General features: G+C 48.0%; 2 protein-coding genes across 2 annotated transcripts in view; one reads left to right on the top strand and one right to left on the bottom strand.

Moving 5' to 3' along the window:
* Positions 1–33,120: 33,120 nt before the first annotated feature.
* LOC125760315 (uncharacterized) lies at positions 33,121–63,709 on the bottom strand. Its single transcript, XM_049420201.1, has 4 exons — positions 63,692–63,709; positions 46,977–47,465; positions 46,212–46,526; positions 33,121–33,204 (listed from the first exon to the last, which is right to left on the bottom strand). The coding sequence occupies exons 1-4, from the start codon at positions 63,707–63,709 to the stop codon at positions 33,121–33,123; spliced, it is 906 nt and encodes a 301-aa protein (XP_049276158.1).
* Positions 63,710–68,917: 5,208 nt separating this feature from the next.
* Positions 68,918–72,089, top strand: part of LOC119372487 (glucose dehydrogenase [FAD, quinone]) — a 551,903-nt gene continuing 548,731 nt past the window's right edge. The window contains exon 1 of the mRNA XM_037642957.2: positions 68,918–69,158. Coding sequence (XP_037498885.1) covers positions 69,032–69,158 — 127 coding nt within the window. The 5' untranslated portion in view covers positions 68,918–69,031. The remainder of the gene's footprint in view (positions 69,159–72,089) is intronic.

Here is a 72,089-nt window from a genome sequence, read left to right as displayed (position 1 = left end):
AAGACATGGCTAAGCCGAAGGGACAAGTGGCTGAGCAGTGACATTCAGAATGAAATCATCAAGATCATGGCTCACACACTACAGCGCGAAATCTTCGAAGACATTAAAGTGACTCCATTTTTTGGAATAATCGCTGATGGGACCACGGACGTGGCGGGGGACGAACAGTTTACACTTTGCTTGCGTTGGGTGGAAGATGCCTCACTGGAAGTTCATGAAGAGTTTATCGGAGTTTACAGCCCCCCCAGACTCTAAGGCCAACACGCTGTTCTTAGCTGTAAAGGACATGCTTGTGCGTCTAGGGCTCGATTTGAGTCGTTTGCGTGGTCACTGCTTCGACGGTGCAGCCAACATGTCTGGGCGCTTCTATGGAGTTCAAAAGAGGATCGTCGACGTTCAGCCGAAATCAATTTACGTGCACTGCGCCAGTCATTCGTTAGATTTGGCTCTCCAGGAAGTCGGCCGTAGCAGCGTAATAGTTGCAGATGCGCTATGCGCCGTGAAAGACGTTTACAACGCAATCCTTACTTCTGCGAAACGGAAGGACACGTGCAGTGGCATCGTTCTTCCTCCATGCGTCGATGATGCACGCGCAATACCTGCAAAGGCAAGCAGTCTTCTACCACTGTGTCCAACGAGGTGGGCAGTGAGAGTGAATTCAGTTAAACGATTCACCGAGAACTATGAAAGGGTTCAGGCTACGATGCAGGAGCTGTTACAAACTCCAGGATCACTTAGAGATGATCGGAGAGGGATTATGAGAGGGTACGAAAAGCAGCTGCAGAAGTTTCATACTCTATTCGGATTAAACATGCCCAAAGAACTGTTTGGCCCATGCGAGCAACTTGCCAGGGCTCTTCAGAGTCCCAAATACAGTGCGACCGGAACCAAACAGGCAGCTAAAGCACTGTGTCAGACCATGGCGAACCTGAGAACAGAGGACGTCTTTGATCGAGTTTTTGAAGAAACACAAAATGCCGCCATGAGGTTGGGCCTTGATCAGAGTGAAACCGCGGTCGCCAGACGTGTAAAACCGCCCACGCGATTTGAGCATTCAATTAAGCCTGCTCCTCCAGTGGTATTGGATGCAAAGACAAAGCTCCGAAAAGAGTTCTTTGCGGCAGTTGACTGCGTGACATCCGAAATAAAAAATCGGTTTGACCAACCAGGCATGGACTATCTAGCAAATCTTGAATGCGCGATCGTCAACAGTACACGTGGACAGCGATTAACCGAGGAGGCACTGAAAGAAGCTCTCGGAGTCCACAGCACAGATTTTGATCTAGACAGGCTTGCGGCACAGCTTTTACTCCTTCCAACAGTTATTTCTGGGGCAGGTGTGAACACTGTTGAAGATGTGGCTGAACAACTGAGGTCCGAGTCTCACACAGTTCGGAATCTTTTGGACCAGGTTGTGAAACTTGTGCAGCTTTTGTTGACTGTACCCGCATCAGCGGCATCAGGAGAGCGCTCTTTTAGTGCGCTCCGGCGAGTGAAGACATATCTTCGCAGTCGCATGACGCAGGCCCGTCTCACTCATCTTCTCCTCCTGCACACCCACCGGGAAAGAACAGGAAAGTTATCTCTGGATAAAGTCATGAACGAATTTATAACGAAAACGGCCGAAAGCTCAGCAACGTTTGGTTCATGCTAGCTGTGTTTTTTTTTCGCAACCCAGTTATATGGTCGAGTACTGAGTGTCCTGTGTTTGTAATCGACGCACCGGCGCATTTGATTATCAGTCCAATATAGACGTATTTTTGGTTCCTTCCTTATTCCGCATATTTCTAGCTGTTGCCATTTCCATAATGTACTATGTCATCGTACAGAATAATGTGTAACACCTATTTGTGAGTCCATGATACATTACCTTTTGTTCGAACTTATACCATTTGTCCTTATCTGCATCATTAAATCTGCATTCGTCTACATTGTATAACTTCAGTTGACATACTATCGGCAATTTTTTCTTGCGGGCGGAAGTGCTGAGCTAAATGCATGAAGGGGGACGCTTGCCTTATGGAAATTTTTTAATGAAGTGCATCTTTCCGTTGTTCATATAATGTGTGTCACATGATTAAACAGATCATGTTTCTTATTGTGACGGCTCACTTTAGTAAATAAACATTGTTAGTGTAAATCGTTCTAATTTATGTGTGACCGTTTTTGTTTGAAGACGGGAAATGACGTCTTTATTGATGTGACGCTAGAAATACACTAAAAAAACAAGCCTCTTGCTCATTTAAGGTAATATTTAAAAAATCAGTCATAAGCAACGGTAGAGGAAACAGCCATTTCAAAGCAGCTAAGTAGCAAGTATGCATATATTTTATTGTGCGGCCTTAGTGAAATTATAGAGACAACCTTTGACATCGTGACCTAAACCGTATACACAACCAACAGGATTGTTTGGAGTTACGTTATTGCTATGGATATGCATAAACTATAGCGAAAGATATCTTACTTATTCAGAAAATGCAAATTACTACGAGAAATTTGCTCCGAATTTAATAGAAAAAAAACCCGCATTTCCCCGAAGGGGAGTATGAGGAAGTGCGAAGCACGGGGTGATGCTATGAGGGGGCGCGCGCGACTAAACTGCAGAGCCGAGCGAAGGAGACGGCAGCGAGAGAGCATGCGCCAGCCGACCCACGGAGGTCTGGCTGTTTTTAAGTGCAAAGCACTTTTACTGATGATGATGATCTGTCTTCCGAACTCGTTCCAAAGAACCCGCAACGCGTTCAACTTGTTGGCGGCGTTGCGCACGCCCGAGATGGGGCTCAGGTTGTTGTCGAACCACAGTCGATCGCACACCGCGCAGCTATATCCGAAGCTGCGGTCCAGGAAGTCTCGCTTGAAGCGCGCGTCCGGCCGATCGAATTCGAGGGCCCGCGCTCGCTCACGCATCGCGCCAGATCGGCTTCGGGGTGCTCGGCTCGCTTCGCACGCTTTCGTTCGGCGTCTCGCCGCCGGCCTTCATCACCACAGGCAATGCGCGGGGCGCGCGCAGCCACGGAGCGGAGGGCGGAGCGCGCGCAGTTACGTGGGGCGTGACGTCGCTGCGCCGTTGCTACAGACGCTCCTCGCCGCTCCTCGCGCCGTTGCTATGGGACGGCGGATTCAGGGTCGCTTATAAAGTGCATTCGCACTTAAAAGTTAGCAGAGTAAAAAGCAAGGATACTAATGGTAATGGTTGAGATGCCCATCCTAAAGCTGACCAATCTTCTCTGTAAAGTCACACGTACGCTAAACAAACCAGAAACGTGCGTGCACGTGTGTATTTTTCGCGCGTGCGCACTTGTTTGTGTGCGTGCACATTAGAATATGGCTCTAAACGTTATCCTGTGACCAGCCGGAAATCGTGGCTTAGCGGTTATCTCGAGCCCCCCTGCCGCGAAAGACTTCCGGAGCCTCTGCTTACACTCCACCTGAGTTCTTGGAAGACTTGAACATGTTTTTGTGTTCCAATGTAAATGAAAATACAAGGCTAATAATGGCTGGCGACTTCAGCTTGCCTCACATTAATTGGGAAAAACTTTTTACGGGGCCTGTAGAGACTGCTAGTGCTGACATGTTACTTGAAGTCATGCTTTCTCATAACCTGAGCCAAGTAGTAAAAGATTATACGAGAGTTACCCTTACGTCACAGTCATTGTTGGACTTGGTTTTCATCTCTGGTAAAGTGTGTGATTATGATATAACAGTCGAAGATGGCATATCTGATCACAGATTGATTTCTGTGAATGTGATGTGTGGCCCCAGCTCGAACAAGACCCTATGTGTATGTTTATGTTAAAGATTATTGCCACGCAGATGATACGTCTATACTTGATTATCTGGAGCTATCACTTGATGATTTTCAAACCGCATCAGAGAGGGAATCAATCGAAAATTTGTGGAGACGTTTTAAAGAAATAGTACAGCACTGCATAGACAACTTTATACGTACGCGGAGAAAAAGAACAAAACAACGCAATCCATGGATAAATAGAAGCATCATTCACATGAAACGCAAGATAAAAAGACTGCGCAAAGGAAAGGCGGCGGCAGCTGAAATTTCGATGAATAAAAAGAACTTAAAAACGGAACTCAGACAAGCTAAGGAAACATTTTTTTTATAAAACGGTCGCTAGGTTTCTGCGGGATTCTCCACGAAAATTTTCGCTTTTCTTTCAGGAGAAGGGTGAGAGACTGGAGCAGATATTAGATGGAACGCAAATCGTACAGGAAGAGAGTGAAATTTCCGAGAGGTTCAATCGTTATTTCCAGTCAGTGTTCATTAAAAGCCAAGACGATGTCGAAGAGTATCAGTTACCTTCTCCATTGACATGCATAGCGGAAGAAATCTGCATAACTCATGGAGGAATATTTAACCAGTTACTGCTGTTAGACACGAAAAAATCTGCCGGACCTGACGGCATACCGACTGTTTATTTGCGACGATATGCGGAGTGGTTGTCTTACTTTACTGTTTAAAAAATCATTGAACTGTTGCGCGTTACCCCAAGACTGGCGCAGTGCGGTAGTCGTTCTAATATTTAAAAGTGGCAACCGATTGTTGGTAAACAACTATAGACCTGTATCTCTGACCTCCGTGTGCTGTAAAATGATTGAACACATTATAGCAAAACATATAAGAGTGTTTCTAGAAAAAAATAATATCTTATGTCCTTTTCAGCATGGCTTCAGATCCGGTCTTTCTACTGTTACACAGCTTATTGAAACAATTCATGACTTTTGTATTTCCTTGGATGCAAGTCAGCAAATGGATGTTATATGTATCAATTTCGCAAAGGCATTTGATAAAGTACCTCACCATAAACTTCTTTCTAAACTCCGGAATGTAGGAATCAGTACGCAGTTGCTTGATTGGATTGGTGCATACTTGTCACATCGTCAGCAAGTTGTTAAAGTTAAAAACTGTGTATCGAGAAATTTAGAGGTTTATTCAGGAGTACCACAGGGCTCTGTGCTAGGGTCCCTCTTGTTCCTGACATATATATAAATGACATTGCTTCAGTTGTCGAATCACCTGTTAAAATTAAACTTTTTGCAGACGACTGTCTAATTTATTGCCAAGTTGCATGCAGAAACGACCAGCTTAAAATCAGCCGCTGTCTTCAATCACTAAGTTCGTGGTGCAAGAAATGGGAGATCGAAATTAATTACAAAAAGTCCACTTACACTGACATAACGAAAAAGAAAGCTATGCTTTTGTTTGAATATATGATTGAGGACAGAACTCTGGATAATGTGACTAGCTTCAAGTACTTGGGTGTAACAATTACGGATAAATTAAATTGGACTCATCATGTAGAAAGCATAGGCTCGTCAGCATATCAAAATTTATGTTTTTTGAGGAAAAAAAATACCGAAAGCGACGAGAGGGGTGAAATTGTTGGCATATAAAGCTTATATACGTCCTATTCTAGAATATGCTAGCGCAGTTTGGAGTTCGCATCAAAAGGTTCTTAAGCAAAAATTGGAGCGTATTCAGAGAATCTCTGCACGTTTTATTTGCTCGAAATACAGGCGAACAGACTTGGTAACGGACATGCTAAAGGCTTGCGATTTGGAACTGTTACAAGTAAGAAGACAGAAGTGTCGATTGAAATTATTTTTTCAGATATCACACGAAAAGGTAAAAATAAATAAAGATACATATATAAAGCAGCAGCTTGAGAAGCGGCCTCTGCGAACAGCTCACTCCCTCATTGTGCAACCAATGCGAATGCGTACTGATTTGTGTCGTTTTTCTTTTTTTCCTGATGCTATAAACTTGTGGAACAGTTTACCAGAGGAAGCTGTACAAACAAATGATGTATCTGATTTCCAGGTATTATTAGATAGATATTTGTAATAACAATGATGTTTCTCGTTGTTTGGCCGTTGTTAAATGTATGTATGTGAAGCGTTTTCATTGTGCCCACCCTGTAACAACCCTCAACAGAGGGTTAACAGTATGACTAAATAAAAAAATCGGCAGATCCCACGTACCGTGGGAGTCGATGTAATGCGAAGCATGCGGTGGGATGGTGACTGTGGCGTAATATTTTACTGAGCGAAACGTTACAAGAGGACGCTAAAGATCTTTATAAATTTTATACGCACACATATATGTCGAAGCGCTGCATATGTGTTATATAAACAGTTTACAGTTGGGTAACGCTGCCAACGGCAACGTGGGTATTACAACACCAGAAGCGGTAAGCTAATACGTAGTGCTTATACTTGTCCCTTATGATGAAGAACGCACGCACGTTTCACGAAACCGTGTGCATGTGTGGAAGAGGTCCTTGACAGTTCCTGAACAAGGTAATCGTCACCGTGATCAGTGCGAAACAGCAGATGGTGATGATTTGATATCGGATCCAGTCGTGATCGCAGGGACGAGGGGTCCATGTGTAGTGAAGTATGAGGTATAGTACAGCTGTTGGAATTCGTGGATGCCTCGGTCATTTGGTCGACAAATTGCCTGTCGATAGAGCCGGCGACATGCCGGAACCTGAAAGCACCCTTCCCGTTGGTGAGGTATAGGCCGTCGAGGCTGGTAGGCCTGGATAGTGCTACGTAGACCAACATCAGTGGATGGTGCTTGTCGAATTCGTAGACTACCTGTGTGTATGTGGCCTATGTAGCCTAGTCTACAAAGCGGCTGTCAATCAATCTGACATCATCCTCGGTCAGCATTAGGCCATTGCCCAGCCTCGTAAGAAATGAAGAGGACACTGCGTCGTTCTGGCGGATTAGGTGCACTTTACGGTGCGGTGATATGAATATGATACGTACCTTTCGTTAATGTATCCCTCCGGCGTCGAGCAATGCTTCAATATAGCTTGCTGAATGATAGCAATACAAATGTATGTTTATTAGACTGCTATAAAAGCGGAGCCAACACTCGAACCACAGACGTTAACCTGATATGACGCCTGTATCGCAGGAGTACACATCGTAGGAATATGATGTAGTGTTTATTGCTTTCTTGTAAAATTAGATAGCAAGCACCACAACCACAATTGACATTGCACTGATTTACGCCTGCATAGGCTGCTTTTCCAAACAAGTTTTGAGACCTGGCGTGGCTCTGTGATAGAATACCTGTTTGCCACGCAGAATGCTTGGGTTCGATTCCCGCTGGGATCCTCATTTTCATTTTTTCCATTCGTCTGGTGAACGCTGCCGATGTCGGTTTTTCTTAACGCTCTCGCATTTAAGTTACCAATGTATGTTCTCGCCGGTCCTGGGTAGATATAAACTGTCAATCACCTGTGGCGCATACCCGTACGCCGCGGCCCTTGGCAAACGGGTACGTGCCACACGTGTCTGGAGGAAAGGGTTTGACGACGTACGCGACAGGATTTTCACGTTATTTATGTCATGACCCGACAGTCATATTCGTCAAATGCTCTTACCCTCCAATACCAATTTTGGTCTACACCAAGTCAAGGAGGCGATCATGAGAGCACCCAGATGTAGGCGGCTAGATAGATAGATAGATAGATAGATAGATAGATAGATAGATAGATAGATAGATAGATAGATAGAAACGCTCAAAGTGCCAAAGGTTCGCAAGGAAATGCTTCGCATTTAATAAACTGAGCCTAACCATCAACACTCCAGCATGTTTGTAAAGCTCCGTGTCCTGTTCATGGCAGGCAGGAGCTTGATTAAAGTATCATAGTGAAGTGTACTCTACCTTTACATTAGTGTGGGTATCAGTGTTTCTGCTACCTATTTTATTCTTGAACTTGACTTTAAGGGGAGATGCGGGTCGAAAACGCGATTTTTTTCAAAAATTATCGATTTTTGGTTTTCACCTGTTTTGTTAAGATTGGTATCTCTACTGTTCTGAAAATAAACACCAAAGTCGATACTCAACTGGAAATGCGTTAAATTGCGTCTAAAGAGCACAAGCTGGCTGTTATTCTTGACCGAAAGTGTGACGTCTCCTAGCGCCACGCAGCCGATAACGCGGGGCCGCTCGCCATGGGGCGTCGCATGAGGAGATTTTCAAATGACAACGGTTTCCCACGCTACAGAATCACAAGAAATAATAAAGAAAGCACGATTTTACCGCGCTTTTTGAGCGCTGCGACTGGCTTTTAAACCACGTGGTACGGATCGGGGACCGCCATTGGCCGCTGCACGCCTTGCGTGTTGTGAAGCCTCCTTGCAGGGTCCGTGTTTCATCGAGGTGCGCCGCTGAACGTTTCTCTCGCGTATTTATTTTCATCATGGACGAAGAGAACCGTAGTAAGCACAGTCACCGGCCAGTGAAGTATCGCTCGGTGAACAAATTTCGAGGACGCCGGCGCAAATCGAAGCCAAACACTCGCCGAACGGCAAGTGCGTCTGCTGCCGCGAGGCCTAGCGACGGCGACGGCGATGCTTCCGACGAGCTTGCCGCGGCGTTCGAGTATGTCAGTGCCTCTAAAAGCGAAGATCGGATTCTTCGACGACGAAGAAAGATCGTGGTAGAAAGAGTCTTTCTTGATCGCTGACATAATAGCATTGAACATCCTCGTGATACGTGCAGTGTGTCCAACGTGTCACTGTTCGGGAATACGCGTCCGGTAACCAGCTTACAAACGCAAAGGCCTCGTTTCTGGAACTACAATGCGAGACCAGCGAGTGCCCCGAAAGTATTCTTTCGATGAAGTATACGTTGCGGCGAGTTGCTTCGAGCGAGGAGGCCAGCATAGGGGCGGCGAGTGACGGACCGATGGCAAGCAGAACCTACGGCAGCGGGAGCTCGCGCAATAGCTACTCTGCTCGAAAGAGCTGTGAAGGAGAAACTTGTGGCGCTAGCTCATTTTAGTGGCAGTGGCTACTAGAAGAACAATTTACCTCTTTTGTGTGCAGTTTGATCGGATTTCGTTACTTCTTTCATAAATAAACATCTAATTTTATCTTTAAACATCGTTTGTCTGAAAACACACTTTTTGGCAACTTTTTTAACGTGCCCTTCTTGTTTTTGGTACTTCTGGTGCTCAGATCTGCATGAAATTTTGCCCAAATTCTTTCTAGTGTGTGAGGAGTGCAGGTATTTCCTCGAAATGTCAATAATATGTTATGTAAAATAGAAAATTTGCAAGTAAACATTTACTGGGGTCTGGGTAATATGGACTTCCCATATCTGAATTTTTCACGTCTAGTAAATATTTTATATGCACGTTCTGGATAGTTTTCGGCACTCTACGGTTCAATTTGAGCAATATGAGCCATCAGTTGTCAAAATATATAGAAGTTTAAGGATCGATATACGGGGGCTACAAGGCCTATGTTCTACACATTTGTCATGGCGCAGAACAAAAAGTATGCAACTTAAAAGAAAAACTAATTATATATTTGAAATCAGCATAAAAATCTCTACTACAAGTACCGCAAGTTTCATTGCTCTAGGACGAATATTTTAAAAAAACTGTCTTCGACCCGCATCTCCCCTTCAGCTTTGTCTCCCTGTAGGTAGACTTCAAAAGAGACTTTTGCAGCGTTAATGCTGTGCACCTTTGTTCTGTGTTGTGAAATTCATTTTGTTATCTTGAAGGTATGAAAGCCGGCTAGTTGTGATAAAATTGTAACTGGTTAACTTTAGCGCAATGAAAGTATTCAGAACACTTTGGAAACATCGTATTCATCTGGGATTCATTTGACAGGGCTTTGAAAGTCCTTGATTTTTAATTTTTCCAACTGGCACAAACCGTGGCACTCACGGGCTGTTGGCTGGAGCAGCACAGGAAAACACAGGAGCCTGCCATGTGTCATTTGCTGCGGCTCCGTACATTTTGATGCTTGCCAGAGCAGATAATTCAAAGCCGCAACAAAAGTGCTTGTTCCTTTTAGCAACAGGCTGAGCTATACGCCAGAGCATGCATCTCTCGTTTAAATTCTTGTAGATAAGATGCTTCAAACCTAAGGAGATTATGCAGAAGATTTTGGCAGGCAACTTGACGGCAAGTCTGCAGTGAAAGTAGAATTACATTGGAGCACCATATTTTATTACACATCCCAAGTCATCACCTTAACGAAAACCTCAGACAACAAAGCCAGGGGAAGTATAGGATACGTTATTTGTACTTTCTTAACTGTATTCTTGTAATTATGATATAAACATGGAGAAAATGAAGTGTACTTGCTGCTAGTAAGGACTGAACCTGCAACCTTTAGATAATGCGCCAGATCCTCTGCCAGTTGAGCTACGGCAGCGGTCATCCTCCCATCCACTTTATTGGGCATTTCTGTGCATGAAAACTTGCCCTTAAATTTCCTTCTTTTGTGCAGGCATGGCACACCCACCAGAGGTCCTTAATTGAAAAGGCCAAGCACCAGGCACGCTCACTAGCAGATGATGGCAGGTGTGACTCGCCGGGCCATTCAGCAGACTTCGGGACAAATACATTGCTCGATACTGACCTTAACAAAATCTTGCACATTCAGCTTGTCAAGGTATGTTGTGGTTTCTTATGTTTCATTGTGTTGCACGTCTATGAAATGCTGCTGGCCATGTTTGTGTTTTGGTGGCCACGTTGACTAAAATGCACTTCTCATCAAAATTTCCTGGCCCTTGTGGGATTTAGTTATGGCTATCCATCTGAGAGCCAGGCATAGCCACTATACCAAGCCAAGTAACTGAATATTACAAGCATTGTCTAAAGCTACATAACCAAGCAGAGAGATTAGTCATTTTTCAATACCTCGCAGAAGCGTGTTGAAAATGGTGTTGGATTTGGAAGCGTTCTAACGCTAAGCAATGTCCTACTACAGTAACACTCAGCTGGCGTGCCTGCCAGCAGGAATGTTAAAGGGGCCCTCCAACACTATTGAAGCCCCCATTTTTTACTCGCGGGTTGCGTAGACTGAATGATGGAAAGATTAATGCAGCAAGAGCGGCAGTGACAGCGGCACATAGTCTGAAGTTATTCAGCCTAGAAAATTCGGCATACAAGAAGAAAAATGCCCACCCTCAACTTGATTTTCGTGGGATCACATGACCTCATTTTACTCGCCACTGACGGTGGAAAGTGCCACCAATAGAATGAGCTGAAAGGTCCTACGTAGGGGAAGCTTACATGCCATTGTTGCCTTCTCTACCCAGCAGGGATATGACGCATTTACCTCAGTTACAGACAACATGGCGCCGCACACCCCCCTCCGTCCGAGAAAAAAGGTGAGACCAATAACAATGCATCGAGGTGAAAGATTTTCACCCTTTGAATGTTGTAACAATCACGAGGGCACAACAAGACGCTGCTCAGTAGAGTACACAGGCAAGAAGAAAAACTTTCCCGTGACGAAAAACCTCGTGACACACAAGGCAAGGGGAACTCGCTTGATGAGAAGCGGGGAGAATTTTCCCGTAAATCACTAAAACAATGCGGGTTTGTTGATGAACCAAAAGTCACGAGTTTGATCCCAGCCGCTCTGGTCGCATTTCAATAGCAGCGAATGCTAGAAGAGGCTCATGCATACTGTGCGATGTCAGAACTGTAGTCTAGAAGTACACGTTGGTGGGCTAGTCGGTTCATCTTTAAGTACAAGCCACAAAGTATGGCTGTTTCTTGCGCGAGGAAATAACGAGAGGGGACCCCTTCCCCTGGACCCCTTCCCTCGTCCAGGATCCCCTGGACCCCTTCCCTCGTTATTTCATCGCGCAAGAAACAGCCATACTTTGTGGCTTGTACTTAGATGTCAGAACACCAGATGGCAGTGGTGTAGCCAGAAGGTGGCACTCGGGGCATGGCCCTTCTCCGAAATTTCTTCCTGCTATTGGATACAGAGCACAAAATGGCACTCGACCACACTTTCCTTTCCAGTCCCATTTCTAATCAAGGATGTGCCTCCCTACATCCCTCCCCCCATAGAAAACAAAATTCTGCCTACGCTACTCCCAGATGGTCAAAATTTCCGGAGCCCTCCACAATGGCGTGCCTCATAATCATGTCGTGGTTTCAGCATGTGAAACTTCGAGCTCAGATATTATTATTAGGTTTCTCTATGGATACTTGAATAATTGGGGAACGAGACAATCAATAGGCGGACAGTGGCTTCATGCCCTAAGCAGATACCATTCATGAAAATGTCTGAACGCTCGATACAGAATTTATTAGTTTGGTACAAAATTCTCAGCTACCAGGATTGTGTCACTCAGAAGTGCCCTCAACTATAACCCCTCGGTCATTTTTGTTACATCCCTCTCACTACCATGTTAAAAGCTGCGTAATTTTTTCCTCGCTCTGTATCTATGTGGTGTCGTCATGGTCGGTCCTTTCCTAAAGCTCAGAAGTATGAATGTTGTATCACAGCAAGGTATTGTGACAAAAGGTACTGCCCTCTGTGTTGCTCGCACTGAAGCACTGACATTGTGAAATTATGTGCCACAAATGCTGCGTTAAATTAGCCAAAGGCGCGTATCTGTGTGTCATTACTGTTTGTAAACATCTACTGATTACATCATCATCAGCCTGTCTACGCCCACTGCAGGGCAAAGGCCTCTCCCATGTTCCGCCAATCAACCCGGTCCTGTGCTTTCTGCTGCCACGTTGTACCTGCAAACTTCTTATTCTCATCTACCCACCTAATTTTCTGTCTCCCCCTCACGCGTTTGCCATCTCTTGGAATCCAGTCAGTTACCCTTAATGACCACCGGTTATCCTGCCGACGTGCTACCTGCCCGGCCCATATCCATTTCTTCTCCTTGATTTCAACTAAGATGTCCTTAACCCTCGTTTGTTCCCTGACCCACTCTGCTCTCTTCCTGTCTCTTATGGTTACACCTATCATTTTCCTTTCCATCGCTCGCTGCGTCGTCCTCAATTTAAGTTGAACCCTCTTTGTAAGTATCCAGGTTTCTGCTCCATAGGTAAGTACCGGTACTGATTACCGTAAGGAATCAAATGTTTGGCAATCAAGTTATCGTTTTGAGATGCCAAGCTTCATGATGTGTACAAGGCAGGACTATATGATGTGGCTCATGTTCAGGTAATGCATTTTGAAACTTCTCTGCGACAGCTCAAATGGCTTCTGTATTATGTTGCAGTCAACAGAAGTTGCTTCCAGCAACCGAATGGAAAGAGAAGGACTGCAGAGAGCACTTCACGAGCTGACCCGTCTTGGCCTGCAGATTGAGTCTCTCGTTACTGATCGCCACTCCGAAATTAAAGCCTTCATGAAGCAGTACTATCCAGCAATATGCCACCTGTTTGACTTGTGGCACATTGGAAAAGGTAAACCCATTTGTGTTTTCAATGTGGCTCAAATGTGAATGTGAACACAGCTTTGTAATATATGCGTTATCATTGCAGTCTTTTTTGTTATAGAAATTTGGATTACTTGTTTCACATAGGCTTGAAGAAGAAGATTGTTGCCTTGAGGACAAGGCAGCACGAATCCGTGCTTGGGTGGCGAAAAACCATCATTCGCCATCTTCATTGGTGTGCTATGAACAGTTAGGGCAATGAGGCGTTGTTTTTGGCGTGGTGGCTGTTCATTCTCCGCCACATTGTCAACGTACATAGTCACCCTGACCCTCTGCACCCTTCTTGCTTTCACGGCGAGCTGCCAGAACATGACAGGTTGGTCGAAGGTAGGTGGTACAAGGAGACAGAAAAATTTGTGCACCAAATAAGTTGAAGTGTAACCTGCAGTGGTCAGACTTAGCAGAGTAAAAAAGTAAAGCACTCTCCTTGAGTGTTAACTTGACTGTCTGTGTACAACGGTTTGGTTTGAATCAGGTAAAAAAACTTTCACAAATTGTCATGCCTTTACAGAGGATTTGGCCTAATTGCATCAGGCTTTCAAAGCGTGGGGTTGTGTACTTAGTCGCATTATACATGACATTGTCGTTAACACATACAAACTTATTATGTTTAAATGGTTTTATTCACCGCACTATAAGTTATGTTAAGGTTCAATGACCATCATTAGCATGCAGATTTGTTTAAAATAAAAACAACCTCCGCCATGTTTACGATTCAAAGTATATCATGGATAATATTTGACTGGGTAGATAAAGATAATAAATGTGGGATTTATGTCTGTGAGCTGTTCTTTTTACAGAACCAAAGCATTTATCATTGCACTCTAGTTCATCATTGACAAAGAAGAGCGTCCAGTAATATTGATTTTGTAATGAAGCTAACTTCTCTTTCTTGTAGTCATTATAGTAGTAAATGATGAAAGGAGACATTGTAAGGCTTGTGCCTAGTGGTGTTCCTTCTCAGTGACTTGTCACTTGGACAATAAGGTTAGGGAATGGAGTCCCGCAAGACAGATTTTTAGGAATCTGTGAATATTCTAGTTTCGAATTCGAATCAAATAGTGCATAAATGATTTGATTCGACTTTTGATTAGCTAGTACTCGATGTTTCGAATACTTTGACAGGACGAATATCTAAAACGCGACAAAAACCAATTGTGCAACTTGGTTAGGTTCGGATGGCTAAAACTAACGCTAAAGTCGTTACAGTAGGCCTTTCATTAAAACTTTCCCCTATACCCTGGTTCAGAAGCGAGCGCATGTTTACCTTAAATGAGGCTGTCATCTCCGCACGTAAAAACATGCGTGAGAAAGCCGTCAGCCCTTCACACGTTCGCTTCCGAAACAAAGGTAGCTACTTCTGGCGTAGTTCGGTTGTGTATTCCACAAGTGCCGTAAGACCGTGTACTCACGTACTTTGTGTAGTCATGACTTTGGCTCGTGAAACCCTCGGTGATTGGCTTCACATGTGAAAATTTGTTCAGGCTGCACAGTTGCCAGTGCCGCACCGCATCACTCGTTCAGAAACACATCCTTCCGGCGCGCAGTTAAAACACTGCTGTGAACGGGTGCTCGAAAATTTTTTGGTCAAGATCACCCATGGAGATGATGAAGCACATTACTGTTATTAGATGAGCCGCCGTATTGTGCTACTCTGGAGGGGGGGGTTCTAGCTACCGTATCGCCCATCTCTTAGCCGTTACGAGGTTAGGAGTGGCGCTGCTGACTGGAATGTCGGGCTCTTCTATCAACATGCTTGCATGCCTATAAAAGCTGAAAAATAAAAGCCTCCCGAACAAGTGCGTAATGAAGCTGTCACCACATCGTAGCGTCCCCGCTTTTTCAATTGCCTTGCCGAAACCGGCAGTACACATTTCGTGTCAATACCTATTCGATATTCTTGGCCACTATTCGGCACTATTCGATTCGAGATCAAATTTCACTAGTCGCACACTCCTACACATTTTCAAATTAATGTAGGGTCACTAAAGAAGTCTTTCCAGAATAAAAAAGTCGCAGTTTCGCCGCAAGGGCGAAGCAATGAATGCGATAGCAAGAAACTAATGCTATATGAAGTGAGGCTCGCCAATGGATACTCTAAGTTTGAACAGCGCTCCTGTTGCAAAGGTGGCCGAAGCAGCGAAAGAAACTAGCGTGCTTCAAGTGTCGAGCTGTGACACATGATAGTTCGCGCTCATCTTCTGTTTGTTCGTTTAGCGGCGTCCCTTGAGCTCGAGTGGCTTTCGTACGCTGCGTAACATGAGCACGGACATCACGGTGAAAGCGTGAAACATCCCTCTTCCCCTCAGCACAAGAAAACCGCGCGAGCAGACAGCGGAAGGGCAAGGTTCTCCCTGCGCAAGTATAAGAAGCGAGCGCGCGAGCTGACGACTTTAAATGCGCCTGTCGTGCTCCTAACGCCATCTCGCTGGTAATGAAGAAACGCTTATAAGCGCAGCCGTCTTTGAGTCCGTCCAGCGGTAAAGGGTGTGTATATAACGCTCGCCGTTACCTACGTGGAGGATCTGCGTTTCGTGGCGTAGTGGCTAGCGCCACTCGCTGCGGAGGAAGAGGACCCTGGTTCGATTCCGCGCCTCGAAAGCATTTTTCTGAATTATTTTTCTTTGGGGCTTTTATATATGTATACATACTTATACATATACGGTGCATGACGGCGACGGCAAAATTCAGCCGAGACTGTCCATATAATTGCTATCGCAATAATATATGCACACTCTGCCCCATCAATATTGCTCACATTTTAAGCATGTATAGTACAGTTGGCTCTATTTCAAACTTTAAGGCTACATTTTACTTTTCAGACATAACACTGTGTGCACCATAACATTATTGTCATCATATCGTTCAAACTGATGTACATAATTAACGCTTACTGTCTTCTTAAGTGGTATTTTATATTGAGTCCCCTTTGCATACTACTGCTAACTTACAGTGCCGATCAGTTGCATTTTTTCTTACTGTCAGACAGATACATGGTTCCAGCTACTTTGTTTGCAAGCTCCATTGCAACTAGTCTACTTTATTTTCAAAGGGTCGGAGTCATTCCTGCGCCTGAGGGGCGCTTCTCAAGTGAATTGATTTTCATATGCATAACGTTAAGCGCAGTACTGAATTTACGAGGACGGGACAGGGAGTGACACACACACACAAGCGCTAACTTTCAACAATGATTTATTGTGAGCCGGATCACTGCATAAATACATGAAAATTGCGGACATCAGGCATGCGCAAATGTGAAGGATCTAGGAATGACAATTCTTTTCTGGACAATGGTAATGAAGGTGCGCTGACACAATCTTGGCCTAACTCGTGTATGGTGGCTGATTCAACTATCAACCGCATCTCATCTTTGTGCGTGCGTACGACAGAGCACTCATGAAAAGCAGGCGAACACCCACACGTGCTGGAATGCGCGGTTAACAAACCATCGCCACCCTTCTTTACATAGTTTTTGTGTTCTCTATGCCTGTCGTTAAGGCAGCGCCCCATTTAACGGCAACCAGCCTTGATTGCCAAAAGGCTTGCCTCGCACAAGCAGGATACCCTGACCACCTTCTGGTGTCAGTGGCAGAATCCCTGCTCAAAAAATTGGCCGCGTATCTGCGTGCTTCGCGGCAAATGTCGTATAAAGGCGATAGAAGAGGCGCTGCGTGAGATATGGACGCCATCTGGCAATACGTCGGGAAACATGAGCGCTGTGTTGAGGGCTGGTAGTCCCGGCGCAGCAGGCAGGCGAAGACCGGCGGTGACCACCGCGACCGGCGGGGACGCCAGCCAGCACGAACACGCGGTTTTGCGCGAAGCGCTGAAGCAGAAGAAACGTCTGCACTCAACGAGTACTCTCCACACACTCTTTTATTTACACGTCGCCTGGGTAAAACAGGAATGCCAGAGCGGCGCCCACAACCGGCAGCCTGAAGGCCGCCCACAACGCTGCTTTTTCATTTTTTTAAATATTCTTTTTTTACCTTTTTGGCCTTCTCAAAAATAAAGTTTTTCACCACCACCCCATGGCATTCGTACAGTGCAATGCAGAACCGAAACCGAATCACAACAATGAGCGCGTGCAGAGGGCACGGAGGAAGGCAAGTCTCAGCGCAGTCGCATTTTCAGCGCAGCTTAAGAAACTAGGGTCTTTAAAATTACGTATGTATGCATTTTCTATTAAAGGAACACACCGCCTAATACTTACCTAGTGATGTTGCGCTTCAGATATGCGTGATATTCACTTTTTGATCGACAACGTTCACAAGTATGAACAGCCTTGCCAGTTCAAGACGGCTGGCCCTTGGGCAAGTGGTTCAACTTTGGCCGTGTGGCTGAATCGAGGGACGTGCCGACAAACAGAAAGACAGACAGAAAGACAGAACAAAATTTCTCCGTTTAAGTATCCCAAGAAAGACTATCGTCTTTAAAAGCCTTCAGGTCGCCAACAGAACGCCGCTGCTGGTGAGATTTCCCGGAAGAGGTTCGCTGTCATGCCATACCTTCACAAGATTTCCCACAACTTAAAAAAAGTGGGCGCTCGAGTAAACATTGGCGTCGCTTTTACGGCTCCAAACAAGCTGGGAAAGTTGTACAGGCTCAGCAACCCAACTGCTCACAAAGCGCGTGGCTGCGTAAAAAAATCACAGAGTTCGCCACGTGGAATGCAAAGAAGGGGTCGTGTACAAGCTCCCCCTTTCGTGTGGGAAATTCTACGTGGGGCAGACGGGGCGCTGCCTTAACGACAGGCTTAGAGAACACAAAAACAATGTAAAGAAGGGTGGCGATGGTTTGTTAACACCGCGCATTGTAACAAACCGCGCATTGCAGCACGTGTGGGTATTCGCCTGCTTTTCATGAGTGCTCTGTCACAAAGATGAGACCACGCGGTTGATAATTGAATCAGCCACCATACACGAGTTAGGCCAAGATTGTGTCAGCGCACCTTCATTATCATTGTCCAGAAAAGAATTGTCATTCCTAGATCCTTCACATTTGCGCATGCCTGATGTCCGCAATTTTCATGTATTTATGTAGTGATCCGGCTCACAATAAATCATTGTTGAAAGTTAGCGCTTGTGTGTGTGTCACTCCCTGTCCCGTCCTCGTCAATGCAGTACTGCGCTTAACGTTATGCATATGTCGCACCAACAAGGCCAAAGATCCACCCTTGATTTTCACTTTTTGCCGAGCATTCCCGCATTATGGTGGTGCAAATAAATTCAACTTCAATTTCAACTAATTCATGATTTGACTCACTCAGACTCAGATCGGGCCATGAGTCAGTCTAAATTGAACCGGTTTAGTAATGTTTTGATGCACTTGAGACTGAGTGGGTCCCAGCTGAGGAAATATTTGGTGAGTCTGATTACGAGCGAGTCTGGGTGAGAAAAATTTTAGTGAGTGAGTCCAAGTGACCCAGTGGAAGAAAATGTTGACGAGTCTGAGTCCAAGTGAGCCCTAAACGCAAAATATACTTTTTGAGCGAGTCTGAGTGAGCTCCACATTTTTTACCGACCTATGCCTCCAACAAACATTTCTCACTTGCCCCTCCCCCCCAAAAAATTAGCTTTGCATTATTGTCGGCTTGCATATGCAGCAGAACTGCACATTTTCAAGCACTTCTCTCTGCCTTTACTCTTGGTTCCTCTCTCTCAAGACACTTACTGCTCTAGAGAAGTATCTCTGGCTTATTCCTGGTGGCAGCAAATGCCCTTGGAATACAGTGTTCAACATGGTCTACGTCGTCGTCAGAAGCACATATAACTTGCATGCTCTCTGGTGTGGATCAGGGTAAAGTGCAGTTTGCAAGTGCTCTTAATGCTTATGCTAGACAATTCTTGATTAGGGACGTTGGTTTAATGCATAAGGATTGAAATCACGTTTGAAACAGGCAACAACCCTGACTGAGCGATTACATTCAAGTGTTGATGAATAAACAGTGGGTCCAAGTGGCACAAAACATGGATCACTGGAGAAAAGCGCGAGGGCTTTTCATCATGCAGAGTACACGTTATATAATTTGATGATGACTTTCTAGTGCGAAGCAGTATTTGCAGTGTCGCATAGTGTCACTCATGCTTTTAAGATTTCATTCATGGGCTATTAGTGAATTGAAATTCAGATATTTATTTGCATTAAAAAGGAAAAGCAGCACCGTTCCTATTTCATCATTCTATTTATTGCAGAACACGAATTGCAGCTCTGCATTGTAATGAAAACAGCTGCAGAGGAACACTGACAGACGCTGCAGGTGTGGAAAGACCTTCGCAGAGATTCTCCCGCGGCGAGAAAGAATGGACTGTGGCTCCAGTGAAAGAGAGAGCAACTTATGGCAATATGGCAATTTTGTTACCACGTACAGGATATGGCAATTCATTTCTGAGTCACTCCTGTCATTCGGCCATTGTGCTAGGCCTTGCCATGGCTGAACGCAATTTACATTGACAAGATTGAGGTACATGCAGCAAATAGCGCAACATCACTTGCTCCCATTCACACCAAATATGAATTCTAACAACTGCAGTATTTAGTGCTGAACATTGGATCCCAAACAGTGTACTCCTCTGCACTGCCAACTACCTTCACAATCATCTGCTATTCATTCCAAGAATGCTTTGCGCATGTACGCACATACATCACACACACTATGGCTAATAATTGACCAGATTCGAAATTACGTGAGCCCTAGCGATGGCTGATGAAAGAGCCTGGATGAAAACGCACCGGTTTCGTTATCATGTTCTTCCATCATTTATTTGAATAGCTGTTTCCTGGTTCTTTTAGGTCAGCAATTGGAGTGCGAGCTTCCCAATTTCTTCGAATGAATTTTTATGTTCTGTCATTGTGCTTAGAGGCTCGAGACACAGTAAGTCAGCAGTTTCTCGCGTCGCTTGTTACTGAAAGCACATCGCTGGGACAGGAATTTTTCCGTTTCCACTAAGTTCAGTAGCGTTGGCTGTCGGGCTAGTTGGTACATGGCTGAAGTTGAATTGATGGCGCTGTAGTGAGGAAGAGAAAGAAGAGCTACCCCGTCTGTTGTTGCTGTGCGCGGGATCTACCTTCGTGTTTTCCCGGTGCTACCTCGGCTGTTTAAGACGTCTCTGTCTGATAATAAATCGTCGTACGACATCTGGTGGAGGTTGCTGGAATTCCTGACCTCAACCTGGAACTTCGCAACCGAACGTTGTCGGCTGTTTCAAACACTATGACGGACGCTGTCGACAATCAGCCTGAAGCCGCCGCCCATTCCACCAGCTGCGGCGCCGTCCAGCGGCAACGCGACCCTCCAGTCTTTAGCGCAGCAGGTCAGACTGACGCCGAAGACTGGCTCTCAATCTATGAGCGCGTCAGCGAGCACAACAAGTGGGATGACCCGGCCAAACTATGTGCCGTGATCTTCTATCTCGCTGACGTTGCGAACCTCTGGTTCCACAATCATGAGCGTCAACTGCAGACCTGGTCCGCTTTCAAGACAGCATTCACGGAATTCTTCGGCCGCCCCACCTTGAGAAAGCTCGGCGCTGAGCAACGGCTACGCCAGCGCGCTCAACTGCCTGGTGAGACGTACGCGAGCTACATAGAGGATGTCGTGGACCTTTGTGCCCGCGTCGATTCCTCGATGAGCGAAGAGGACCAAGTGAAGCATGTCCTCAAAGGCATCAAGGACGGCGCCTTCCAGATGCTTCTTGCGCGAAACCCTAATTCTGTTGCGGCCATCGTCACACTCTGCCAGAGCTTCGATGAGTTCGCGGCGCTATTGCACCTGCCAACTCGCTCTCGGGTCTCACGCTTGCCGCCAACCCGGCGTCCGATATGTCACTCTCCGGCCAGATCAAGGACTTCATTCGTGAAGAGGTGGTGCGCCAACTGTCCATGCTTCCGCTAGGCGATCGCCCTGTACAGCCTGCCACACCACTGGCTGATCCCATCAGAAGGGCCATCCGGGAGGAGCTTACCGAGTCGCTCCCGTTGACTCAACCATTCACTCCCGTCACTGCACCTCTGATTTATGCTGCAGTCGCAGCGCGACCTGCGCATCCAGCCATCGCATTTCCTGCCGCGATGCGACCACGAGCATCTCCACCTCCCTTGTCACCTCAAGTTCCACCTAGAAACCATTTTCAGAACCCCTGGCGCACACGTGACAACCGGCCCATCTGCTTCGCTTGCGGTTTCGCCGGCCACGTCGCACGCTTCTGCAATCGTCGCATGCCTTCTGCTAATCCAACTGTTGCAGTACCTGGCTACGGCTATTCGCATGATGATACCGGTAATGCATTGCGTTCGAACCCCGACTTTTCGCCGCTACCTCGACGTCCTTTCGCCAACCATCGATCACCCTCCCCACGTCGTCGCTCGCCTTCGCCTTACGTCGTCGCCAGTCGCGAAGCGAGGGAAACTAGCTGCTGCAGTTCCGCAGGCATGAACTGCAAGCTCCGCGACTTCTACAAGGCCTGCACAGTCGCCGCGCAATTTATTGGACGTTATAGTTGAAGGAACTGCCGCAATAGCGCCTATTGATACCGGGGCTGCCGTTTCTGTCATAGACGAGAAGCTTTGTAGAAAACAGCATAACGTCACCACGCCGCTATCTGGCATGCTCCTGCGCACTGCAAGTACGCAGCATGTAGCACCGCATGCTGCGTGCACCGCAAGAGTGGTCATTGACGGCGTTCTACACGTTGTCGAACTTTTCGTGCTCTCTTCTGCTCCCATGAAATCATTCTCGGTTGGGACTTCTTGTCGCAACATTGTGCCATAATAGACTGTGCCCGAGCCGAAGTGGCGCATTTCCCATTCTCTGGATCCGTATTGCCCGAGCCTTCTGCAACTAAAGCCGCAAAACTGACTGTTGTATCCAACACGGAAGTACCGCCCAAAATGTCGGTCCTTGTGCCCGTATCTTGCTCCGCAGTGACAGACGCCACCGTACGTTTTACGCCGTCGCCTATTTTTCTGCGTCGGTGGGCTCTACCTCTCCCGCTTGCCGTTCTCGCCACTGCATCCGGCTTATCATCTATGCTTGTCTGCAATCCGTTTAAGCGCCCTGTAACCTTACTGTGCGGAGAATCACTAGGTCATGTTCAGCCCATTGACCCAATTCACATTCTTGAGACTTCCGACGACTCGCCCTGTTATCACCTCGACGCCCTTACTTCCTCCGAGCATTGCACCTCACCATCACTGCCTTCGCCGTCGTCAGACGTTCTTGAAGCCGCCTTGGACGCCGATCTGCCGAATCCATACCGCCGCTAAATCCTCGCCCTCCTCCAGAATTTTCGGTCATCGTTTGATTGCGACCAACCATCCTTGGGACGTACGGCGAGCATCACTCACAGCATCCACACTGGTTCCCACGTTCCTTTACGCCAGCGCCCATACCGCGTGTTGGCCGCCGAACGACGGGTCATTAGCGAGCAAGTCGATGATATGCTACAGCGTGGCGTCATTCGCCCCTCCGACTGTCCTTGGGCGTCTCCTGTGGTGCTAGTACGCAAGAAGGACGGGTCAATCCGCTTCTGTGTGGATTATCGTCGGCTGAATAAGATCACTCGCAAGGATGTCTATCCGCTGCCTCGGATAGATGATGCCCTCGACTGCTTACAAGGCGCGGAGTACTTCTCATCTCTGGATCTTCGCTGGGTATATTGGCAAGTGCCCATGGCTGAAAATGACTGCGAAAAGACAGCTTTGGTCACTCCTGACGGTTTGTACGAATTTACCGCCATGCCTTTCGGCCTGTGCAACGCGCCCGCAACCTTCGAGCGTACGATGGATACCATCCTTCGCAACTACAAGTGGAAAACATGCCACTGTTATCTTGATGACATCGTCGTGTTTTCGGCCGATTTTCCAACGCACCTCATTCGCTTGGGTGAGATACTGACCTGTCTCTCCTCTGCAGGCCTCCAACTGAACATCAAAAAGTGCCGTTTTGCTGCCCGTAAGTTAACAATATTAGGGCACGTTGTATCAAAGGATGGTGTTCTTCCTGACCCGCAAAGCTTCGCGCGGTCGCAGAGTTCCCAAAGCCCACTACTCTTAAAGCACTCCGCAGCTTCATAGGGCTCTGCTCTTATTTTCGGCGTTTTGTGCGCAATTTTGCAAGCATCATCGCGCCACTGACCAATTTGCTTACCGCAAGCCACGGCATCTCCGCGTGGTCAACCTCGTGTGACAAAGCCTTCGAGCAGCTACGGCGCCTACTAATTTCACCACCGATCCTTCGTCACTACGACCTCACAGCGCCTACAGAAATACATACGGACGCCAGCGGCATCGGACTTGGTGCAATCGTAGCGCAACGGAAAGACGGTTACGACGAGTACGTTGTGGCGTATGCCAATCGCATTTTAACTAAGGCAGAAAGAAACTACTCCGTCACAGAGAAGGAATGTTTAGCCATCATTTGGGCTCTCGTCAAATTTCGTCCATACCTCTGTGGCCGCCCTTTCGACGTTGTTACCGGCCACCACGCCCTTTGCTGGCTGTCCTCGTTAAAAGATCCGTCAGGACGGCTCGGGCGTTGGGCGCTTCGCTTACAAGAACAAGACATCCGCGTTGTCTAGCAATCAGGAAAGAAGCACTCTGACGCCGATGCGCTTTCACGTTCGCCGATGCCTGGCGATGTGGCCTCCGCATCAATGTCCTTTGCATCCGTGTCTCCAATCAACGTCGCTAACATGCCGGTCGAGCAGCGAAAGGATCCATCCCTTTCAGCTATAATAAACTTCCTCGACGACCCAAACACCACACCCTCTTCTCGAACGCATCGTCGCCAAGCCGCCCACTTTGCTGTGCATGACAGCATCCGTTACCGGCGAAACTATTTACCCGACGGTCGCAAGTGGCTACTCGTGATTCCCCGGCACATGCGTTCTGAAATATGCGAATATTTTCATGCTGCTCCTCATAAAGGTCACGCCGGTGAGCTGAAGACTTATACTCGGCTACGACAACGTTTCTACTGGGCCGGAATGTATCGCTTCGTCCGCCAGTACGTTCGAGCTTGCACAGCATGTCAACGACGAAAAGTTCACCAGCGGCCTACTGGTGAGTTACAACCGCTGCCCTGTCCGGCTCGTCCCTTTGATCGCGTCGGCATAGACCTATATGGTCCTCTGCCGTGCAGCTCCTCGGGTAACCGATGGATAATTGTAGGAGTCGATCACCTCACGCGCTACGCCGAGACCACAGCACTTCCAGCCGCTACGTTGCGCGAAGTCGCATTCTTCATTTTGCGGAACTTCGTTCTTCGACATGAAGCACCACGCGAACTGCTCAGTGACAGAGGGCGCGTGTTCCTTTCCGAAGTAATACAAGCCCTTCTCGCGGCATTCAACATCGTCCACCACAAGTCTACAGCCTACCATGCGCAAACGAACGGCTTGATAGAGAGGTTCAACCGTACTCTCGGCGACATGTTGGCTATGTACGTCGCCTCGGATCATAGCAACTGGGACACTGTTTTGCCGTTCGTCACATATGCTTATGACACTGCCACACAAGCTACCACTGGCTTTTCGCCGTTCTTTCTACTATATGGACGAGAGCCCTCTTGCACAATGGACACATTGCTTCCGTACCGACCCGACACTTCCGAGTGCATAACGGTGTCTGAAGCGGCCAAATACGCAGAGGACTGTAGGCAGCTTGCGCGTACACTTACGACCGCCGCTCAAGGCCGCGGAAAGCTGCGGCATGACAACAAATTGTCTACACAACAATTTCGGACTGGTTCACTCGTTTGGTTGTCGGTCCCACGTCACAGCCCTGGGCTTTCAACGAAGTTTCTTGCCCGTTATGACGGCCCTTACCGTGCAATTGACCGCACATCCTCTGTCAACTACGTCGTTGAACATGTGACGCCATCCCACAACCTCAGACATCGCGGTCGTGACACGGTGCATGTCAGCCGACTCAAGCCATATTATGACCCTGTGATCCCACCTGCGCCTTAGTCGCCAGGATGGCTCCTTTTCACTCCCGGGGCCATTGTAGTGAGGAAGAGAAAGAAGAGCTTCCGCGTCTGTTGTTGCTGTGCACGCGATCTACCTTCGTGTTCTGCCGGTGCTAGCTCGGCTGTTTAAGACGTCGCTGTCTGATAATAAATCGTCGTACGACAGCGCAAATGCTTGGACTGGGACGAAGAACAAGGATGCAGAGAAGCGCACTCCACGTCACAGGACGCGGAGCGCACTTGTCCACGTCCCGTGTTCTTGGTCGCTGTGCGAGCATTTGCGCCATCAATTCAATTTCTGTTTACGACTTATTTTGTGCTTACGACACCTCAGTTCATGCTCAAATATTGCAAAATGTTGCGTGAATCTAAACCGAAACAGCTTGTCCAGTAGTGCTCGACAACAGACCTCAAAGGGTTGAAAATTGTCTTGCCGTAATAACAACCAGAGCGATGTGTAATGCAACGGCTAGTACATCAACTTTTATTGTTAACACTGCACAAACATTGCACTTTGCCTGGCTTCAAATTCGTAAAGATGAACACTTCAGCTTCTCCTGCAGCAACTTTCTTTGAGGTGCCTTGAAGCTGAAAAGATAAGGACAAACCTATAGCACAAGGATGTCAGTTTCAATGATACAACGCTGTAATACTGTGCACTGAAAGACAGGACATCAAGAATATCCATTGAATAAGTTCTTTAAAGAGTAGGTTGTGTCCAGATAAGATCGAGCACGAGGTCCCGGTCACCATTCCTGATTTTGATGAAAGTTACTGTAGACACAGGTATTAGGCCCAGAACAATGGTTTCGAAGTTAGTTTTGCGAAAAAAGAATTGTTCGCACGATCCGATCTTCCGCACGTAACGAACGTCGTAGCCGCGAGGCTGACTTGGTCACATGCGATTCATTAGAACTTGTTAGCAACCAAAATAATGCAACATTTTTTACGCAGAATGGTAGATGACATCCTTGACTTCGTTCATAGAGATATCGAAAAAAATTAAAAATGGCCTTTTTGAGAAAACTATTTTCAAACTTCGGCGTTTTCGGTAAACCACTTACGTTTCAGCCCAATTCTAAAGTAAAACAGAGTGCAACAAAACCACAAAAATTATTTTTAAAAAGAGCACAAATATCAAAGATAATGTGTACCGAGTTTTAATCACAGTTTAACATTTTTGAAGCAATAAATTCCTGAAATACCGGTGTTTTGTGCAGTTTGCGATGTTTGTGATTTTTCACCTCAAAAGTCCTTAGACAGGTAAGGAAAATTATATACTAACGAAATTGTACTTCACTTGTTCTTTGATGAGAATAAATATCATGGCCAAAAAGTGCACAGTTTTTTCCCTAGGTGCGCTCAAAGTTAAGAAATCGCGAAATTGGCAAAAGTAATTTTTGCGGCCAAAATGTATATATATTTTTTTTAGGTGAACAAAATTTTTTTTTCACAAAACTAACTTCGAAACCATTGTTCTGGGCTTAATACCTGTGTCTGCAGTAAATTTAATCAAAATCTGGAATGGTGACCGGGACCTCGTGTTCCACTATCTCGACACACCCAGTAGTGATACACTTACAAACATTTTTCTACATGTACTCACAGTGGGTTTTTTATGTCAGAGTATGTGCCTGCATTGCTAAGCAATGTCATGCAATGCCTCGAGAAGTGGCCATCATTTTCAGTTGCTAAAAACTCAGTTGTGCGAAGCCATCGTGACACGCTCTCAGCTAAGTATGGTGCAAAGCCATCGATGGAAGATACAAGAAAGAGGCGATATTCACGCTTTGCACCTCACACGCAGATTATTGGTTGATCTGTGATCCTGTTGCCAGGTTTGGATCTCCCTCTTCTAGGGTGTGTTGTTTAGTGTGCTAGGGATAATGCTTCTACACGGCCTCATCCAGTCATCGCGACTCCCAACTACTGCCCACTCTGTTACCACTGCGGAAGCTGGCCGCACCTACCGCTGAGGCCAGTAACAAGACATCGAACCGTGTGGTTGCATCGTTATTGTGCTTCGTCCAGTATTGTGACTGGCCATGTGACATCGTCGACTGCCTCACAGCAAATGAGTGGAGGCCTCGACGGCCATCACGTCCACCGTCATTGGTGCGCTGCCTCTCTCCCCTGTGTCGACCACGCTCGCCCAACCTGGGCAGGTCGGTTAGCTCATATCCAGAAAACTAAAAGCTGCAACTGGTGGAGGTCTGGTTGCTGTTCGTCGAAATAGTGAAGACCTTCCACTGCCGCTGTTAATATTCCAAGGTTCAAATTGACAACAGAATGAAGCCACGCCAGCATCCATACAAAGCCAAGAATTTCAGTGTGGAATTTGGCATGGTCAACTCGGCAGTTGCATGAAGTCTTCATGGAGCTGCACGAATTAAAGTTGTTACTATAAGTTCAATATGAATCACTGTTTGCATCTGGCTACGCAAATCTGGCGCTCGTGACAATGTGTCTGCTGCTGTCATTTGCTTGTGTGGTACGTAGGTGATAGTGATATCAAAAAATCACAGCATATCCACGGAGTGAATGATGATGAGTGGGAGAAGCTGCGGAGGTTCATCGGTAAACCGTGAATCTTCCGTGACTTCTGCCCAGTACATCATCACCGACGTGAGATCGGGCGCGTTTATACTAAAGGTTCGATGAGTTATGACGACTTGCAGCTCACTTTAATTTTACATGTACGCTGTGAATTTTCATTGTTTAGAAAACCATTGCTTTAGAAAACATCTGGCGTCTTTCGTTTTGCTTTAGAAATATCTGGCGTTCTTTCGTTTTGCTTTTAGAAAACATCTGGCGTCTTTCGTTGGATTATTTCATCAATCAACGGCGTTTTGAACAAAAATTTTTAATGTTTAATCACGCACAGGAGAAATCTCACCAGGCACTACCTTGGAGGTAAATAATGGCTGCTAATGGGAATGAGAGAGAGAAGAAGTCGGCTTTTAGCTAACACTTACACTTCTACTTCTACTAACATTTCCTACTGGAACATGCCAATGGCTGCTAATGGGGAATGAGAGACAGAAGAATTCGGCTTTTAGTTAACGCGCACGCTGCGAATTTTTTATTGTTCAACAACGCACAGGAGAAATCTCCCACCGGCACCACCTTGGAGGTCAAGATCTGGTACTAGCGTTACGACTGGTTACGCACTACTACGACTACGAGGGACGAACGGGTGCCGCCTTAAGGAGCTTCGCCCCTAAAATGTTTCCAGATACTTGGCGACAGTTTGCTTTAGTTCTTATTCTGAACACCAGTTAGTGGCTTATCAACCGATTACACGAGGCCACAGTAGCGGATGGAATCTTTTCACGTGCTAAAAGACCACCGGCAGCTTTTTCTATTAGTGCATACTGCTGCTGTGCGATTGTGAGAGCAGGCCTGCCATGTCGGGCAGTACAGAGCCGATTCTGTAGGAGGTGGCATCTGTTAGGACTCCGATTTTCCATGTGTGCAATGTAGTGGCCATTTTAGGTTTTCCATGGGGTGCAGGCACACAAGCTTTTTTCCTCTTTCCACCAGTACACTAGGCAACTTTGTCTTTCCTTTCAAATGAAATAAAAAAACCCTTTAAGATGTCCTGAGTGTGTTTTCATTCAAGTGAAATTGAATGTTCTTGCAGTATCCAGACAACAAAGTGTTTTAAACACAAACGCAAGCGAGATTTATAAATTCACGATGACACTGTGGTCAAGTGTGCCATCCTCACCAGTTTAATAAAGATGCACAGACTAGTCCATTTTCGTGGACAAATAGGCATGCATGTGCTTGCCTATCATCTATACTACTCACCTACACCCAGGAAAACAGCTCATAATTACCTGATGGGAATGTGCTCCTTATCCTGTGCAGCATACAACCGGGCAGGGGTTGGCGACTTCCTCTGCCAAGGCGGCCCCAGACCCACCAAACAAACGATAGGCGGTGTATCTCAGAGCTCTCAAGCAGGTGGAAGAAAAACAGAAGCATTAGGCACAAGGTAGTTCTAGCAAATGTTGTGCTCAGCTCATGCGGCCCTTCCTAGTTCCTCGTGTGGCAAATATCACGCTTCAGTGCTGATGCTTTTAAGCAGTGGTGGCTTCACTTCTTCACTTTATCTTATTTGTTCAATGTATTACTTGCGTAGTACGATGACATTGGAATTAAGGATGTAGGAATGGCACTCGTACATTGGGCGCTTATTGTTGGCGCATGAAAAGTGGAAGATGCTGCACGTAACGTATTCACATACACACACATGCAGATGAAAGCACTAACCTAGTTTGCTGCACTTCCGCGGGGGGGGGGGGGGGACGATCACGCTAAAACTAAGCACAGCGGAGATCTCATTTATGCGCTCATATTGAAGTACAAGCAGTAACTCGGTTGTCAATTTGTGTTTATAGGAATATATTGTGGCACATTGAAACATCTGAATACTAGCCCTGTTACCGTTGCCATCCCAGCACATGCGTTCTCACGCGAGGAATGTGCGCTAAAGAAAGCATATGCCGCGTCCGAAATGCGTCGGCGCTCGGCAGTCTGGTAGCCCAGAAGCCGGCAGCACGCCTTGTTACGGTGTCGTGTTATCGTGCCGCATATCCAACCCAATAATTCTAATTCCTCACCTATTCCTGTCGGCGTGCTCGAGATAAGTGGGGTGGAAACTCCAGTCGCTGCCTGTTTAGTTCTAATAAATCGCCGACCAATCAAAGGAGTGGGAAAAGTGTGTGGTGCGTGATGCAGTTACTATTCAATCCATTCAGTAGGCCCCGAACAGCCGGGATCTGACGGCAACACACAATTTCGTCTCTGTGCGCAGGCCGACATTCGCCACAAGTGCACCTGTGTAACAGCATCATGATTCCCCGTGTAAGTAACAAAACAGGGCTAATTATCCACAGAGAACACTTACCCCTCGTCGCGACATCGCAACGCCAGGGCTTGACTTTCGGTGACTGGCCGTCGTGGCGGCGGGTCGAACAAGAATGGCGAATCTGCTGCGTCATATGCGTCTGAATCACAGCTGTCCGACAGCTCCGAGACACTGTCAGTGTCAGACGCGCCACTGTCAGTCGCAGACATTAGAGCTGATGCGCGGCGTGCACACCTCTCCACTGTGCGCCTGCTCGTCCCGGCTGTCACAGTTTTCATACTCCGCGCCGGCGTGACTGGCATGCCTTGTACGACTTCCGGTTTGTTCACAACAACTTCTACATCATACGTAGACAGTACACTCGGTTGGGTTTCGGTTTCGGTGTTGCGCTTTTTTGCCTATTTAAAATTATTCTCCAATTTGCCGAGTATTTCTGCTATCGGAACCGTAACAGAAGCGTCTCGGGAACATAAAAACACCATTACTTTGACATGGTCAAAAAATTGCCGGAGTTGGCCTTTAAAGGGTTAGTGTTGACGTCATGTCCAGCGGTGGTGCTCGTCGCTGTTGGTAATGGCTGCCTGGAAAGAGAAAACTAGAGAGAGGAGTGTAGCCCTTGCCACATCATTTCAAGAAAGTTTGCAACGGCGCTCAGGCCGCTCATCTCAGAGGTAAGGGGAGCTGCAAAGAAGAAAAAAAAGGAAGAAGAAGGAGAGAAAAAAGGGAAAAAAAGGAAAGGGGGCAGTCTACCAAAGCGAGAGCACTCAAAGGCACGACAAAAAAAGCAACCATGAAAGCAACCTGGAAAGGCTGCAGAAGGGCGGCGCGTCTAGCTATCCCAAAGGGCTGCAGAAGATGGTGGGCAAGGCAACTACAGGAGGGGAAAGCGGGCGGCGTACTTTTAAAAACCCACATGTCAAATTTAAGTGATATTGAGAGGGGTGTCTGAAAAACACGTGCTCAATGGGTGAAGTCATTGGCAGACATACGCATCAATTGTCATCGATGGCCTCAAAAGTTGGGCGGCAGCCCAGTAAGGAGAAGATAAAAACATTTAAAAAAGGAAAAGGGACCGGGGGGACCAAGCGGAATAAGGCGTGGCGAACGTCTTGGGAAGGCGAGGACTGTGACAGTGCGGGGCAGGAGCGGTAGTAGAAACACGGAAAGGCGAAAGGGGACCGTGGTCCGAAAGTTCTAGAAAATGAAGGCTACTTAAGAGTAATATATGTATATGTCACGCGTATGCTGGTGCCTGGTTCGCTCGTCGGGCTGTGCGAAATGAATCACGGAGGCGATGGTTTCAAGCAAAAAACTCCCATTTCATTCCCCGAAAAAATTTACAAGCCAATCCCACAACACAAACACGCACACTTGAAGAAACAAAGAAAAGGCAATGTCTAAATGTCTCGCGTTTCGACGTCCGCTCCCGTTCGCGTGTCACTAGTCGTCGCGCTTACGTTTCCGGCGTGCCCTCCGGTCCGTTGCGAGTCCCTCTCACGCTGGATGCCGACACGCCGTATCCATTGTCAAGACTTGTCCATTGCCACCGCCCGAAACATTGTAAACAGGGCATATTCAAGAGCCAGGCAACAAGGTTACGTCGCATATGTGTAGAAAATGAGGATTACGTAAACAGACTTACCACCCTAAAAGGAACACTAGCAAACGGAAGCCATCCCAACGCGTTCCTTCATAAGGCTTGCACGGACGCACTAAAGCTAGACCGCACTGAGACACTCAAACCACGCCCTAAAACCACAACAACAACAACAACTCCTCTTCTCACTAGAAAATTTTCAAACGCACTTCCGAACATCCTCCAAATACTATCCTCCAACATCCTCCAAAAATACTATCCAATTCTAGCAACCAACCAGCAACTTTAAAAAAAATCTTCCCCGAACCGCCTAAGCTCACCTACAGACGCAACACCAATTTTAAAGATATACCCGTTCATGCAAAACTCGCAACAAGAACTACACCAACATCTGGTCCCTGTGGGCGCTCGAGATGCTCTACATGCAAACATATACAGCCAGCCACCAACGTAAAAAGCACAGCATCGGACTACATTCATAAGGTAACTTCGAACTTCACGTGTACCTCAAACAACCTGATCTATTGCACTGAATGTACCACCTGTAAAAAACCATAGGCGAAACTGGACAACCAATTCATGTAAGACTGAACGGCCACCGCGCAGACACAAAGCACAATTTACCAAAAGCAGTAGTCAGCCACTTCAACCAACAAGACCACAGTTTCGATCAAGCCAAACTTAACATTCTACAAACAAATTTCCGGTCACCACGTGAGAGGAAATACATGGAATCGTTTAAGATACACAAATTTCAATCCGTACACCCATCAGGAATAAATCTAGCACGTGGTAATTTGGAATCACTAAAAGCCGTAGCATGATTTTTGCAATATTAGGAGACATAGTACGCTCTGCCTTCAAATAACCTTGACCAATATTCTATTCGCAACATAAAATCCCTACTATCCTCCATAATACACTAACAATGTTCTTTTAAAAAATACTTCAATCTTACATATATAAATGTGTATGTATGGGGGTACATATCATAAATACATATATTACTCTTAAGTAGCCTTCATTTTCCGGAACCTTCGGACCACGGTCCCCTTTCCCCTTGCGGCGCTTCTACGACCGCTCCTGCCCCATATTGTCACAGTCCTCGCCTTCCCAAGAAGTTCTCCGCGCCTTATTCCGATTGCTCCCCCGGCCCCTTTCTTTTTTTTCTTGTTTTTCCTTCCCCCTTACTGGACTGCCGCCCAACTTTTGAGGCCATCGATGACACTTGATGCGTATGTCTGCCAATGACTTCACCCATTAAGCGCGTGTTTTTCAGACACCCCCTCTCAATATCACTTAAATTTGACATGTGGTTTGACGCCAAGGATGACAAGGCGCCTTTGACAATGATAGGTCCTCCTATCGCAATGTCGGCCAGCCTGTCTGAGGAACGTTCTCCTGTTTGAAACCTATGCCACTGGTTAGTCCCTGTGGCATATAAGAGCTACACGTCGGGCCTCTTCTGTGCAGCGGTCCTGCTGGTTCTTTGCATCGCACCATATTCTCTGCGGATTGAGCGCGAACACAGTTACCAAAGTCGCTGCGTCTTTTCTTGAAAAACGAATGTCGATTTTATCAGATGCCGTGTCATGTGCAGCTCTGGCAGCGGAGACAGCACGAGCATTCCATTCTATGCCGCAGTGGCCTGGTAGCCACTGTAGTACTACATCGTGGTGTAGTTCATGAGCATACCTAGGCGTCTGATGTCCAGGACTAGTTGATCTTGCGTACGTCGTAATTTTAGGGACTGCAGTGCGGCTCGTGAGCCGGAGAATATCACCCAAGTGTCGGGTCTCTGATCTTCGATATATACAAGCGCCCTCCGAAGGGCAGCCTGCTAAGTGGCGGCGGCGGAAGTACGGTGACTGAGAGTGGCTACGATGATGACATTCGCCTACGGTATCCACACGCCCACAGCAGATGATCCATCTGTGACAGACCCATCTGTATAAACGTGACGGCGGCTTCTATAGTTCGTGTTAATGTGTTCGAGAGCGAAGTATGTCAACGCTGGACCAGGTGAGTTTCTCTTGCTCTTGAACCATGGCACTGACGTGACTATCGTCCAGGAAGAAAGCTGCCGTGGAGCCCCGTCAATGTCGATGGCTTTTCATACGCCAGGGGGCGTAACGTCCGCACCTCAGAAGTGCTGTCTGAAGCAAGTGAATGATCTTGTACCCCGGCCGCAAAATGCAGACAGACCCGAAGGAACTCTTGCTTCATTAGCAGGGCAGCCGAAAAACGTTTGCTTTCTGTCAAGGTTACTACTGTCGATGTGTTTTTCGGTAAACCTAGGCACACCCTCAACGCTTTGGCTTGCATGTTCGTGAGCACCTGAAGATTTGGTGAGGCCCTATAGTGCAGGAAGACTGTACCGCAGGAGACCTTCACATAATGCTGTATACATGCGCAGTAGTGCACTCACGGAGCAGCTTTCAGCTTTATTTGACATGATGCGGAAGATGTTCGCGTATGATGCGAGCTTCTGTTTGAGTGATGGAATGTGAGGACACCACGTCATTGATCTATCAAAGGTCACTCCAAAGAATTTGTGGATTGACACGTATCGGATGTGAGAGCCCGCAAACTTTCAATCAATCATGTTTTATTTTTCGTCCTTCGTTTACACGATAAAACGGAAAAAAAGGTGGCAAGAGAAAAAGCTGCTTCGTCGCAGCTTGACAGAGCTCCTGCCACCCGTACATAGGCAACATACAGCGAATACATAAGCAAAAAATGAATACAGAATAAAGTATTTATCTTCTATTTACACTTCAACGGCCTCACAGAACGTCTGTGTAACACAATATAAAATAAAGGAATAAATACAAACAATACGAACAATAAATACGAACATGAAACATATAGTTTCATATGTTCATATGAAACATTCATATGAACATATGAAACTACATCGCGACATGTATTTACTGATTACTCTAAGTTCTAGTACACCATTTTGTCATAATACCATTGGTGATAATCATAGTATAATTGGATGAAGAAATTAATTTAAGGTACAGAGATTTTTTTTTTAGGCCACGCAGAGATCCAGTATTTCTTGTTTTGTTAGTGATAATACATCTATGTCTCGTGCATAGTATGCGTTTAATGTAAGTGGCATTGTGTGTTTAACTCTCTCTGTACCATAATGTGTGCGAGAGAAGGGAATTTCGTATGGTGGTTTGTACCTAAAGGGATACAACGTGGCTGTTTCCTTTAAGCTTGCTAGGTCTAAAAACTTGTCAAGTTTGCCAAGTTGAGCACTTTTATACATTATTAGTAATTTGTGGGTGTAGATTTTGTCCGATTTTATAATTCTGTACTTACGAAAAAGTGGATCTGTGTGTTCTAAGAACGTGGCGTTTTCAATAGTCCTTAGTGCTTTTTTCTGTAATAATGTAAGTTTGTGTAGGTTTGTAAGTGTGGTGTTTCCCCATACTGATGCGCAGTAGTACAAGTGGGAGTTCAGCAAAGCGTAGTATAAAGTCCGTTTCACATTAGCCGGAAGAATGTGGCGACAACGGCTCAGCACACCAGCAGCTTTACTTAATTTAGTCAGTAAGTTTTTTATGTGCTCATTCCAGGACATGTGCTCCATGAAGATAACGCCGAGTAATTTTACAGATTTTTCAATGGTGATTTGGTAGGGACCTAGTGTTATGTGCCCAGATGCTACTTCTACAGATCCCTGTGCACGAAACATAACACATTTCGTTTTGGATTCATTTAAGTTCAGCCTATTGTTTTTGCACCACACGTATAGTTGCTGACAAAACGTCGTAGCTTTAGGTATTATTTCGTTCATGTTTATTCCTTCTATAAGGGCTGAGCAGTCATCTGCATATATGAGATATTGGCACTGATCATAAATTCGTACGATGTCGTTTATGTAGAACAGGAAGAATATTGGGCCCAATATACTTCCCTGAGGAATTCCGGACTCAATGGGCATCATCCCGGATTTATGTTTGCTTAATTCGACGTATTGCTGGCGGGAGTTTAAATAACTTTTAATTAGTTGCAAAGCCGTTCCTCTAAAGCCATAGCGTTCTAATTTATCAAGTAGTATTAAACGGTTGACTCGGTCAAATGCCTTGCTGAAATCTAAAAAGATACCTAATGTCATGACCCCATTTTCGAAATTTTTCAAAATAGTTTCCTTTTGAACGAGGAGTGCAGTTTCAGTACTCCTTCTTTTTCTGAAACCATGTTGACAGTCAGTAAGGAGATTGTGCTTTTCGGAGAAATTTTCAATGCGGGTGTTAATGACCTTTTCTAGTCCCTTTGAAAAAATAGGAAGAACAGATACGGGTCGATAATTACTTAAGTTGTTTTTTTCGACACTCTTATAAATCACTGACACTTTTGCTATTTGCATTCTACTCGGGAAAACGCCCGTCGTGAGGAACAAATTGTATATGTGAGTTAGTATTGGTGCAAGTAAATCAATGACATACTTAATCGGTTTAATTTGAAGGTCATCAGCGTCTTGACTATGACTGTTTTTTAGTCCCTGATAAATACTTATTATTTCGTTCGCACTCGTTGGGTGAAAGAATGCTGACTTTGGGGTTCTATAAATGTTATTGGTGGCTTCAGTACAGTATGTACTAGTACCGATCCCGACGAAAAAGTCGTTGAAACGGTTTGCAAGATCTGATCCTGTCATTACCGTATCTCCAATTGTCAGGTTATCGACTGCTGTTTTGCTTCTTTTGCCGTTCAAAATTTCGTTAAGGTTCTTCCATAAGATGTCGCTGTTTCGAAGGCAATTTTCGTCAAACATACGTTTGTAATACTCATCTTTAGCTTTCTTTAGTATTTTGTTAAGCTTATTTCGAAACGTTTTATATTCTTTCAATTGTTCGATTCTTCTTGATGATAGAAAAGTCTGATAAAGTTTGTTTTTTTGTTTGATCAGTTTGGTGTGGTCGCACGTTATCCACGGTTTGCGCAGCTTTTTTTGCTTGCGATACGTGTGTAAAGGAAAAGAACTCGTGTAATGCTGCTTTAGAATGCTCAAAAAGGCATCGTAACTCTTGTTGCTATCCTCTATCGCATATATTTGGTTCCATTCAACCCGAGCAATTTTCCGCCTGAATATGTCTAATGTTTGTGGCGATATTTTACGATATGTTGTCTCCGTCCATACATGTTTCTGTAAGTCTTTGTGTCTCTTAATCATGAAGAAAATTGGCAAATGATCAGTTATATCGCAGCTTACAACACCAGATGCAATTTTTTCTGTAACACCATTAGTAATGAAAGTGTCCAGTAGAGATGCCGCTGACCCAGTTACACGCGTTGGAGTGGCAATAACATTCTCAAAATCATTTTGTTGTAACAAGAGCAAGAGCTCTGTGGCGGGGCCCGAATTCTTCAAAAAGTCAATGTTCAGGTCACCTCCAATTGTAAGCAGCCATTCGCACTCATTAGCACGTGAAAGCAGAGTGTCAATAAAGCTTAAGAACATGGGAACATTGCCAGCTGGAGGTCTGTACAACACGGCAAAGACGCTTCTACCCCGTTTAATGCAGATGATCTCGAAGTCTCTGGTAACAGTGCTGAATTCACTTATGACGTCAAATCCCTGTACTGCCACCTGTATCGACACACCTCCTCCTCTGCTATCTTGACGATTTAAGAAGAAGTGACTGTAACCAGGTAGAACAAAGTGATCAGAGTTGTCGTTGTACCAGGTCTCAGTAAACATGATTACATCAAAAGAAACTTTTAATGATTCTAACAGAACAGTAATGTCGTCATATTTTCGCTGGATGGATCTTGTGTTAAAGGGGCCCTGCAACACTTTTTGAGCAGGGTCAAAAAGCGCTGCCAATCGGTAGTCGAGGCTCCCGAGAACACGCGAGCCAAATATTATAGCGAAGCGAGCGGCCTGGAATTTACAATAAATTCTCAAAGTCAGCTGAAAATCGCTCCCTCTTCTCTCGACAAATGACGTATTAGTCCGCAATATATGACGCGATTGTCGGCAGTTCCACCATTGGCTGATATTTTAATCACAATAACACCCTCATTATTACCTTAGTTGTTAATTTTGAGTTGAATAAGTAGATAATATGTATGTTTATATTGTGTTATGCCGTTAAAACACCGAACAAACATTAATATTAGCACTTCCGGTCTCACCGACAGCTCGTCTGCTCGTAGTTGCGTGGTTGCGTTTTCTTCACCATGTGCAGTGTCGAAATCGTGAATATTTCTGTGCTTTTGACCATCGCCGGTTGCCGTTGAGAGTGGCAGCCGTTCGAGTGTTGCCTCGTCAGCTGGAAACTGCATCGTCGGCACGTTCTCACGACCGACCGAGGCAGCGGTGCAGCATTTCTCCGATAACGATGCTGGCGCCGGCTAGCTTAGGATACCTGTGTTCGCTGTATGGCGAGAGCCCCGTTCGCTGTCTGTTCAGTATGTCATCGAGCCGTACCTCGGCGTATCCTCCCCGTAGTCTCAGGTTCCCAAAAACCGCGACACAGCAACCAAGCCGACTCGCATTTTCACGGTAGCTGCAGACAGCTGCGGGGTGGGTCCACGCCGGCCCGATGCCCCACGATCCTTTCTTCTAGCTGTAGTTCTTTGTTGTCAGCCCGCACTCGCTGTGCGCCCGCATTCGAAGAGCAAACAGCATCGAAGTACCGCCACTGGGAGAAGGGTGCACGCAGCTTTGCCGTGTTGAATACGATTCAAGCGCGAGCAGTGCAACGAGGCGGTGCATCGCAGTGTGGGTCGAAACCCATCTCAGCTGTCATTCGTTCCAAACGCGCACGCAAGTTTGCGTCCATGGTTGGCAGAGCGATGAAAACACTACGGCAGTTCGAGGTGCACACCCAACATTGCCAAACCGACTCGCAGTTTTCAAGCACGCGCGATACACGGTGCCATGGGCTCCGCCGCTCGACGACGTCCGTGCGAGCCGACCGGAAGTGGCGCCACAGACCACGTGGTTGCGCCGAGACGCCAGAGAGAAAAAAATGAAAAAAATGCCGCCGGCGCTGACGTCGCCTCCTCGCACCTTCGCCCTCCCTCTCTCCCTTCACGCCGCGCGCAGCTTTCCGCGCGCTCGCTGCGTTGAGTTGAGGGAGAAAGCTGCGGAACGTGATCTCTATAATTTGGTAACACCACTTAGACTTGACGGATTCGAAAAATTTTTGCGGCATATGACTCGTGAAGAGTCATACGTCAATAATGAGACTATTCCAATATAACTAAGAAAGGTGTTGCAGGGCCCCTTTAAGGTGGAAGAGTTTGAACAGTTTGTGTAGTTCACAGGGTACAAGATTTTTTATATCCTCAGGAAGAATACTGTCTGCAGCCAAGCTGGCACTGTCACGGAGAGCCGACTACCCAAAGAAATTATGCAAGTCCTAGCTGTCTGCGCAGATCTTGCCAAGATCACTTTCACGCTTTATCGTTGCAACTTGTGATTTCTCGTCGCGACGTGCGAAAATGTTGCCGTTCTTAACCCAAACAAACTTCCATCCCACTTCGCACTTGCGCGCTACAGCCATGCCCAGAAGTCTTTTCATATACTGACAAAGATGTTCGTTTATGTAAATGGGCTGGTCTGTCGATGAACCTGAAGATGATTCTGTCGGCAGGCCCAACTTTTCGTTTGTGAGCCTTTCGTTTGTGAGCCTAACTTGTAGTGCGACATATCCTGTTTGGTAACGGCAGTAGCGGCACACTTCTCTGGTGACATGGATAGTCCACGGGTAAGCAAAGAAAGTCTCAGTGGAGTTAATGGTCTTATGCAGTGTTACGCATAGCACTCGACGGTTGCTACCACTGCACCATATGCAGATGTCATTTGCATATAAGGGTATCTCGACCGATGCAGGGACACATTTTTCTAGGCCATTGAGCAAAATACTAAATAAAGTCGGGCTTAATACACCACTCTGGGGGACCCCTCGAGGCACGGTATGAAAAGTGGTGTCGCCATTTTTCGTAGTCATGTTCACCGACCGTTCAGTGAGATAGTCCGAAATCCAGCTTTACATACAGCCGCTGACTCCTGCAGACCTCTGAGTATGTAAGATCGTCACGCGTGTCACGTTAGCAAATGCACCTTTGATGTCGAGGAACACAGCAACAGTAATGTTATATGCAAGTCTGTTAAGCCTAATGCAGTTAGCAAGACTGATGACGTTATCTGTGCTGCTGCAGCCCTTTCTGAATCCCGAGTCCCCGACATCAGTGGGGGACAGGCGTTAGCGCTCACCAGAACTCAGTCCAGACGCATCAGCACATCTGGGTGACAACCGCTAGATTAGTTAAGACTAAACACGACGGCTTGAAAAAAAAATGGCTTGCTTATCTGAACATCACGTTGTGATATAGTCCTGTGCTCTCTTCAATGTTTCATCTATATACTTTGACGTCCTTTTGCGAAAATAAACAGTTGAAAGTTTGCGAACCACTTGTCATGTCACCTTTTTTAGATGCGAAGCAGCTCATGGCGGGGACGTTGTCCCTTACTCCCGCGTCCCGCTGCGTCCACACCACACTGCGCATGCGCATCCCCATCCCTATCTCTTTCCTCTGGGAATACGGAGCGGCGCGTGCGTTCCTCCCTCCTCTCTCTTCTCTTCTACGCTCCCCCCCCTTTTACAGCGAAAGCTGTTATGAGATCATTTCACCGGCCGTTTTTGGCGCCGTAGTTGTCCGCCGCCGCCGCCGCCGCCGGTGTCCGTAACCAGTATCGCTCGAAATAAAAGAAACGAAATAAGAAAAAAAATTCCAGGGTGGAACGAGGTTCGAACCTGGGCCCTCTGCGTGGGAGCCCAGTATTCAACCTCTGAGCCATGCCGGTGCTTGAAACTGCTTTGCAAAAAGGTCCTATACAGGCTTCATGTCGGGAAGGAACCACATTGGCATATGCAATATAGCGTGGTAGAAGAGTAAAATAAGCACCAAGCGTCGCACAACGCGAATTCTGTAACCAGGCGTCACACAATGCGAATTGCGCAACGAGTAGGTTGTTGAATGCTTCCAACTCATTACAAAAGGCTCTGCCATAATTCGTCATCGTCAACAGGCACAGCATCAACAAAGTGCGCGTAATGCCTTACATTCGTTTAGCAGGTACCAACGCTCTCCGTAGAATGACGAAAAATGGCACAGTGCCTGCTGCCCTACTTCTCAAAAATTACAGTGATTTATAGCGTAGTGGGTTCCTCGCAAGTGCACTTGTATTGGTTGCCAAGGAAGCCCATAAGCGCATGATCCACTTCCTCCGGGTCTCAGTAAAATTACAATGATTTATAGCGTAGTGGGTTCCTCGCAAGTGCACTTGTATTGGTGGCCAAGGAAGCCCATAAGCGCGTGATCCATTCCCTAGGGGTCTCAGTAAAGTTCTTCGCCCCCCCCCCCCGTCTCTCTCCCCCGTCAACGTATGCTATACAGCATGACGGGAGAGGGAAATAGCGACCGGGCGTCACCCAATGCAAATTACATAACTGGTGGGCCGTTTAAAGATTCCAACCCATTACAAAGGGCTGAGCCATAATTCTTCATCGTCATCAGTCGTCGCGTCAACAAAGTGCACATAATGCTTTACAGACGTGTAGCTGGTGCCTCGCTTCTCCGCAGAATGAAGAAAAATGGCTTAGTAGGTGCTTCCCAACTTCACAAAAATTGTGATTTATGGCGTAGTGGGTACCTTTCTAGTGTACTTGTATTGAAGCCCCAAGAGAGCTTAACGGGCTCTAGAAACGCCGCTCTTCCAGCTATCCCAGTGACTGTGCTGCGGTTTCAGCGCAGGCCTGGCGATTTTTCCTATAGGAATCCTCCACTCTACGGAGCTGCGCGCACGACAAGTGGTGCCACAGCTGCATACTCCGCTGAGGGCGCCACGGGAGTTCCGCGGTATGAAAACGAAGGAGGAGCGCGCTCGCCTCATTCTCTATCTTGTGCAGTGCCGCGATGAGCGCTCGGGCCGCTGCCGCGAAACGGGAGCGGCGACGTGGCGATCCCGAACTTCGGGCTCGCGAAGCCGAAAGGAAACGGGAACGGCGGCAAGGGGACCCTGATTTCCGGGCTCGGGAGTCCGAATCGAAATGTCAACGTCGAGCGGCGTTGTCTCTCTTCTCTTATACATTCTCATTCGTCCTCTCAATAAAATTACACAATCATCCGCTCAAGCTAACCCTCTCCCCGCTGCTTCGCGTCCACACATGGTTCCCTTTAGCGGGAGATGGTGTAATTTTCTTTGTTCGTAAATCGTGCATTTTTATCAGCGCAACATCAGAATTAGTAATAATATATGGGGTTTAACTCCCAAAAGCATGATTATATTACGAGAGACGCCGTAGTGAAGGGCTCCGGAAATTTCGACCACTTGGGGTTCTTTAACGTGCGCAGATATCTAAGTACACGGGCCTCAAACATTTTCGCCTCCATGCCGGGATTCGATCCCGCGACCTTCCGCTCAACAGTCGAGCGCTATAACTACTAGGCCACCGTGGCAGGGCATCATAATTAGTAGGATAACTTTTAGTGATAATAAAAGTAAGTTACTGTGATTGCCAACGTTTGGGTTCCGAAACGCCAACAGCGGCAACTGCAAACGCGTCGTCAAAAATTAGTTTACCACACAAACTAATTTTCGCTGGAACAAGGAAGACTCTAAAAGCATTAATAAATAATGGGTTTCGCATGGCTTGCAATAGCGAAACTGCATGATACTGAAATCTAATCTGGTTGCTTCTAAGTAGTTGCTAGACTTTAGCTAGGTTAGCTAGGATGTTTCTCTAAGTTGATTTTCAGTGCAGAGATTCGAGTTGAACCACAGACACGCCACAGTTGTCCAAACTCCAGAACCGAGCGTTCGCACATCTCATAGATCTACGGACACGTTGTCGAAGGCGTACGGCTTCCATCGCTTCGAGGTCCTCCCACAGCCGCCGTTGCCCTTTCTTTTCCCTAGCATTCTCCCGCTGTAGGTACTCGGTGTCTTCGGCTTGCCGCCGTTGCTTCGCGCTTTGGGGTCTTCTGGCAGCCCCCGTTGCATTTCCCTTTCCCTAGTATTCTCTCGCTGTACGTACTCGGGGTCCTCGGCTCGCCGCCATCGCTTCCCGCTTTGGGGTCTTCTGCAGCCGCCGTTGAATTTTCCTTTCCATAGTATTCTCACGCTGTAAGTACTCGGGGTCTTCTGGCAGCCGACGTTGCATATTTCTTTCCTAGTATTCTCTCGCTGTACGTACTCGGGGTTTTCCGCTCGCCGCCACCGCTTCTCGCTTTGGAGTCTTCTGACAGCCGCCGTTGCATTTCCCTTTTCCTAGTATTCTTTCGCTGAGCGTACTCGGGGTCTTCGGCTCGCCGCCATCGCTTTGCGCTTCAAGGTCTTCTGGCAGCCGCCGTTGCATTTCCCTTTTCCTAGTATTCTCTCGCTGTGCGTACTCGGAGTCTTTGGCTCGAATCCATCGCTTCGCGCTTTGGGGTCTTCTGAGAGCTGCCATTGCATTTTCATTTCCCTGGTATTCTCTTGCTCTATGTACTCGGGGTCTTCGGCTCGCCACCATCGCATTGCGCTTTAGGGTCTTCTGGCAGCCGTCGATGCATTTCCCTTTCCCTAGTATTCTCTCACTGTACGTAACCAGGATCTTCTCGTAGCCGCCGTTGCCTTTCCCGTTGCCTAGTATTTTCTTGTAGTACTTACTCGGGGTCTTCGGCTTACCGCCGTCTCTTGGGAGCCATTTCTTGAGCTTAGTGTTCCCTTCTTCAGTTTTAGTGGACCGGATTAGTGTTCAGTAGTGGGATTTTCACAATTTCTGTGGCACATACCAGTTCATGTTGATGATAGTTTTCTTGTGACCATGGACATCTTACGGTCGGCTATAACGTGCTTCTCTGTTAAAACTAAAAATAAAAAAAGGCCGCTAAATTATGTTCCGCCAGGAGGATTCGAACCTGCCATCTTCTCATACCAAATCGAGTGCTCTACTACAGTGCCACGCCGCAACGAACAATCTTTACCCCCAAAAAGAAAAGTACAACGGAGGACACCGTTCGGCGTCACCTTTACGAACCGCGCACTGGACACAGATGCGATCTTCCTTTCCAACTAAAACTTGCGTCTTCATAAAGCACAAACAAACTGCGACCACAAATGACATGCCGATAATGCCAAAAGCACCAACTTCTTTTTATAATTCACAAATTCGAGAAACATATGAAAGTTACCGAGGAGCTAGTGCAGCTTACCGCTGTTACTGCGGAGTTTGAGGGCCGCTTCTCGCTCTTTTCACCGGTTCACATACACCTCAGTTTTATGTTGACTGTAATCAGGACTGGGGAAAGATACTTTGAAATGGTGTCGCAATACGATACAAGAAACTCTGGGAAGAAATATTTCAGACAGACATATACCATACTACTGACATAATTGTATTCGATACGATACATCCCAATTGTATCTCCAGATACTTTGATACACCTGCAAATTTTGTTGCAGATTTATATAATGCAGCAAACGCCTCTGTACAACGATATTTGCTTGAAAATTTCTTAGGTGCGACGAGCTTTGTTTATTTTATTGAATTATCTTTTCGTAACACAAAAGTTCTGCCTTTCTTGCTCATTTTATATTCATTTCAGTCATAAACAACTTATTAGGGTTGATTTCGCGGCTTAACATGATAGCTTTTTACAAAGTGCGCTGTCAGTGGTTCTTGTTTGTCCCTTTTGTAGTTTAAGGGTGTCACTGCTCTACTTGCCGACCGGCTAGCGGGTTGCAATCTGCTTATAAGAACGTCATTAAGAAGCATCCGCACGAAGGCGCAAATACTGCTTTGCAGTCTTACCTTGTCCGTAAACGTATTACCTTTTTCGCGATGCCGGATCACTCGACGGGTGTACAGCAGCAGCAACGCTGGTGGCAATATTTTTTGTGACGCAGCGTGAACGCATACAGGACATAAAACTAATGACTTTTCATGTTCTACTTTGCTAGTGACATACCTGCAACGGTGAACTAATGGTTTGGTGATCGATTGCTGGCCCGAAAGTCGCGGGATCGAATCCCGCCGTGGCGGCCGCATTTTCGATAGAGGCGGAAATGCTTGAGGCCGCTGTACTTAGATTTCGGTTCACGTTAACGATTCCAAGGAGGTCGAAATTTCCTGAGCCCTCCACTGCGGCGTCCCTCATAATCATATCGTGGTTTTGGGACGTTAAACCATAACAATCATTATTCGTTAGTGACATGTTCACTAACGTGTTCGTTAGCGACATATTCACTTACACGCAATCTTCTAAGATATCTTCTTCGAGAGAACTTGTGCCGCCCAGAAATGTATCGTACGTACAAAGAGTCGCAGATACGGCTCCTATTCACACTATTGCCACTTAGAGCTACGACTACCTCGTGATACGTAAGAGTAAGAAAGCTTTACGGTGACCTGAGCAAAGAAAATGAATATATCTAATTAAGGCGAGAGCAAACAGCGCTAAGCACGGGACGGAGAAGAAGAACGACAGACACAAGCGCTGAACTAACAACCACTGGTTTATTGCTTGCATATGCAATATATACGGAAGCACTGCGCAGGATAACAACAAAAACACAGTAACTGCGCAATGCGCAAAGATGGGTGTGATGTCATCTTACTAGAACCGTCGGCAAAACAGGCTGTCAAGTTTTGGACAAATAATTAAGTTCACACTTATGAAGATAAATGGAAGGAACGCTGACGCACGCATTTCCGTGTGCATGGATATGGTGCGCTTCACTAATCTCACGGGTTCTTTGTTGATTGTACCCTTCCAAAACGGTGCACCGCTCAAGAATTGGCTGACAGCCACACGCTTTGCAGTGTTGGGCTAAATGACTGGGCACTGAACCGTTAAGCGAGTATGCATGCTCTCGTAACCGGTCATTTGTGCCCAGTCATTTAGCCCAACACTGCAAAGCGTGTGGCTGTCAGCCAATTCTTGAGCGGTGCACCGTTTTGGAAGGGTACAATCAACAAAGAACACGTGAGATTAGTGAAGCGCAAAATATCCATGCACACGGAAATGCGTGCGTCAGCGTACCTTCCATTTATCTGCAGAAGTGTGGACTTAATTATTTGTCCAAAACTTAACAGCCTGTTTTGCCGATGGTTCTAATATGATGACTTCACACCCCTGTCGATGAAGTGGATGCGCTTGAAAGACGAGGACGAAGAAGAGACGGGACACACAGTGCGCAACTTACAACTTGTTTATTGGAAAAAAGGGGGTAGCGTCACTTATATACACTTAAGCACGTGACACAGGGCCTGCGCGTTACACGTTACTGAGCACTCAAAAATGCTATCTCTTTCTTAGATAATGTCAATGAAGCTATGCTGACACACGATTCTGCGCATTCTAAAATATATTTTGCTTCAACTACGAGCCTCGGCGATTGATTACGGTTGCGAGATAGGACTGTGCACAGCTCAAATTTCGGGGTGCAGGAGCACTTTTGGCAGTGAGTTGCGAGATGACCGTTGTTACCGTTCCTGACATTATTGCTGTGTTCTCTTAGACGCTCGTTTAGGCAGCGCCCAGTTTGTCCTATATATACCTTTCCACATGAAAGTGGAATGTTGTACACAACACCCTTCTGGCACTGAACGAATTTAACCCTGTGTTTAACGTCGTAGATGAGAGGCGCACTGGAACAGGGCTCTGTCAATCTGCACAGTCTTGATAATTTCTGCGGAGCGGAAAATGCTACCTCAACACCCGCCTTCTGAGCAGCTTCCTTGAGATTGTGTGATATGCGATGAATGTATGGGATGACCGCTACTTTTTTGTTCCTGTTAGACTTACCACTATTCTGTTCACAACCAGATTGCTTAACTAATCTTTTCACTAGCACCTCGGATACCGACACTAGCACGTGGTCCGGGTAGCTTGACGCCTTTAGACGATTTACTTGTTCTAACAAAGATTGCTGCACACGATGAGGGCATGATTTCTTAAGTGCATTATTTAGACACATGTTGGCGATGCTTCGTTTCACGAGTTTAGAATGAGCCGATATATAGGGTAAAATTGGTTTGTTACTTCTTGGCTGATAACCCCAGCATGCATGGTTACTGCGAAAGGTGATATGCAGGTCTAAAAACTTAATGGACCCGTTTAACGGAAGTTCATTCGTCACTTGTAAAGGCGCTAACGTCTGCCTAAAGGCGGTCAAGGTTCCTTCTACATCAAAGTGAGCCCCAGTAGAGCTCTTGTCAAAAATTACTAAAAAATCATCTACAAACCTAAAGATTTTACATACATTGGAATGTGCGAACTTATTGTTCAGACGCTCGTCTATCTGACCTAAGAATAGTTCACTTAAAACGGGTGCCAAACTAGACCCTATGCAAATGCCACTTCGCTGCAGGTAAACGCTTCCCTCCCAGCGAACGTACGTAGAGCACAGGTAAAAAGTTACCAGTTCCAGAAAGCTTGCGACAGGAATTCCTACTCTATTCTGGAAGCCAATTGCACCATACCTGTCAATGCTTGCCTCAATGCACCTGAGCAGGGCATCTTGAGGTATCGAATAGTACAGGTCTTTTACGTCTACTGACAGAGCATCAAGGTCCATGCCTTCATGGTTGGCAAAGAATTCAACTACTTCCATAGAATTTTTTACCCTGAAGGGATCTTCGCCCACAAGAAGGTTCAGTTTGTCTTGCAGGAACATCGCTATGTGCTTTTGCCAAGTGTTTTTCTCAGATACAATAACCCTGAGGGGGCACTCTGGCTTGTGGGTTATGTGCTGGGGTTATCAGCCAAAAAGTAACAAACCAATTTTACCCTATGGATCGGCTCATTCTAAACTCGTGAAACGAAGCATCGCCAACATGTGTCTAAATAATGCACTTAAGAAATCATGCCCTCATCGCGTGCAGCAATCTTTGTTAGAACAAGTAAATCGTCTAAAGGCGTCAAGCTACCCGGACCACGCGCTAGTGTCGGTATCCGAGGTGCTAGTGAAAAGATTAGTTAAGCAATCTGGTTGTGAACAGAATAGTGGTAAGTCTAACAGGAACAAAAAAGTAGCGGTCATCCCATACATTCATCGCATATCACACAATCTCAAGAAAGCTGCTCAGAAGGCGGGTGTTGAGGTAGCATTTTCCGCTCCGCAGAAATTATCAAGACTGTGCAGATTGACAGAGCCCTGTTCCAGTGCGCCTCTCATCTGCGACGTTAAACACAGGGTTAAATTCGTTCAGTGCCAGAAGGGTGTTGTGTACAACATTCCACTTTCATGTGGAAAGGTATATATAGGACAAACTGGGCGCTGCCTAAACGAGCGTCTAAGAGAACACAGCAATAATGTCAGGAACGGTAACAACGGTCATCTCGCAACTCACTGCCAAAAGTGCTCCTGCACCCCGAAATTTGAGTAGTGCACAGTCCTATCTCGCAACCGTAATCAATCGCCGAGGCTCGTAGTTGAAGCAAAATATATTTTAGAATGCGCAGAATCGTGTGTCAGCATAGCTTCATTGACATTATCTAAGAAAGAGATAGCATTTTTGAGTGCTCAGTAACGTGTAACGCGCAGGCCCTGTGTCACGTGCTTAAGTGTATATAAGTGACGCTACCCCCTTTTTTCCAATAAACAAGTTGTAAGTTGCGCACTGTGTGTCCCGTCTCTTCTTCGTCCTCGTCTTTCAAGCGCATCCACTTCATCGACATGCAGAACCAACTCGCCCAACTAAGTGCATTTACACCCCTCTTTGCGCATTGCGCAGTTACTGTGTTTTTGTTGTTATCCTGCGCAGTGCTTCCGTATATATTGCATATGCAAGCAATAAACCAGTGGTTGTTAGTTCAGCGCTTGTGTCTGTCGTTCTTCTTCTCCGTCCCGTGTTTAGCGGTGTTTGCTCTCGCCTTAATCATGTACCAAGCAGCCCAGTTAAGCACACTCCTGAATATATCTAAGCAAAATAGCAAGGCGGTTTCGTATCAAAACAATAACAGCGAATAAGTATACACGATGTTTCACGTAAGAAGAAACAAATATTTAAAAAGAAGTGAGAAGTGTTTCACCGTAACTGAATAAAGCCAACGACATATGGTTCACCGCCAAGTGGTGCACGTTATGGTATTTTTGTAGTGCTTTACTTTTATTGCGATAGATATTATATGGACAGTCTCGGCTGGATTTTGCCGTCGCCGTCGGCATGCACCGTATATATATATATATATATATATATATATATATATATATATATATATATATATATATATATATATATATATATATATATATATATATATATATATATATATATATATATATATACTGTCGAGAAACATTGGAACGCTCTAATGGGTTGTCCTCTCGAGCGCCTCCTAGTGGGTCGCCCCCTTCGCATCTTCTCGGGGAGCACGCCCCTCGTGCTCGTGCTCGTGAGAGTCTGCGAGTCTGCGCTCTGTCGTTGTGCATCCTCGCCGTCAATCCCGCCGTCAATAATTGCCTTAACAAAGTGGTGGAGGTGCTGTACCGTCACCACAACTTCGGTCTCCATTTGATGCCCCTGGATCTTCGATCCCGTACCGTGCCATCTACCATGCCGCAAGACGCCGCTCAGCAAACGCCGCCTCCTGCTCCGACCGCTTGTCCCGGTCTCCCCAGCATCCGCGACCCTCCTGTCTTCACCGGCGCGGATGGCACCGACGTGGAGGACTGGCTCGCGATTTACGAACGGGTGAGTGTCCCCAATAAATGGGACGAAGCAGGCAAGCTGAGCAACTTGGTTTTCTACCTCGCGGGTGTGACAGGCATGTGGTACTACAACCATGCATCCGATTTCCCGACGTGGCCCGCTTTCAAGACCGCCATCGTCGACGTGTTTGGCCATCCTGCCGCTCGTAAGCTGCAGGCCGAACAGCGTTTGCGAGAACGAGCTCAGCAGGCCGGCGAAACCTTTACCAGCTACATTGAAGAGATCCTTGACTTGTGCAAAAACGCCGACGCGAGCATGCCGGAGTCTGACAGAATCAGGAATGTTATGAAAGGCATCGACGACGATGCCTTCACCATGCTGCTGGCCAAAAACCCTCGCACAGTGGCAGAGGTCATCACGCTGTGCCAAAGATACGAGGAGCGGCGCCGGCAGCGCTTAATGACCCGTCGACCGCCATCACACGATGCTGATCTCGCGGGCTTGTCGGCCATTTCCGACCACTCCACCTTGCTCGCCGAAATCAAGTCGTTCGTGCGTGAGGAAATTGCCCGCCAGGTCTCTCTACTGGCTTTCGCTCCACCGCAGCATGTTGACCAGCCGCCAACTACCCTTCTGCCTCCTCTCCGCCGAGCGATTCAAGCAGGAAATCGCAGAGGTCATTCCTCAATACCACCAACCGCCTCCAGTGCATGCACCACTAAGCTACGCGCAAGCTGTAGCCAGGCCGCCCCCAGCGATTCCTGTGGCTGCACCGCGAAGTTACTCCGAAGCCGTCGTCGGACCCCAGGCATTCCACGTGGCTGTGGCGCCTACGTACGTCGACGTCGTCCCCAGACCCCTACACCTGCCCACAATGCCCTCATATCAGCAGCCGTCTCGTCCATCCCTTTCTGCGAGATGGATGGTTCCCGCGAACCGCTGGCGCACTTCCGACAACCGCCCCATCTGCTTCGCGTGCGGTTGCGCCGGCCACGTCGCACGCTACTGCAATCGCATGGAGCCCCCTCGGGTCGCATCAGCCCTCCCCAGCCAGTCAAGCCGACCTTATTATGACCAAGCGCCTCCTATGTCACCGACGTCCCGCCCCGCAACATCTACCCGCCGGTCACCGTCTCGACGACGTCGCTCACTGTCGCCGATGCGGCCACGTCCGGTCTCACGTGACCAGGAAAACTAGTCGTCGCAGTCCACGAGGCAAGGGCTGCGACGCTATCGAACTGCGAAAGCCCTCAGCGAAGCCCATCGAATGTGATAGACGTGTTTGTGGACGGTGTTCGCGCATCTGCCCTTATCGCCGCTGGAGCCGCCGTATCCGTCATGGACGCCAAACTTAGCCGCTTACTGCGAAATGTGACGACGCCACTTTCCAGTCTCTCCCTCCGTACAGCCAGCGCCCAAGTATTCACCCTACAGCGGTGTGCACCGCCCGCGTCATTATTCACGATGCTCTGTACGCCGTCGAATTGATCATAATTCCTGCCTGCTCTCACGACGTCATCCTAGGATGGTATTTTCTCTCCCTCCACGACGCCGTCATTCATTGCGCACCAGCCAAAATAGAGCTCTCACCGTTCTCGATTGGACGCTGGCAGACAATTCATCGGCTGCGGGCAAGGTACATGTCAAAGACGACACTAAGGTGCCTGCAAACTCGTCAACGGCGGTGTTAGTCTACTGCGCCAGCCTTTCCGACTCCGTTTCACTCCTCTTGCCATCTGGCCGTGTTTGCACAAGGAAAGGCTTGCTGGTGGCTTTCGCGACCGTGCAAGTCACTCAGGGCAGCACCTCTATTTTTGTTACCAATCCATCCCCTTACAGTGTCACGTTGGGGCAAGGGGAATGTCTCGGTAGCGTGGAACCCCTCGAAGAAGCACAAGTTATAGACGAACCAGATGAAATGCACTGCCACAGTTCCAGTACGCTCGGTGCTGTTTCTACGTCTGATTCATCACCCGCTGATGTATTTGGTTCCTCCATTTCTGACAACCTTACGCCAGTCCAGCGTTCCCAGCTTCTGAGCCTGTTGGAAGAATTTCGCTCTTCTTTCGATGTCGCTCAAACGTCTCTCGGCCGCAAGTCCGCCGTTACGCATCGCATCGACACTGGCACCCAGCCTCCACTGCGGCAACGTCCATATCGCGTATCTCCCACAGAACGCCGTGTAATCAACGAGCAAGTCGACGAGATGCTTCGCCGCGATGTTATTCGACCTTCTAAGAGCCCCTGGGCGTCTCCTGTCGTTCTTGTTGCGAAGAAGGACGGTTCTGTGCGGTTCTGTGTGGACTACCGACGACTTAACAAGATAACTCGCAAGGACGTGTATCTACTACCGCGAATAGACGACGCGTTTGGCAGCCTGCAAGGAGCAGAATTCTTTTCATCTCTCGATTTGCGCACAGGGTATTGGCAAGTACCTATGGCTGATGACGCTCGACCGAAGAACGCCTTTGTCACGCCCGACTGCTTGTACGAATTCAACGTCATGCCGTTTGGGCTGTGTAATGCGCCCACCACCTTTGAGCGCATCATGGATACCGCTCTGCGCAACCTGAAATGGCACACATGCTTATGCTACCTCGAAGACGTCGTTGTTTTCGCTCCGGACTTCTCCACGCGTCTTCAACGCCTGCGGCATGTTTTGACGCGTTTGAGCGAGGCCGGTCTGCAACTGAATCTAAAGAAGTGCCGATTTGCAGCACGGCAGCTGACAATACTCGGTTACGTCGTGCCCAAGGACGGTATTCTCCCCGATCCAGCCAAGCTTCGGGCCGTGACCGAGTTCCCCAAACCTACGTCCGTCAAGGAACTGCGTAGTTTCGTTGGACTGTGTTCCTACCTTCGGCGCTTCATTCGAAACTTCGCGACTGTCATATCGCCGCTGACGAAGCTCCTCGGAAGTAATGGGCCGCTCAATTCGTGGTCGTCAGAGTGCGACAAAGCTTTCGTGAAGCTCCGTCGTTTGTTGACGTCGCCTCCCATACTACGCCACTACGACCCTACGGCCCCTACAGAGGTACGCACAGACGCCAGCGGTGTTGGCCCTGGCGCTGTCCTTGCGCAGCGCAAGCCAGGGTTCCCTGAATATGTCGTGGCATATGCAAGTCGTACGCTTACCAAAGCCGAGACCAATTACACCGTCACCAAAAAGGAATACCTGGCGATCATCTGGGCCCTTACGAAGTTCCGACCTTATTTGTATGGTCGCCCATTTGATGTCATCACCGACCACCATGCACTATGCTGGTTGTCATCATTGAAGGATCCATCAGGCCGCCTCGCCCGCTGGGCACTTCGCCTACAGGACTAGGACATCCGCGTGCTGTACTGCAACGGACGCCAGCATGCTGACGCCGACGCACTATCGCGCTCCCCCTTGCCTGAAGACAATACCCACAGCTCAATGTCTCACAATGCCATTTCTTCCATCGCTACCGAACAGCGCAAGGATAAGTTGATCGCTTCACTGATGGACTTGCTCACTGATCCTTCGGCAACACCATCCACTCGCGCGTTGCATCGTCAAGCCCATCATTTCGCCATTCGCGACGACCTCCTTTACCGACGCAATTACAACGCCGACGGCCGCCAGTGGCTACTAGTAATACCCCGCAGTCGCCGTTCTGACATATGCGAATCGTTCCACGCTGATCCGCAGTGTGCGCACTCCGGGGTATCGAAAACGTACCACCGCCTTCGCCAACGGAACTTTTGGCGAGGGATGTACCGCTACGTGCAGAAGTTCGTTCGCTCCTGCATCGATTGTCAGCGCCGCAAAACTTCAACGCACCAATCACCAGCAGGTCTACAACCTTTACCTTGCCCTGACCGGCCATTTGGGCACGTTGGCATCGATTTGTGTGGGCCACTTCCTCTGACGTCGGCTGGTAACCGCTGGGCCATCGTCGCTGTAGACCATCTTACGCAATACGCCGAAACTGCCGCCCTCCCAGCGGCTAGAGCGCGCGATGTAGCCTCCTTCCTGCTCCACCGGTTCATGCTGCGCCACGGTCCACCCCAGGAGCTACTCAGCGATCGAGACCGTGTCTTCCTGTCGGAAGTCGTCGAAGCCATCCTCAAAGAGTGCAACGTTGTTCACCACAAAACTACTGCTTGCCACCCGCAGACGAATGGCCTCACCGAACGCTTTAAAAGCACACTCGGCGACATCCTCTCGATGTACGTCGCCGCCGATCACACAAACTGGGATTCGATTCTGCCTTTCGTCACCTACGCCTACAATACCGCCCCTCAAAGCACCACTGGTTTCTCACCCTTGTCTTATTGTACGGCAGGCACCCGTCGCACACAATCGACACAATCCTTCCATACAAGCCGGATCAATCTGAGTGTGCACCTATTTCTGCCACAGCCAGACTTGCTGAGGAGTGTCGCGAGCTTGCCAGGACCTTTACTACGCAGGACCAAGAGCGGCAGAAGAGCATTCGCAGTGCCACCAACACTTCTGCACCCACGTTCCTCCCTGGAGCGCTCGCATGGTTCTCGGTTCCTACCACTGCAACTGGCCTCTCTTCCAAAGTACTAGCCAAATGCGAAGGCCCCTACCGTGTTGTCGAACGCACATCCCCGGTCAACTACCTGATTGAACCTATTGAACCATCTTCGGACATGCGCCGTCGAGGGCGCGACATTGTCAACGTGGAGCGCCTCAAGCCCTACCATAACCAGCTCTTAGTGACCAGCTGTTAGGTCGCCGGGCGGCTCCCTTTTCGTACCCGGGGTAATTGTAGAGAAGCATTGGAACGCTCTAATGGATGGATGGATGGATGGATGCTATGAGCGTCCCCTTTATAACAAGGCGGTGACAAGTGTGCCACCAGGCTCCAAAAAAACAAACCTTTACTCTTTTTTTAGCGTTGGCCTAGTGTCTTTAATTCAATTAAAACCATTTTACTCCAGAAGAAAAAAAAACCTTAAGTTTTCAGCTCCGTTCTGTGCCCTTTACGGCAGAATGTCCTTATTTTTTTCCAATATTTATTTTTGTCTTTTCTCTCTAGTTTTCTGCCACCAATACTCTAACCGTCTCTTACTTATTTCAATCGCGGGTGTGTTCAGCTTTCCATTGTCTCTAAAACCCAAGGCGTCATGTAGGCTCGTGCCCAAACGTACACCTGGGTGGATGTCTCCACATTTAATCAGAACATGCTCCGCCGTTTCCTGATCTTCCCCGCAGCACGTGCATTGTTCTTCTTTACTGCATCTCGCTTTATAACTACCCGTTCCAAGGCAACCCGATCTCGCTTCAAACAGTGAAGCGCTTCCCCTTGAATTATTGTAAAATGCCTCGCTCCTTATTTCATTTTTGCCTTTTCGGTAGTTACTCAAATCCGGCTTTTTCTCCATGGCTGCCTTCCAGTAAATCCTCTCCGCCTCTCTGACTTCGCTTAACACTCTTTGTTGCCATATCGCTTACACTACCACCCGTATATTTACTAGTGAGCCTCCTAGCTATTTTTCTGCACTGTGTGTCCACGCTCTTTCTATACAAATAACGGAACACCTTCTCTGCCCATCTACTCTCCTTCATATTCCTTAGCCTTTCTTCGAACCTTATTTTGCTCTGAGCCTCCCTCGCCTCAAAACCTGCCCATCCCAAATCGCCCTTCACAGCCTCATTTGTCGTCTTCCCGTGAGCACACAACGCGAGGCGTCCCAGAGTCCTTTGATTTATGTCCATTCCCGATTGCACCTCTGCCCTCATGCACACCACTGAGTTCCCAAACGTAAGCCCCGGAACCATTACACCTTTCCACAGACTTCGAAGCACCTCGTACCTATTGAATCCCCACAATGCTCTGTGCTTCATTATTGCCGCATTCCTCTTTCCTTTTGCTGCTGAGGCTTTTTCCTGTACCTCCATGTACCTGTCACCCTCATTTATCCATACTCCGAGGTACTTGTATTCGCTCACCCTCGGTATTTCTTGGCCCTGTATTGACACCGCCAGATCACAAGGGTCATTTAATACCATCAATCCACATTTTGTTACACTAAATCCTAGTCCTAGAGCTTCCCCTTCCCTTCCACATATATCCGCCAGCTGCTGTATATCCTCTCGACTGTCAGCAAATAAGGCAATACCGTCAGCGTAAGATAATCCTGGAAGCTTCTGCTCAATCATCACGCCGCCCTGTTTGTGTGACAGATTAAAACCAAAGTTGCTACCTTCTAGCGCTTTTTCCATATTCACCATGTACAGCATGAATAACAGCGGGGACAAAGGACATCCCTGTCTCAGCTCCTTGCTAATCTCAACGTTCTCTTTGCTACTCATTCCTTCCCATTCTATGCAAATTGTATTTTCTCGGTATATCTCCCTCAAAAGCTGTATATAGTCGTCGCCTATGCCCATTCATTTCAATATATCCCACAAAATTTCCTGATTAACGTTCTGCACCCACGTTCCTCCCTGGAGCGCTCGTATGGCTCTCGGTTCCTACCACTGCAACTGGCCTCTCTTCCGAACTACTAGCCAAATATGAAGGCCCTTACCGTGTCATCGAACGCACATCCCCGGTCAACTACCTGATTGAACCTATGAACCATGGGTCGCCCTCTCGAGCGCCTACTAGTGGGTCGCCCTCTTCGCCTCTTCCCGGGGAGCACGCCCGTCGTGCTCGTGCTCGTGAGAGTCTGCGAGTCTGCACTCTGTCGTTGTGCATCGTCGCCGTCAATCCCGCCGTCAAGAAACGCGGGATTGAAATATATATATATATATATATATATATATATATATATATATATATATATATATATATATATATATTGTAGCGAAGCGTTGGAAGTCTATGTAATGGGTTGCCCTCTCGGGCGCTCTCTAGTGGGTCGTCCCCTTCGGCTCTTCTCTGACAGCACGCTCCTCGCGCTCAGAGTCCGCGCTCTGTCTTGACTGTCGCCGTTGTGCTTCGTCGACTAGTGCCGTCAATAAACGCCTTTATAATTTGGTGGAGAGTGCTGCGCCGTCCAACCAGCTTCGGTCCGTTCGATGCCCCTGGCGCTTCGATCCCGTACCGTGCCCTCTACCATGCCTCAAGACGCCGCCCAGCAAACGCTTCCCCCTGTACCGACACCATGCTCCGGTTCCCCCCGCATCCGCGACCCTCCTATATTCACCGGCGCGGATGGCACTGACGTGGAGGACTGGCTCGCGATATACGAGCGCGTGAGCGTACCCAACAAATGGGACGAGGCAGGAAAGCTGAGCAACCTGGTTTTCTACCTCGCGGGTGTGGCCAGCCTGTGGTACAACAACCACGCAACCGATTTCCTCACGTGGTCTGATTTCAAGACTGCCATCATCAACGTGTTTGGCCGACCTGCCGTACGTAAACTGCAAGCCGAACAGCGTTTACGTGAACGAGATCAGCAGACCGGTGAGTCGTTTACCAGCTACATCGAAGACGTCCTCGACTTGTGCAAGAAGGCCGACGTAACCATGTCTGAGTCTGACAAGATCCGACACGTTATGAAAGGCATCGACGACGATGCCTTCACCATGCTGCTCGCCAAGAACCCTCGTACCGTGACCGAGGTGATCACGCTCTGTCAAAGCTACGAGGAGCTGCGCCGGCAGCGGTTGCTGACCCGTCGACCTCCATCACGCGACGCCGACCTCGCTGGCTTGTCGGCCATTTCTGATCACTCGGGCTTGCTCGCCGAGGTCAAGTCATTTGTACGCGAGGAAATTGCCCGCCAGCTTTCTCTACTGACCTTGCCTCAGTCGCAGCATGTTGAACAGCCGTCGACCACACTGCTGCCTCCCTTACGCCGCGCTATTCAACAGGAAATCGCGGATGTCATGCCGGAATACCACCAGCCACCTCCGGCGCTTGCGCCACTCAGTTACGCGCAAGTTGTAGCCAGGCCACCCCCAGCGATCCCTGTGTCTGCCCCACATCCTTACGCCGAAGTCGTCGCCAGACCACAGGCCTTCCAGGCGAGTGTGCCGGCTGCGTACGCCGACGTCATTCCTAGGCCACGACTGCAGCCCACCATGCAGTCCTATCAGCCGCCGCCCCGTCCACCGCGTCTTGGGCCATGGATGGGACCCACCCCGGCGAACCGATGGCGCACTTCCGACAACCGCCCCATCTGCTTTGCGTGCGGTTGCGCCGGTCACGTCGCCCGCTATTGCAATCGCGTGCAGTCGCCTCCAGTCGCCTCAACCATGCCAAGCCAGTCGAGCCGCCCGTATTACGATTCACCGCAGCCTATGTCACCGCCGTCTCGCCCAGCGCCCTCTACCCGCCGTTCACCGTCACCACGGCACCGCTCACTGTCCCCGATGCGGCCACGTCTGGTCCCACGCGACCAGGAAAACTAGTCGTCACAGTCCACGAGGCAAGGGCTGCGACGCGATCGAACTGCGAAAGCCCTCAGCGAAGCCCATCGAACGTGATAGACGTGTTTGTAGACGGTGTTCGTGCATCTGCCCTTATCGACACTGGAGCCGCTGTATCCGTTATGGACGCAAAGCTTAGCCGAATACTGCGCAAAGTGACGACGCCACTTTCCGGGCTCTCCCTCCGTACAGCCAGCGCCCAACGTATTCACCCTACAGCGGTGTGCACAGCCCGCGTCATGATTAAGGACGCTATGTACGCCGTCGAACTGATCATAATTCCTGCCTGCTCTCACGACGTCATCCTCGGATGGGATTTTCTCTCCCGCCACGACGCCGTCATTCATTGCGCACCAGCCGAAATAGAGCTGTCACCATTCTCTACTTTGACGCCGGAAGACAGTCCATCGGCTGCGAGCAAGGTACTCGTCAAAGACGACATCAAATTGCTTGCAAACTCGTCAACGGCGGTGTCCGTCTACTGCGCCAGTCTATCCGACACCGTTGCACTCCTCTCGCCATATGACCGTATTTGCACGAGGAAAGGCTTGCTGGTGCCTTTCGCGACCGTTCAAATCACTCAGGGAAGCACCTCTATTTTTGTAATCAACCCCTCCCCGTACAGTGTTACGTTGGTGCGAGGGGAATGTCTCGGCAGCGTGGAACCCCTCGAAGACGCTCAAGTTATGGACGAACCCGATGACACGCACGGCCGCAGTTCCAGTACGCTCAGTGCTGTTTCGATGTCTGGTTCATCACCCGCTGACGTGTTTGGTTCCACCATAGCTGACAACCTTACGCAGGTCCAGCGTTCCCAGCTTCTGGACCTGTTGGAAGAATTTCGCTCTTCTTTCGATGTCGCTCAAACGCCTCTCGGCCGCACCTCGGCCGTTACGCACGGCATCGATACTGGCGCCCACCTGCCACTGCGGCAACGTCCATATCGCGTATCTCCCACAGAACGCCGTGTAATCACCGAGCAAGTCGACGACATGCTTCGACGCGATGTTATTCGACCCTCCAACAGCCCCTGGGCGTCTCCTGTCGTTCTTGTTGCGAAGAAGGACGGTTCTGTGCGGTTCTGTGTCGACTACAGACGACTCAACAAGATCACTCGTAAGGACGTGTATCCACTGCCGCGAATAGACGATGCCATTGACAGCCTGCAAGGCGCCGAATTCTTTTCATCTCTCGATTTGCGCTCAGGGTACTGGCAAGTACCTATGGCTGACGACGCTCGACCGAAGACCGCCTTTGTCACGCCCGACGGCCTGTACGAATTCAACGTCATGCCGTTTGGGCTGTGTAATGCGCCCGCCACATTTGAGCGCATGATGGATACCGTTCTGCGCAACCTGAAATGGCACACGTGCTTGTGCTACCTCGACGACGTCGTCGTTTTTGCTCCGGACTTTTCCACCCACCTTCAACGCCTACGGCATGTTTTGACGCGTTTGAGCGGCGCCGGTCTGCAACTGAACCTAAAGAAGTGCCGATTTGCAGCACGGCAGCTGACAATCCTCGGCTACGTCGTGTCCAAGGGCGGAATTCTCCCCGATCCAGGCAAACTTCGCGCCGTGACCGAGTTCCCGAAACCTACGTCCGTCAAAGAACTGCGCAGTTTCGTAGGACTGTGTTCCTACTTTCGGCGCTTCATTCGAAATTTCGCGACTATCATATCGCCTCTGACGAAGCTCCTCGGAAGTAACGGGCCCCTCCATTCATGGTCGTCCGAGTGCGACGACGCTTTCGAAAAGCTCCGCCGTTTGTTGACATCGCCTCCCATACTACGCCACTACGACCCTACGGCTCCTACAGAGGTACACACAGACGCTAGTGGTGTTGGCCTTGGCGCTGTCCTTGCGCAGCGCAAACCAGGGTTCCCTGAATATGTCGTGGCGTATGCAAGTCGTACGCTTACTAAAGCCGAGGCGAATTACACCGTCACCGAAAAGGAATGCCTGGCGATCATCTGGGCCCTTACGAAATTCCGACCTTATTTGTATGGTCGCCCATTTGATGTGATCACCGACCATCATGCACTATGCTGGTTGTCGTCACTGAAGGATCCCTCAGGTCGCCTCGCCCGCTGGGCACTTCGCCTACAGGACTACGATATCCGCGTGCTGTACCGCAATGGACGCCAGCATGCTGACGCCGACGCACTCTCGCGCTCCCCCTTGCCTGACGACAATACCCATAGCTCAGTGTCTCACAATGCCGTTTCTTCTATCGACATTCACACCATCGCTACTGAACAGCGCAAGGATCACTGGATCGCCTCATTGATAGACTTGCTGACTGATCCATCGGCAACACCATCCACTCGCGCGTTGCGTCGTCAAGCCCACCATTTCGCCGTTCGCGACGACCTCCTCCACCGACGCAATTACGGCGACGGCCGCCAGTGGCTACTCGTAATACCCCGCAGTCTGCGTTCTGACATATGCGAATCGTTCCACTCTGATCCTCAGTGCGCACACTCTGGGGTATCGAAAACCTACCACCGCATTCGCCAACGGTACTTTTGGCGAGGGATGTACCGCTACGTGCAGAAGTTCGTTCGCTCCTGCATCGATTGTCAGCGCCGCAAAACAGCATCGCACCTGTCGCCGGCAGTTCTGCAACCTCTGCCTTGCCCTGACCGTCCGTTCGGGCGCGTTGGCATAGACTTGTATGGACCACTTCCTCTAACGTCGGCTGGTAACCGCTGGGCCATCGTCGCTGTTGACCATCTTACGCGTTACGCCGAAACTGCCGCCCTCCCAGCGGCTACAGCGCGCGATGTTGCTTCCTTCCTGCTGCACCGATTCATGCTGCGCCACGGTCCACCCCAGGAGCTGCTCAGCGATCGAGGTCGTGTCTTCTTGTCGGAAGTCGTCGAAGCCATCCTGAAAGAGTGCAACGTTGTTCACCGGAAAACTACTGCTTACCACCCGCAGACGAATGGCCTCACCGAACGCTTTAACCGCACGCTCGGCGACATGCTCTCGATGTACGTCGCCGCCGATCACACCAACTGGGATGCCATTCTGCCTTTCGTCACCTACGCCTATAATACCGCCCCTCAGAGCACTACTGGTTTCTCCCCCTTTTTCTTATTGTACGGCAGACACCCGTCGCACACAATCGACACAATCCTTCCATACAAGCCGGATCCGTCTGAGTGTGCGCCTATTTCTGCCACAGCCAGACTTGCTGAGGAGTGTCGGGAGCTTGCCAAGACGTTTACTACGCATGACCAAGAGCGGCAAAAGAGCATTCGCGGTGACACCACCACTTCTGCGCCCACGTTCCGCCCTGGAGCACTCGTATGGCTCTCAGTCCCTACCACTGCACCTGGCCTCTCTTCCAAACTGCTGCCCAAGTACGACGGCCCCTACCGTGTCGTCGAACGCACATCCCCGGTCAACTACCTGATCGAGCCCATTGAACCATCTTCGGACATGCGCCGTCGAGGGCGCGACATTGTCAACGTGGAGCGCCTGAAGCCCTATCATGACCCGCTCATAGTGACAAGCAGTTAGGTCGCCAGGCGGCTCCCTTTTTCGTACCCGGGGTAATTGTAGCGAAGCGTTGGAAGTCTATGTAATGGGTCGCCCTCTCGGGCGCTCTCTAGTGGGTCGTCCCCTTCGGCTCTTCTCGGACAGCACGCTCCTCGCGCTCAGAGTCCGCGCTGTGTCTTGACTGTTGCCGTTGTGCTTCGTCGACTAGTGCCGTCAATAAACGCCTTTATAATATATATATATATATATATATATATATATATATATATATATATATATATATTATATACATTTATTCTGAGCTTTCGGCCGGGGACCGGCCTTTATCAAAGATGACATTGTGTCGTTGCGTTGGGGTTTAAGTACAGTTTGTCGCAACACAGACGCTGATGCATACATCGCCGCGATTCGTTGGAACGGGACAAGGGGAGGGTCAAGGGGATGTATGTCTCTCCCTCTCTCACTTTCTTGTCTTTTTTTTGCTGTTGTTGTTATGACCCCTCCCCTTGTCCCGTTCCAACGAATCGCGTTCTAACGACATACAGAGCTGAAACACAAGAATACAGCAGACAGCGTTACAAAAGACACGCCGATGGAAACAGACGGGCGAAAACGATGCAGAGGCCTAGGTAACGTAAGGAATACAAACTGGAGACATCAAGGAAATCACTGGTGCTAACAATCAAATTATTAAATGCGAAGCATTTCTTAGCGAACCTTTGGCACTTTGAGCGTTTCTATCTACGTATCTATCTATCTATCTATCTATCTATCTAGCCGCCTACGTCTGGGTGCTATCATGATCGCCTCCTTAATCTAGTGTAGACCAAAATTGGCATGAGAGGATAAGAGCATTTGACGAATATGACTGTCGGGTCATGACATAAATAATGCGAAAACCCTGTCGCGTACGTCGTCAAACCCTTTCCACTAGACACGTGCTGCACATACCCGTTTTCCACGGGCCGTGGTGTACGGGTATGCACCACAAGTAATTGACAGTTTATATCTACCCAGGAACGGCGAGAACAGACATTGGTAACTTAAATGCGACAGCGTTAAGAAAAACCAACATCGGCTGCGTTGACTTGACTAATGGAAATAATGAAAATTAGGATCCCAGCAGAAATCGAACCCAAGCATTCTGCGTGGCAATCAGGTATTCTACCACTGATCCACGCCAGGTCTACAAACTGGTTTGGAAAAACAGCCTACGCAGGCGTAATATCGGTGCAACGTCAATTGTGGTTGTGGTGCATGCTATCTAATTTTACAAGAAAGCAATGAGCACTACATGATGCTCCTACGATGTGTACTCCTACGATACAGGCGTCATATCAGATTAACGTCTTTGGTTCCAGTGTTAGCAGTCTAATCATTTGTATTCCTATGACTCAGCAAGCTATATTGAAGCATTGCTCGACCCCGGAGGAATACATTAACGAAAGTTACATATGATATCCACACCACCGTACCGTAAAGTGCACTTCGTCCGGCAGAATGACGCAGTGTGCTCTTCATTTCTTACGAGGCTCGGCGATGGCCTCATGCTGACCGAGGATGCTGCCAGATTGATTGACAGCCGCTTTGTAGACTAGGCAACGTAGGCCACATACGGCCAGGTAGTATACGAGTACGACAACCGCCATCCACTGATGTTGGTCTGCATAGCACTATCCAGGCCTACCAGCCTCGACGGCTTGTACCTTACCAACGCGAAGGGTAGCTTCAGGTTCCGACATGTCGCCATCTCTATCGACTCACAATTTGTCGACGAAATGACCGAGGCATCCACGAATTCCAACAGCTGTACTATACCACATACTTCACTACACATGGACCTCTCGTCACCGTGATCACGACCGGATCCTATAACAAGTCATGACCAGCTGCTGGTGCTCACTGATCACGGTGATGTTGACCTTGTTCAAGAACTGTGAAGAACTTCTTCCACACATGCACACGGGTTCGTGAAACATGCGTGCGTTCTCCATCATAAGGGACAAGCATAAGCACTACATATCAGCTTACCGCTTCTGGTGTTGGTAATAACCACGTTGCCGGTGGTAGCGTTACCCAACCGTAAACAACTGGTTATATAACACATGTGTGGCTTTTCAACATATATGTGTGCGTATAAAATTTATACAAATATTTAGCGTTATTTTGTGACGTGTCGCTCAGTAAAAAAATCACGCCACAGTCAAATTCCCGCCGCATGCTTCGCATGACATCGATGCCCACGGTACGTGGGATCTGCCGAATTTGTATTTGAAAGAAATCCTTGAATAGGAAGAAGAAAGATACAGTGCGCCAAGATGTCTTCTGTAACGTAAACGGTTATGCTATTGCATCTAGCTTCGGCACCGGGGACGCGATAGTTGTTAGAATCTCATTTGCATGTAAGTCATTTTCATCGCGTGTTAGTCAAACTTACATCCACGAGACCTTTCATATTGCTGTTGTGCAATAGTCGCGAGACGCAAAGCTACTCCATTCTTGCAATCCTCGGACTTCGTAACGAAGTACCACGCAAGAGAAACCTCGGTAACGACGCTATAGCGGCACCAGAATTTGCGCGAAAGACAACGCACGCATTCGAGTATGCGGCGCGGTACAATGGCTACGAGTAAGTGTCATGGCACCGACACAACCAGAAAGAAAGAAAATATCAAGGAAACGAAAGGTCGGCTGCGCGTAGGCGCGCTTGATTTTGCCGACATGGCGCGAGCACCACCACGTGATTCCGATCCGCCAATAGGGACACGGAGACATCACCGGCTGCCCCCGCTAGAAGACTGGCGGAAAGGGAAAAGAGTGTCTCTGTCTTTAGTTTTATTCATGTGATTAGTGGCAGCAGTATCGGCTTGAGAAGTGGAGGTCAGCCAACGTTTATTGTTTCGCACGGTGACGTTGCTGTAGCAGTATCTTGTATCTTAAGATAAACGATACATTATTGAATGTATTGGAAATGCAGATACAGATACTCGCCTTGAGAACCGTAACACAATACAGATACAAGATACCAAAAGAGTTTCTAAGACACATGTATCTTCGATACTGCCCAGCACTGACTGTAATCTCGTTCGACAAGCGCGCGAGTAGTTGATTGAAGAACGTGTACTTTCTCGCACAAGCGATGATACACCAGTACAGTGGCCGTGTCAGTGTACTGATTTGTAGCTCTATCGGGTACCTACAATCGGCCAAACCAAATTGAATGCGTAAGAAAGTATGCCATTATGTTAATTCATTAAGGCGTATCAATTGACAAGTGTGTGCAACCGAAGTGCCGACGACTGCGCACAACGGCTTTCGGTGCGCTGCCCGTGTGTACGTTTACTGAAAGCGCGTCGCAACGATGCCCATCGCTTCTTGTGCAGGCACCGTAAGCAAGGAAAAATGGTTCATTCAGGTTAACCGACGCCAATGCTCTTCTACACTGTACAGTGATTCTTATTCGTCGGAAAAGCATATTCCTAAACACAGAATCGCCCATGGCATGCAGACGGACTCGGCCGCTACGCTGGGCCTACCGTCGCTGGGAGTCGTTCGTGTCATATTGAGTGAGACCGATATCGGCGCAGGTGGCTTACAAAGGTTCATGTTTGCGCATTTTACCATCGAAAGCTTTTCAATGTTACATTAAAACGCAGCTGAAGAATTGCTAGAGATGCGTTTGCGTTGTGGCTGTGTTAAGCGGCGTTGTTTTTCCGGCGTTTGTGCCGCGGCACCGAATGTCGGATAGGTGCCGTTTCTTTTTTTTTTTTTGTACTCATAAGATGTGCAAAAAACTCGTGCGCTTGTCTGCGAGAAGTAGCGCCGCAGTGGCTGCCGCCTAGTTTCAAGCTGTACAGTGAAAGAAAAAGTGGAAACTGCGGTTTCCTTGGGTACAGCGCGAAAGAAACAGATAAGTACTACTCGTCAAACGCAAAGAATAAGAGGTCCATGTGGGTATTTGAGACGACTCGCCGTTTTTCCTGATCATATTCAGCTGCGACGTGCCTTTCTTCAAGAACTGTAACGCGAGCTTCCGGTCTGACGTACCAGGGATGCCGGATTTGACGCGCACCCGGTGCGCTAAGTTTCCGTTTCGCCTAGATCGGGGTCTTGAATTTCGGCGATTATTATCTCAAATTACCATTCTTTAAAAAATGGGCATGCCATAAACTGCCACGTCCTACAACTGTTCCATATAAACAACGGCCCTAAGGTTAATAAACAAGAAGTTAATTAACGAATTTTTGTTAATTACTCATTCAAATGTAACTTTACGTGCGGCAAAGTTTTTCCGCCTTGGCGTACAGTTCGTTCGCAAAGGCAAGCGCCTGACTGTCATAGCATTTTTATAAAAAATCTGTATTGTCAAAAAAAACCTGTATAAATCATGTCCTACACGTCATACCTGTCAGTTTCATGTTAAGGCCTGTCATGTTAAGGCCTGTCATTTAGGCCTGTCATTTAGGCTTGATGTACACTAATTTTGGTGTACATCAAGCTAGCGAAACGGCTGCGAGCACACCATGAGCGTGGCATGCAAATCATGTCGTACATGGCATGCATTTCACGATTTTCATGTTACCACCTGTCATTTATGTTCATCATGCAGTCATGTCCCACCATAGAAATTTTGGTATACATCAAGCTAGCGAAACGGCTGCGAGCGCCCCATAAGCGTGGCATATAAATCATGTCGTGGAATTGACATTCATGTCGCGAATTTCATGTTACGACCTGTCATTTATGTTGGTCATAGAGTCATGTGAAGCCGTACAAATTTTGGTATATATCCAGTGAACGAAACGGCCACGAGAGCACAAAGTCGTAGGCGGTGAGATAGATAGATAGATAGATAGATAGATAGATAGATAGATAGATAGATAGATAGATAGATAGATAGATAGATAGATAGATAGATAGATAGATAGATAGATAGATAGATAGATAGATAGATAGATAGATAGATAACCATTTTCCCCAAAATTTAGCGTAAACTACAGCAGTGCTTGAAATTTTTGTTCTAATGTCTATGTGAATTCGTTGCTTCGCTCAGTGCCCGACTATTGTTGAAGAGCGTTTTCATTTTTTCCATGAAAGCCTGATTCCATCTGTGCGTTTCTTTTCATTTCTTCTTGTATATTGTGTTTGACGTTTCAATTTCCTGCTGTTGTTTGCACAGAGTTCTTCACTAAAGTGCCATTTCGTCTATTGTGCTAAGCAAGCATTTTGTCTTCTGCAATATGGCAATAGGTTGCATCATTTTCTTGTAATGTTTATATTTTATTTTTAAATGCGAAGCATTTCTTAGCGAACTTCTGCGACTTTGACCGTATCTATCTATCTATCTATCTATCTAGCCGCCTACGACTTCGTGCTCTCCTGGTCGCTTGGTTAATCGAATGTGCACCAAAATTGGTGTGGCGTAACATGACTGTATGACGAACATAAATGACAAGTCATAACATGAAAATCATGACACGAATGTCATGTACAGCCTGATTTACATGCTACGCTCATGGTGCGCTGGCGGCCGTTTCGCTAGCTTGATATACACCAAAATTGGTATCTTGTGACGTGACTGTGTGACGAACATAAATAACACGAGTTAACATGAAAATCATGACACGCATGTCATGTACAGCATGATTTACGTGCCACGCTCATGGTGCGCTGGCGGCCGTTTCGCTAGCTTTATATACACCAAAATTGGCATCTTGCGATGTGACCGTGTGACAAACATAAATAACACGAGTTATCATGAAAATCATGACACGCATGTCATGTACAGCATGACATACGTGCGACGCTCATAGGCGTGCGCAGGGGGGGGCAAAGGGGGCGAGAAGGGGGGGCGCAAAGTCAGCCCTATACATTGTAGGGGGGGCGATAGGGGGGGCGCAAAGGCAGCCGCATACATTGACATAATAGGGAAGGGGGGCGCTGCGACGAACCTTCGCCCCCCCTGAAGGGCAACCCTGCGCACGCTTATGGCGACGCTCATGGGGCGCTGGCGGCCGTTTCGCTAGATTGATATGCACCGAAATTGGTTTCTTGCGACGTGACCGTGTGACGAACATAAATAACACGAGTTATCATGAAAATCATGACACGCATGTCATGTACAGCATGACTTACGTGCCACGCTCATGGTGCGCTGGCGGCCGTTTCGCTAGCTTGATATACACCAATATTGGTCTCTTCCGACGTGACCGTGTGACGAACATAAATAACACGAGTTATCATGAAAATCATGACACGCATGTCATGTACAGCATGACTTACGTGCCACGCTCATGGGGCGCTGGCGGCCGTTTCGCTAGATTGATATGCACCAAAATTGGTATCTTGCGACGTGACCGTGTGACGAACATAAATAACACGAGTAATCATGAAAATCATGACACGCATGTCATGTACAGCGTGACTTCCGTGCCACGCTCATGGGGTGCTGGCGGCCGTTTCGCTACATTGATATACACCAATATTGGTCTCTTCCGATGTGACCGTGTGACGAACATAAATAACACGAGTTATCATCACAATCATGACACGCATGTCATGTACAGCATGACTTACGTGCCACGCTCATGGGGCGCTGGCGGCCGTTTCGCTAGATTGATATGCACCGAAATTGGTATCTTGCGACGTGACCGTGTGACGAACATAAATAACACGAGTTATCATGAAAATCATGACACGCATGTCATGTACAGCGTGACTTACGTGCCACGCTCATGGGGTGCTGGCGGCCGTTTCGCTAGCTTGATATACACCAATATTGGTCTCTTCCGACGTGACCGTGTGACGAACATAAATAACACGAGTAATCATGAAAATCATGACACGCATGTCATGTACAGCATGACTTACGTGCCACGCTCATGGGGCGCTGGCGGCCGTTTCGCTAGCTTGATCTACCCCGGAATTGGTCTTGCGCGACGTGACTGTGTGACAAACATAAAAACACGAGTTAACATGAAAATCATGACACGCATGTCATGTACAGCATGACTTACGTGCCACGCTCATGGTGCCCTGGCGGCCGTTTCTCTAGGTTGATCGACCCCCAACTTGGTATTGCGCGACGTTACTGTGTGACGAACATAAATAATCGGAGTTAACATGAAAACCATGACACGCATTTTCCTCAATGACATACAAGTCGATGTATGCAGCTCTTTGCTGGCTGCTTCGCATTACATCGATTCCCACAATGCGTGGGATCTGCCGGCTTTTTTTCTCCTTGCATTGTCTTATCTTGTCATTATTTTGTCATTGTATTTCCCCTCCTGCATGGGCCAGCATATTGGCCTGCAGTATCAATAAATAATAAGACAGATAGATATAGTCAAAGCGGCAGAAGTTCGCTAAAAAAATGCTTCGCACCTTATAAACATTGCCACCATAAAGCCCGAAGCTGGAAGAACGAAGAAATGATAAATGCATGCACTTATCATTCCCGTCGTAGCTGAATAATTACAGCGCCGGTATTGCCTCTAATATTTTCGTACATAGCTCTACTGACGTTGTCGCGGTATAGTACGGTGATAGATGCAAAGGCAAGATAGCAACACGTCGACATGTACAGCACACGTCACGTCGACAAAACGCGAAAATCGGGTAATGCTGCGCCCTCTTTAGCCGCCTTGGTTTCATCCCGAACAAGGCACGTGACATTAACAGTGGGAGTTGTCGCATCGGCGCGCACGTCGTCGTGCACATTTTGCTCTGTTCGTTCGGGGACAACACGGATTCCAGCCACTACAGTGACCAGCTGATGGCTTCCTGGTTTCCAAGTGTTGGCACGTTGCTGCCCTTCGCAGCGCTCATGTTCTACCGACTGGGACAGGACCAGACGACGATGCATACCATAGACCTTCTACAAGAGTATGACTATATCATTGGTGAGTCGCTGTTTTCCGCGAAGTTCGCCGTTGTACACGGTTCGCGCAAAGTGCCCGGCTTGGCACAGAACGCTACATGATCGTCAGGGCAGTTCATTTCAGGATAGCGTGCCTTGCACGGCCTGGTTGAAGCATGTGATTAGATGCTATAAGTAGAGATAAGACAGAGCAAGGGGGAGGTGATACAAGTGGAATGCACACTATAGCCACACGTTTTAGAAATGCACCGAAGCTAAACGAATATGCGACTTAGGAAGTGCGTAGTGCGCAAGCTCGGAATATTCGGACTTCACCTACTGTGTCAGCTGAGAGCTTATATTGTTACGCAGTTCAACAAAAGGTGACGGGTTCGATTCCCAGCAACAGCGGTCGCATTTCAATAGGTGCAAAATGTAAGAACACCCGTTTGCTTAGATTCAGATGCTCGTTAAGGATCAGGTAGTTGTAGGAAAGTGAAGCGAGTTGGGCTAGTTGGGGCGTATTGACTACAGGCATAACTAATTAGTGCAAGAAAAAACTACGGGCAAAGTGAAGACAACACAGGACGCGGCGCTGTACTTCAACTAAGCATTTACTCACAGCAAAACATATTTCACAAGATGCGCAGGAACCAGCTCAACACGGAAAAGATCACTCAAAACGCCCCCCCCCCCCCCCCCCCCTGCAAACACCACAAATCTTTTCGACTGTTCGCATGCCTACGCAACCTACGCGTGCCGAATTTAACCAAACAGTTCTATGCGCAGATTTCTTTCAAGGTGTGCGTGTGCGCATTCTTTATTGGTGGGAACCAGCGACAGAGCACTTACACAGCCATCACCTGCTTTTCTATGCAAAATACCGCAAAGATTTCATGGTCTAAATTCTTGTGAACTATGTTTTTTTATGTAAGTAAATGCTGAGTTTAAGTCTAGCGACACGTCCCGTCTGTTGTCCTCACCTTGTCTGTTTTTTGCGTTAAATGGATATGTCTGTAATCAGATGGTTAAAATGTTTCCACTAGCAACTACTACGGCGTGCCTCTTAATCACAGCTTCTTTTGCCATGTATAATCTAAGAATTTAACTTTGCTTTTAGTATACCTTATTTCGTCGACAATGAATCGCCAAGACACATCACGAACCACGTCGGGGGTGCGATATTGAACTTGCACGGCACGCGCAAACGGAGATTAGCAGGTCGTGCACGCTTATACAAAAAAAAGTCACAGCTTTGCCGCAATGGCAAAGCAATGAATGCGATAGCAAGAAAAGCGGCCCGTGATGGACGCGCTGCCACTACCGCGCGTCCATCACTACCCGGCAGCTACTACCGCGCGAGCCGACAACGCAAGGGCAAGGTTCTCCCTGCGCAAATATTAGAAGCGAGGGAGCTGGCCAACCCTTTGAGTGTGCCGGTTGCACTCCTAGCGCGATCTCGTGGGTAATGAAGTGTAGCGAGAGAGAGAGAAGACGCCAAGGCGGCTGACGTCGCCGTGCCGAAATCTCGCCGCTTTATTAGAAGGCCCTAGCACAAGCAGAGCGGCAGCGGCTGCCGGCGTCCAGCCCCCGGGAGCGTGAGCACGTCCTACTGCTCGCGCCTCGAGCTCTGAGCATGAGCTGCACGAGAGGCGCGGCGCGTAAGTGGTAAAACGATGATGATTGTGCGGGATGATGATGATGATGCCGCTACAGAAGAAACGCTTACAAGCGCCTGCCGTCTCTGAGTTAGACATGTGCGCCGGTCGCAATATCGCCGCCGGCGGCGCGCCGGTGTTTCCACCTCCGAGGGCGGCGTGTGAACGGCGCGGGTTTCATCTTACCGTCTTCGGCGTTCCTCGCGCTGTACACAAACATGCTTTCATCGGATCGGCGGCGGCGTGGCGCGGGGTGGAGGGAGGGGGGGGGGGAGGAGACGTAGATTCAAGAGATGGTGGGGAGAAAGTGTTGTCCCTTGAATTTTGAAAAAAAAAAAAATCTGTTTCACCGAAAGGGCAAAGCAGTGAATGCGATAGCAACATGTCGTAATGTTATACGAAATAAGGTTAGCAGCTAACTCTTTTTGGTTCCATCTCGCGTAACCCTATAAAACGCTGGTGTATGGGAATACGACCGCTCCCGGGAGAGAAGTGGTTTTCGTGTAGTTTCTCGTATCAGTGGGAACAGCACGAAGCGGTGAAATCACATCGCGTAGAAGGGTATACGGGCCGTTTGCTGATGTCTGCCGACATAGCGACCGCGCCCTTACAGTCAATGTTTACAGTTGCTGCTAGTGCCACGCGCCCCCTCCCCCTCCCCCCTCATTACCCCGGCGTCCCTTCATGCTCCTTCGCCCAGCGAAACACGGGCGGGGCGTTTCCTTTCCGGTTAAAGAACAATTGACGGCAGCCCTTGCACGCCGGTTAATGTTATTGCATGCGCCCTCCGTGCGAGAGAGAAGGTCAGCTTGTTTCATCTCTGCTTCAGCCGTGTTCCTCGCCAGTGCTCGCGAGCTTTTAGTGGCGGGTTGGTACAACATACGATGCGTGCAGCGTTGTTGTCGATTTGGACTTTATACGGAACAGTACGGCAATGGTGAAAAAAAATGTATAGAATGTCCATATAATTGTTATCGTTATAAAACAAATACGCAAAAACCGTGGAAGAGGGCTCGCCTTTCTTCTAGAGAGCTGCATCGTCTCCGCTGTAAAGGGTTCGTCCGTTGGAAGAGTAAACTAATCTGACGCCTTTTCCATTGGTTTCGTTCTCGCCTTCACTACGCTTCTTAGGCAATATCTCATCGCCACATATTTCTTCATGAAGCACGCGTATACGCGTACTTTATGAAACCCGCATACACAGCACGTGTGACATTGTATACAATGTCAGCACGAAGCGTTGAGCCTATAAGGATTTCGCGTTTGTCGGCTACACCCTGTTATATCCGCATGCGCAGTCGGACACACAGAAAATG

The sequence above is a fragment of the Rhipicephalus sanguineus genome, chromosome 10 (assembly GCF_013339695.2).
Source record: "Rhipicephalus sanguineus isolate Rsan-2018 chromosome 10, BIME_Rsan_1.4, whole genome shotgun sequence".
NCBI lineage: Eukaryota > Metazoa > Arthropoda > Arachnida > Ixodida > Ixodidae > Rhipicephalus > Rhipicephalus sanguineus.
The sequence above is the reverse complement of the archived record's forward strand: the minus strand, read 5'-3'. Positions and strand labels throughout refer to the sequence as shown.

What these genes read in the sequence shown, in the direction of transcription:
- LOC125760315 (XM_049420201.1), bottom strand. An exon ending in ATAAGTTCGCACATTCCAAT is followed by an intron (nt 46,527 to 46,976) that starts GTATGTAAAATC and finishes GGTTGTGAACAG; the next exon opens with AATAGTGGTAAGTCTAACAG. An exon ending in TAAGAGAACACAGCAATAAT is followed by an intron (nt 33,205 to 46,211) that starts GTCAGGAACGGT and finishes CTCAATCCGCAG; the next exon opens with AGAATATGGTGCGATGCAAA.